Raw genomic sequence first — 72,089 nt, 5'->3', positions numbered from 1 at the left:
ATTTGTTTTATTGGATATTATTCTCTATTATTATTATTGTTATTATTGTTGATTGTTACTGATGAGACAATTTGTCATGGTGCATTATGTGATTAAAATATTTAGTTTATGTATCACAATTGGCGATTTTGTATTAGTTATTCTCGTCGTCGTCGTCATCATCATCATCATCATCATCATCATCATCATCATCATCATCGTCGTCGTCACCATCTGGGTGGGACATTCTGACACGGGTGGCAGTAGGTCACTAGCTGTGCCTTCTATCCCCCTATATGTTTTTAAGGTTGCTCTCTGTCTTTCTGGGTGGGGTTCCTGACCTCCCATAGTGGGCAGGGAGGTACATACTGTGTCTTCTATCCCCCTATATCTGTTTTCCAACATGCTTTCTGTCTTTGTCTTGGAATGAGATTACTTAGTTTTGTCCTGGCCCTGGCTGGGAGGGTAACAGTCGAATGTATAGTTATAGTTATGGAAGATATTTTTTCACCTTGTAAATCATCTCTGTTATGTTCTGTTTTTTAAATTTTAAATATATGATTTGTAAACATTTGAGTGTATTCCTGTTAATGGGGCCTCGTGCTGGTGTCTGTGTGAGACTTTTTGGTGATCTCAAACTAAGAAGACTGATAGTGTGCTCTTGGAATCTGCATCTGTTCCCTATTTGAACCAATTTCCCTTTGTCATACTTTTTCTTGGGTGCCTTATTTATTGTCTTCCTTTTACTGGCGCTGATTTGACCTTAATGTGTTGCAAGCACTGTAAAACCCTTAAAAACAAACCGGCTGTCTTTGTCTCAGTTGAATGGGGTCAACGTGGAGCAGCGGTACGGTCTTTGCTTCCTACCCGAAAGGTACGGAGTTCGATCACCCGCCGCTGCGCTGTGTGGCCTTGAGCAAGTCACCTCGCCCCAGCTCAATTTGTGGCGCTGCACTGCGGCTCACGCCTGGGTTATTCTATCTAGTCTTCCCTTGGAATAGGCCCAAGAGAATAATTTCCCCTTTGGGATGAATAAAGGGAATTTTACTTATTTTATTGGTTTTCTCCCTTGGTGGGGTTTTGTTGTGTCTATTCCCCTATATATCTGTCTTGACTCACTCATTCCTAGATTGGACAAAAATGTATCAAAAATGAGCATGTGGATAGATAGTTTTATTATTCAACTATCATTAACATGTAAACATGAAAAAAATTAACTTTGATACTACGCCGACAGACCTGTCAACTACTACGAAAAAATGGTAAAAATACGAATTTTTGGCTTCAACAATAGAAATAAATAGACATTTTTGATTCATTACAATGTGATAAAAAGAAAACTTTGGTGCCACAAAGCATCTATTCGGGGTTTTGAAGACATATTTAAAACTGATAAGGGTGAAATGTTGATTTGTAACGTTAATTTTAGTAACTTCTATTTCTTCCCTCTGAAAACGACGAATTTTTAACATTTCATGTTGTAGACCTGTAAATTCTCAGTCAATTAACTGAAATCAGTCAATTCGTCAAATTCAAATATTTTTAAAAAGGGAAGAAAGAAAGAATTCATGAATCGTAGTCGATTGACTGTAAAGTTAACTAGGAATGTTCCACAGCCCCACGCATAGCTCATGGGCCGTTTATATTAATGATGGATATATATTGCCAAGGCTAAGCGACGCTTTTTAGAATTGCCGTGTCTGAACACACCCCAGTGTATTTTCACACAGCCTTCGTGAAATTATTTTTTCACTTTCGAAACCTGTCGTAGCCAATTTTAACTGAGCCGCCGAGCGATAAATTTCACTGTTTCGTCTAAGCCAAAATTGACCACATTTACTTGAAGGACAGGAAAAGTATGAGAAAGAAAAATTCGAAACACCGGAAGTTCGTTATGTAGACACCTTCAAATCGAAAGTTAAATGATTGCTACAAGCACATCTCGATTACCTCATGTTGTAAACAAACTGGTTGACCGTTTCTAAGTTTCTTCACTGATTGGGTACCTAATTACAAGGAACAATGGTAAGTAGCCTAATTAATTCCCTCGAAATTTAGTTTTCTGCCATTGCTTTGCTCAAGTGAGCTTGCTGTTTACCTTTCATTTTGATTCTTTGGATTTTACCGCTACGACGAATTACGAAGAGTTTCAGTTTCAGTCAATTTTTATAGAGCTCATTTACAGGTCTGATGTTGGCAGGTCTGCGCCGATAATTTGTCTCAGAAAAATGTAAAAATTGGACATGGGGTAAAAGTAACCCGGGTCAACTACGGATATAGTTGGGGTGAGGGTTGAGTGAGTTGAGAGTTGCTTTCTGTCTTTGTCTTGGAATGGGATGTACTTGGTTTGGAAGGGAAACTGTCACATGCATAGTATTCGTTTTGGGTGGTGATATTACATATTTATTATAAATCATCTCTCCTACATACAATGATGTGATAATATGTGACCCACCGTATCGAATCGGTATTATAGTATTATGTCGGGATACACTCGGTAAAGGAAATTGAATTCATAGCCACAAATATCCAACTTGGGTTTAATTTCTACGTTCTGGTGGAGTATAAAGACTATTTCTTGCATTGCAAAAACTTCTAAGCTCCAATTTCTCATCATTCTATCTCTAGATTCACTTTTTGGGGTCTGAATCATCCCCGACATAATACCGTTTTGAGACGGAGGGTCACATGATAGTGTCCCCTTTCGGCAAAGTTACCCAACGTGACAGTATATATAGAACGTTTTTATGGATTCACCACGATCAATGCGATTCTCTTTTATCGATTTCCCAACAGGCCACACTATAGAGCTAAGTTTCCTTTATACACAGCTTCCTAAAAATGTTTTTTTTTTTTTAATTGAGCTTTTATATAGCGCAATATCCACTAAACGTGCTCAAAGCGCTTTACATGGTCAACAGCAACGTTTAACATGCAGGACGGGACATGACGCCTGTTAGGCGATATTACAATTTTTCGGACAAAGACAACGCTGTAATCGGCCAGGTACTCGTTTTACACCTGAGTACGGTGAGAGAATGTGAGTAAAGAGCCTTTTCCAAGGACTCAACTACGCGCCGAGCGCGAGTTTGAACCCATGACATTCCTATCCGAAAGCGAGTGTTGTACCACTAGACCACATCGCCTTTTAGTTACCCTCTTGGTTCCTTGGTAGAACATAGAGGCCAACAAAGTTCTTTTAGGCATCTCTGTCCTGGGCCAGCCAGCTCATCTCATTCCATGTCTTTCCAGCCTCTTCTATCTTCTCTTCAACGGCCCTCCTCCAAATATCTACGGTCCTGAACATGAACAGAGTCGGCACGTATTGAGGTCGAACACCGGTCTTTGACGACTATGGTCGACAGTCAACAGGGAATGAGATTAGCGGAAGAGTAGCGTCCCTTGATTGGACGTCACCGGCTGAAAAGTTATTAGAGAGAGAACGTCATGTTGGTTGTGTGCATGCGTCTCTGGTCCTCGTCCGCGCACAACCAACATGACGTTCTCTCTCTAATAACTTTTCCGCCGGTGACGTCACAGACTATGGGTGACGTCCAATCAAGGGACGCTCATCTCATTCCCTACAGGTGTAAAATGTATGCAAAGCAACTCTTCTGCTTGACCTTCATGATGTAGAAACCTCAATTGTAAGGACCGAACAAAATTTGATTTTTAAATTAATTAGATAAAAAAATGATGATGAATTATTAAACGTGTCTTATAGATAGTATGCGCTTTGCTAATAAGCTCACAACATATTGCCATCCGGAAGTATAACGGACCACCACACAAAACTATGTGTAACCTTGAACGTTTATAGTCTGGATAATACAGTTTAGGGAGCATTACTCCTAAACGTGGATGGCAAAAAAACAACAAAGACCCGGGTGACGTCAACTTCATTCTATCTCTAGGTAATTAGGTGTGGAATGAAATGAATGCTTGTGGATGTGACTGAGTTTACAGTGGGGAAACCAAATGATCAACAAGGTCAGGGATTTCAGATCCCGCTGCATCAGATTATCGATGGCCCATAATCAACGTGTACATATAAGCAGGTCTGACATCCGTAACCCACTTATAGACCCAGTTTAACATTCGTTGTCATGGACAATATCTAGCGTCTTTTTTGTTTTTTTTTTGAGATTTCCATTACAACAATGAGCCCTTAAGGAATTGGGTTATCTGACCTGCAAATAAGTGCACGTTTTCCATAGTCAATAGGGAATGAGATAAGCGGAAGAGTAGCGTCCCTTGATTGGACGTCACCTTACAGAGAGAACGTCAATTTGGTTTTGCGCACGCAGAAGCGAGGACGTGAGACGCATGCGCACAACCAACGTGACGTTCCCTCTCTAATAACTTTTCCGCCGGTGACGTCACAGACTATGGGTGACGTCCAATCAAGGGACGCTACTCTTCCGCTTATCAAATTCCCTATAGGTAGAACGAGGGTTTGATCTTGATGGGGGGAATCGTCATCCTATAGATAGTTCGAAGATGACGTCATTCAGGTCTCTGTTATTGTTTTTGGCCATCCGCCTTTATGAGTAATGCTCACTGACCTGTATTAACCTGACTATAAACTTTCAAGGTTGCACATAGTTTTGTGTGTTGGTCCGTTATACTTCCGGATGGCAATGTTATGAGCTTCTTAGCCAAGCGCATACTATCTATATGCAAGTTCTCTACCCAGTCTGTAGGTGCTCACTATAGCGTAAGAGCTTTGTGATCGTTGTCACCCATCCCACTAATAACTAAGGTCAACATCGCTTGATTTTTGTTGCAAGACCCAACATAAAACTGCTACAGCTACAAAGGTCCTGAATATCTTCATGCATTCTCAAATGAATTTTGGTTGAGTCAGGATGTGATATAAGGGGAATAACTCATTTATTATATAAAAGTGTAGTAATCATACATGGATGACACCCCCTGATTTCTTCATGATTTTGAGAACGAACTTTTTAAGTGGATGGAAAGTGCCAGTTAGTTATGAAAACATGGAATAAAAATATTACAATGTCAGAAAACAGAATCTAGTGTCCAATTGAGAGAGAGAGAGAGAGAGAGAGAGAGAGAGAGAGAGAGAGAGAGAGAGAGAGAGAGAGAGAGAGAGAGAGAGAGAGAGAGAGAGACTATGTGCTCTAGTGGTATGATACTCACCTTCGGATTGGATGATCCTAGGTTCGAGTCCGGCTTTGGGCGGCGCATAGTTCAGTTAAGTCCTTGGAAAAGGCACTTTACTCACACTGACACCAATTCATCGCACTTCGTTATGTAGAAAACTCAACTTTGAGGATTGAACTACATTTGATTTCAAAATGAACTAGAATATTATAATTTTTTTTTTTGAGTATTATTGAACGTGTCACAAAATAAAAGTTGGTGTTTGGGGATGTGACTGAAATACACAATGATACTAAACGACTAAACTAGTAAAAAGTTGTGCTTTTATATAGCGCAATATCCACTAAACGTGCTCAAAGCGCTTTCAAAAGGGTCTGAAGTGAATAGAAAAGTGCCAGAAGACAATAGAGAATAAAAATTTTTCGCGGCGGTGGTGGGGTTTGAACCTGCGACCTTATTGGTACGACAACTCCGCCTGGCAGGTGAGAGCGTGGCTCTACCGTGTGAGCTATCCACGAACACAAAATATTCGTTTCAAACTCAAAGTCATTACTAGATCCCTCTCTCACCCACTTCTTGAGACCGCAGATTCGTTCGTACACCACCATCGCGAATAATTTTGACCAGCAGTTAAGCTTAATAGCCAATATTCTCAACACAAACATATAACATAGAAACGATTGAGACATTGAGTATGCTCCGGTGTATGGGGTGAATTTTTTAATTCAGAAAAGTGAGTGGAGCAGGCACTTATGTTGGTAACAACAAGATATGAAGTGAATAGAAAAGTGCCAGAAGACAATAGAGAATAAAAATTTTTCGCGGCGGTGGTGGGGTTTGAACCTGCGACCTTATTGGTACGACAACTCCGCCTGGCAGGTGAGAGCGTGGCTCTACCGTGTGAGCTATCCACGAACACAAAATATTCGTTTCAAACTCAAAGTCATTACTAGATCCCTCTCTCACCCACTTCTTGAGACCGCAGATTCGTTCGTACACCACCATCGCGAATAATTTTGACCAGCAGTTAAGCTTAATAGCCAATATTCTCAACACAAACATATAACATAGAAACGATTGAGACATTGAGTATGCTCCGGTGTATGGGGTGAATTTTTTAATTCAGAAAAGTGAGTGGAGCAGGCACTTATGTTGGTAACAACAAGATATGAAGTGAATAGAAAAGTGCCAGAAGACAATAGAGAATAAAAATTTTTCGCGGCGGTGGTGGGGTTTGAACCTGCGACCTTATTGGTACGACAACTCCGCCTGGCAGGTGAGAGCGTGGCTCTACCGTGTGAGCTATCCACGAACACAAAATATTCGTTTCAAACTCAAAGTCATTACTAGATCCCTCTCTCACCCACTTCTTGAGACCGCAGATTCGTTCGTACACCACCATCGCGAATAATTTTGACCAGCAGTTAAGCTTAATAGCCAATATTCTCAACACAAACATATAACATAGAAACGATTGAGACATTGAGTATGCTCCGGTGTATGGGGTGAATTTTTTAATTCAGAAAAGTGAGTGGAGCAGGCACTTATGTTGGTAACAACAAGATATGAAGTGAATAGAAAAGTGCCAGAAGACAATAGAGAATAAAAATTTTTCGCGGCGGTGGTGGGGTTTGAACCTGCGACCTTATTGGTACGACAACTCCGCCTGGCAGGTGAGAGCGTGGCTCTACCGTGTGAGCTATCCACGAACACAAAATATTCGTTTCAAACTCAAAGTCATTACTAGATCCCTCTCTCACCCACTTCTTGAGACCGCAGATTCGTTCGTACACCACCATCGCGAATAATTTTGACCAGCAGTTAAGCTTAATAGCCAATATTCTCAACACAAACATATAACATAGAAACGATTGAGACATTGAGTATGCTCCGGTGTATGGGGTGAATTTTTTAATTCAGAAAAGTGAGTGGAGCAGGCACTTATGTTGGTAACAACAAGATATGAAGTGAATAGAAAAGTGCCAGAAGACAATAGAGAATAAAAATTTTTCGCGGCGGTGGTGGGTTTGAACCTGCGACCTTATTGGTACGACAACTCCGCCTGGCAGGTGAGAGCGTGGCTCTACCGTGTGAGCTATCCACGAACACAAAATATTCGTTTCAAACTCAAAGTCATTACTAGATCCCTCTCTCACCCACTTCTTGAGACCGCAGATTCGTTCGTACACCACCATCGCGAATAATTTTGACCAGCAGTTAAGCTTAATAGCCAATATTCTCAACACAAACATATAACAATATTTTGTGTTCGTGGATAGCTCACACGGTAGAGCCACGCTCTCACCTGCCAGGCGGAGTTGTCGTACCAATAAGGTCGCAGGTTCAAACCCCACCACCGCCGCGAAAAATTTTTATTCTCTATTGTCTTCTGGCACTTTTCTATTCACTTCATATCTTGTTGTTACCAACATAAGTGCCTGCTCCACTCACTTTTCTGAATTAAAAAATTCACCCCATACACCGGAGCATACTCAATGTCTCAATCGTTTCTATGTTATATGTTTGTGTTGAGAATATTGGCTATTAAGCTTAACTGCTGGTCAAAATTATTCGCGATGGTGGTGTACGAACGAATCTGCGGTCTCAAGAAGTGGGTGAGAGAGGGATCTAGTAATGACTTTGAGTTTGAAACGAATATTTTGTGTTCGTGGATAGCTCACACGGTAGAGCCACGCTCTCACCTGCCAGGCGGAGTTGTCGTACCAATAAGGTCGCAGGTTCAAACCCCACCACCGCCGCGAAAAATTTTTATTCTCTATTGTCTTCTGGCACTTTTCTATTCACTTCATATCTTGTTGTTACCAACATAAGTGCCTGCTCCACTCACTTTTCTGACTTTCAAAAGGGTCCCTGTTCAACAGCAACGCTTAACATGTAGGACGAGACATGACGTCTGTCAGGCGATATTACACTTTTTTTTCAGACAGAGACAACGCTTTTAACGACCATGTACTTATTTTACACATGAGTACGGTGAGAGAAAGTGTGTAAAGAGCCTCTTCCAAGGACTCATCTATGCGCCGATCGAGGCTCGAACCCATGACCGTCCGATCTGAAAGCGAGTGTCATTAGACCACGTGGCTGACTAAAGACTATGGCTGTCAGATCCACTGCATCCGTTGTCAGACGAACCCAGGACCGTCCAATCCGAAAGCGAGTGTCATACCACTAGACCACATAGCTAATTTTGGTCGAGTCCGTTTGTGATATAAGGGGAATAACTCATTTATTGTATAAAAGTGTAGTAATCATACATGGGTGACACCCCTTGATTTCTTCATGATTTTAAGAACGGACTTTCTAAGTGTATAAAAAAGTGCCAGTTATGAAAACACGGCATACAAATATTACGAGACGTGTACACAAAGTGTATTCAATCTTAGGCCTTCGCCAATTTATCCGACACCCTGGTGAGCTACAAAGGATATTCAAACATAGGTACCGTACGTCTTGATGCATTATCATTGTGGTCGATTCAGGTCAGTGTGTGATGTAAGGGGAATAACTCATTTATTATAGAAGACTATTACCCCTATCACATATTATGTAGCAAGCAAATGACCAATAAATAAATAAATAAATAAATAGATAAATAAATAGATAAATAAATAAATAGATAAATAAATAAATAAATAGATAAATAAATAAATAAATGAATAAATAAATAAATAAATAAATAAATAAATAAATAAATAAATAAATAAATAAATAAATAAATAAATAAATAAATAAATAGATAAATAAATAAATAAATAAATAGATAAATAAATAGATAAATAAATAAATAAATAGATAAATAAATAAATAAATAAATGAATAAATAAATAAATAAATAAATAAATAAATAAATAAATAAATAAATAAATAAATAAATAAATAAATATAAAAAGACATAAAATAGAAAAATGTTGCCCGTCCGCAACGACAGCAAAAGACATCGTCGCCTGGGCATTCCACAAAGGAATATTGATAATCCATCAAACAAGATGTCTGATGTCAACAGGAATCACCCATGTTGTCACTGTGAGCAAATTGGGGTTAATAATCTTGCCCATGGAAACAAAAACGAAGGTGCCTGAAGCGAGGCTCGAACCCTGGACCTTCCGGGTCACAGTGCAATGAATGCCTTATATGCAAATGACAGACCAAGAAGAAATAGAGTTTAGAAATTAAGAGTTGGACACTGAAGTGACTTGGCCATACCCTGAGTAGACCTGCAACAAATATTACCAGGTAGGTAGGCGCTTACACGGAACCCGCAGGGAATGAGGAAGAGTGGGCGGCCTAGAAATAGCTGGGGAAGGACATTGATGGAGGAACTAAAACTAAAGGCTTAACACGGAGAGAAGCTGAGAGGAAGGCAGAAAGCCGGATAAAGTGGAGGGGATTTGTCGATGGCCTACGCTCCAGATGCTGGGTGGGGTTCCTGACCTCCCATAGTGGGCAGGGGGGTCACTTGCTGTGTCTTCTATCCCCCTGTATCTGGGAATGGTTCCTGACCTCCCATAGTGGGCAGGGAGGCACTTACTGTGTCTTCTATCCCCCTGGGTGGGATTCCTGACCTCCCATAGTGGGCAGGGGGGTCACTTGCTGTGTCTTCTATCCCCCTGGGTGGGGTTTCTGACCTCCCATAGTGGGCAGGGAGGCACTTACTGTGTCTTCTATCCCCCTGGGTGGGGTTCCTGACCTCCCATAGTGGGCAGGGAGGCACTTACTGTGTCTTCTATCCCCCTGGGTGGGGTTCCTGACCTCCCATAGTGGGCAGGGAGGCACTTACTGTGTCTTCTATCCCGCTGGGTGGGGTTCCTGACCTCCCACACTGGGCAAGGAGGCACTTACTGTGTCTTCTATCCCCCTAGGTGGGGTTTCTGACCTCCCATAGTGGCAGGGGGCACTTACTGTGTCTTCTATCCCCCTGGGTGGGATTCCTGACCTCCCATAGTGGGCAGGGAGGCACACTGTGTCTTCTATCCCCCTGGGTGGGGTTCCTGACCTCCCATAGTGGGCAAGGAGGCACTTACTGTGTCTTCTATCCCCCTGGGTGGGTTCCTGACCTCCCATAGTGGGCAGGGAGGCACTTACTGTGTTTTCTATCCCCCTGGGTGGGGTTCCTGACCTCCCACACTGGGCAAGGAGGCACTTACTGTGTCTTCTATCCCCCTAGGTGGGGTTTCTGACCTCCCATAGTGGCAGGGGGCACTTACTGTGTCTTCTATCCCCCTGTATCTGTTTTTCAATTTGCTTTTTGTCTTTGTCTTGGAATGAGATTACTTGGTTTTATCCAGGCTCTGGCCAGATACCCTAGCTGGGAGGGAAACAGTCAAATGTATAGTTCGAATTTTGGGAGATGATTTTTTTCTTTACTTGTAAATCATTTAATTCTCTGTTATGCACTGCATTGTTTTGTCTACATATTATATAGGTCTATTATGATTTGTAAACATTTGAGTGTATCCCTCATAGTTGGTACATTGTGTCTCGATGAGACTTTAGTGATCTCAAACTAAATACTTTGATAGTGTGATCCCGCCGGAGTGAAGGGCCTGAGTAGTAAGTACAATACTTACGGAGTGGAATGGGCTGGATGAACTGGTCATCATGGCACCACACCTAAACGATTTCAAGGCCCGACTGACATGGGCCCGCGCCCAATGAGGACGCCGCTGAAATAAAACCAGACCATTGATTTCTTCAGCGCCAACCATACAGATACAGATACAGAATAGGTAGACGGCTGTCAATGACCCCTTGACTTCTTCATGATTTGGAGATAGTTTGTTGCAATTCTCTCCTCTCTCCTATCAAAATAAAGACAATGTAAAATCCATTCTGGTAGCCCAGAACGATGTTGCCAGGCGTATTCATGTGGTCTAGTGGTATAACACTCGCTTTCGGATCGGAAGGTCCTGGGTTCGAGTTCGAGCCTCACTCAGCGCATAGTTGAGTCCTTGGAAAAGGCTCTTTACTCACATTCTTTCACCGTACTCAGGTTAACAGCGTTGTCTCTGTCCGAAAAAAAACAATTGTAATATCGCTTAACAGGCGTCGTGTCTCGTCCTACATGTTTAGTATTGCTATTGGTCAGGGCTACATTGTAAAGCGCTTTGAGCACTTTTAGTGGATATTGCACTCGATAAAAGCTCAACGGAGTGTCTATTCGTCCTTCAGGTCGTATTCTTAAAAAGTGTCTAGCCGACCTTCTGTGCTTATGCAAATGAGGTAGGCGTGAAATACGTAAAGGGCAATTGACGGAAACGCTGTTTATATTTGTCACCGTATTTTTATATGTATTAAATTCAAGGTTATTGCCCTCTCATTAATCGCATTGTTATTACAGTGACCTATATATGTCACTGCTTCCGTGGCTTTTTGTGTGCGCCCATGCTATCTATGTAATTAAGTGGAATTACACAGCTCAATTTAAAGAGGAGAAATCAATCTGCATCGGGTTTGTTAAGAGAACTCAACTGGCTTCCCGTTCGGAAACGTGTAGAAAATAAGATATCTAGATACTATTGATTTTAAATCACTGCAATCTCATTGTCCTGCATACATTAATGACGTGCTTCTTCTTCTTCTTCTTCTTCTTCTTCTTCTTCTTCTTCTTCTTCTTCTTCTTCTTCTTCTTCTTCTTCTTCTTCTTCTTCTTCTTCTTCTTCTTCTTCTTCTTCTTCTTCTTCTTCTTCCTCTTATTATTATTATTATTATTATTATTATTATTATTATTATTATTATTATTATTATTATTATTATTATTATTATTATTATTATTATTATTGAGGGTGATGCTCTCTACTTTGTTTCATTATTAACATCATGATTGTGCCTTTTTCAATGTTATAATAAATCTAAGTATATTATTATATAATTTATTGTTATTTTACATCGTGTTTTTATTTGACAGGCCGGGATTTTTAATATAATTTATTGGTGTTCCTTTGATTTCGATCACGGGCACCCAAAGACAAAATAATCAGGTCTTATTCCACATTAGGTATTATTTTCATGGTTTATGCCAATCTTAATGTTATTCCCCCAAGTTGAACTTTTTAATTTAATTTTTTGGGGTACTTTTCCCATCGCATATGATGGACAGGTCAGTTTATCAGTTTCTTTATTTCATATACTCGTCTTTTGCTTTGTAGCATTTTTGCAAAAGTTTAACGAATTGTTTGATTTCATAACGAAACACGAACCTTCTATCGCTCACCCCTTTCACTTTCTAATCTGGAAGTAACAGACACAGTCACAGAGGTAAATTTGAATTTTCAACAGATCTATGACTACGGCACAGATAATTTGTTAGTTTTAAAGTCACAATCCAGGCTTCTATTTTAGTACCAATGTTTCATTTTGATTTTGATCCGTTGAGTCACTGACTCAACTCGCTGATTTCTCAATCTCAATTCTCTGACTCTGACTGCTGAGTCTCGAGTCTCACTTCACTCAGTCTCTGCTGTCACTGACGACTTGACTCTGCTGTGACTGAGTCGTAACAGTCAATCAATCAGAAAAAACGCAATCGTCATTATCATCGGGATTAAGAAATCAGGGAGGCCTTCCGAAAGCTCCTACATCCCCAGTATTCTTTAAAAAAAAAAAAAATTAATGTTCTAGAGTAGGGGCAGGGGGTTTGGGAGGGGGGAAGCTTTAAAATAAAAAAAAAGCCCCCCCCCCCCCTCTTCCCAACCCCCCTACTAGAACATTATAAAAAAAGAAAGAATACTGGGGATAGTGAAAAGAAATTTCAAGAATCTGAAAACAAAACACATGACTACCATCTACAAGACTATGGTCAGATCAAAGCTGGAATATGCTAACTGCATATGGTATCCGAAGTTTGAGGGAGACAAAGACTGTTTGGAAAGAGTGCAAAGGAGAGCAACAAAACTTATCACACACCTGAAAGACACAACCTACTGTGAGAGATTGAAAGAATTAAATCTCCCGACCTTAGATTGCAGGAGAAGAAGGGGAGATATGATCCAAACATATAAAATAGTAAAGGGAATAGACAGGGTAGAGGCAGGATTCCTTAAACCAAACAAGAACATTCAGACACAAGGAAACAGCAAAAAACTGAAAATAGAACGTTTTAAAACAAATGAAAGAAGGAACTTTTTTTCATCTAGAATTGTAAATAACTGGAATAAACTGCAAGAAACCACAGTATCAGCAAAAAATTTGAATAAATTCAAAGCAGAGTTGGAGATAAGCAACACCCTAGGAAACAAGTTCAATTATAAAAATGGTCCAACCATTAATAGATGAGGAGGAGCGAAGGAGACTACACCGTCTAAAAGCTCTATACAGAGGTATCCAGGTATCTAGGTATCCAGGTATGTAGGAGCTTTTGGAAGGTCTCCCAGAAATCAACATACTTGATGAATTCAATATAGGAAGAGTGGAATGTGTGCTGAATTTTAAGGTTTCCCAGAATTCTTCTTCTTATCTAAAAATAATGCAACTACAACTACTAGGTACTTTGGTAAAACGAATGCAAATTGAGTTGAGCTCAATGAAACCTATATCATAATAAAGTACTTTTCAACACGATTCCAATTCTACCAAAACTTTGAAAACAAGATGAGCAGAAGGAAAGTTATTTTATTTTTAAAGTTTTAAATTAAAAAGCTGAAAAATGTCCTTCTATTTGAATTTGCTGTTATATGGATTTTGCGACCTGAAACCGTTGTTCAATTTTATTAAAAAGTTAAGATATTAAATCACGTGTTATCACTGGAATTTCGATTTACAAATTTCTAATTTTTTAATTATCCAGAGCTAAATTATTTATACCCAATTTTATCCACGCATCAAAATATATTATATTATATATATATATATATATATATATATATATATATATATATATATATATATATATATATATATATATATATATATATATATATATATATATATATATGCGGTTATTCTGACTGGAGTCTGAATAGTCTCATGTGGCAGTATAGTTTTTGTTTGTTTTTCTTTGAAATATTTTAATTATTGATAATTGCATAAAATTAATGCAAATCAAAAGTACGATTGTTGTGACTAACAACAGGTCAACAAGCCGTCTAAACCCGATTTATTTGACGAGAAAGACAAAATCATGGATCAATTGGAAGTCCAGATAGAAATTAAAAAGAAAAGAGTTAAAACTCTCCAAAAGTCAGTCAAAGTAACTGTGATATAAATGAACAACGTAACACGATGTCCAAATAAAATCAGGACCAAAATAGTAGAAAGGTTGTGAGCCTGTTTTCAACACTGTGAAATACTAGATCAATGCTATCTATTATAATTAATATTAGACTATTTCAAACAACACAAAACTATTTGCTAAGTTACTCCACTGAATGCAACTTTGTTATGATTATTTTCCCCACGGGAAAGGGAATCAACTAACCATTACTGTAAACATTTTAAAGTTTGAGTCATGTTTTATTGCCAACAATGAAAAGATCAAAAGAATTTGGCCTTGTGAGAAAACTGTTTGGTCTATCACTATCGGTATTCAAAATTTGTAATGTCACTTAAAATATAAGCCCTCATGCACAAAATCATGGCACCACATTCTGTAACTGTGGAAGAATTTGCGGTATTCCGTGCGCATGGGTCTTGGATCAGATTATAGTACTAGTTGTAGTAGCAATAGCAAGAACAGCAGCAGTATTTAATGGTACAAAAATTGTTATTATGGAAAATACCATGATTAAAAAAATTCTTTTTATATTGATGAACTTTAGTGTTTTTTGTCTAAAGGAGAGGAAGTAGCAACAGGCAGCAACAATCCAAGATGACAGGTAGAGGTAGAGCAAGGGGGCGTGGTCTGATTAGCTCTGACGTCACCACCACTCCAGGGGGTTTAGCTGGGAGAGAACAAACCACAGACGACTTGAAGGTAACCTACACTGACTTTCTGCAGTTTCAGCATATTTAACTATTCACAACACCAGCTCTCCCAATATTTATTCCCATTTCAGATTTCACTCATTACTATCTATTTATTTTCCCGATTTTGATTGTAGTTTATTATTCCAGATTAATCATCATCATCACCTTCATCAACATCATCCTTACCATCACCATCATCTTCATCATCGTATATACATTTGCAACCATGACGATATGCGTTTTCCAAAAAAAGCTTCTATTGTTCAATCTACAAATAACTGTTATGTCTGTATGGACCAAATGAAGACGATTTGAGTTTTAAGTCAAAATGACCCCAATTAAAGCATTTCACTTTGATCATATTAATGATAATAATAATAGTAATAATAGTCATAATAATAATAATAATAATAATAATAAATAATAATAATAATAATAATAATAATAATAATAATAGTAATAATAATAATAATAATAATAATAATAATAATAATAATAATAATAATAATAATAATAATAATAATAATGATAATAATAGTAATAATAATAATAATAATAATAATAATAATAATAATAATAGTAATAATAGTAATAATAATAATAATAATAGTAATAATAGTAATAATAATAATAATAATAATAATAATATAATAATAATAATAATATAATAATAATAATAATAATAATAATAATAATAATAATAATAATAATAATAATAATAAATAGAAATAATAATAATAATAATAATAATAATAATAGAAATAATAATAATAGTAATAATAATAATAATAATAATAATATAATAATAATAATAATAATAATATAATAATAATAATATATAATAATAATAATAATAATATAATAATAATAATAATAATAATAATAATAATAAATAATATATAATAAATAATATATATAATAATATAATATAATAATAATAATAATAATAATAATAATAATAATAATAATAATAATAATAATAATAATAACAACGCTTTAAAACGATTGGCCACTCATAATGAAAAACAATTTTGTTTCAATGAAAAGAAATCAGAAGACTCAGACACAAGCAGCACAAAAAGAACGCCGTCAGCAGCCCCATCATCCCCCAGCAAAGACTCGGCAACCCTTTCTGTCGATGACATCCAGACCATACTCCAAGACTCTCGGACGTACAGTGACCAGTACGATGTCAAGAAAGTGCTCGTCCTTGCCGAAAACTTTGTGAGGTCAGAGAAAGATGTGAAGACAATAGCATGTGCCATCTACCAGAAGTAAGAGGCGTCTTTTTATTTTCTTTTTAAATAAAAGGTTAAAGGTTGAGGGTTAATATCAGATGGAGATTCAGAAATTAAGAAGCCGGCACCGGTGCAAGATAAAGATCTGACCAAATGTGTACGAAAGGTGTCAGACAAAGCAATAATGAAAAATACAAGAAAAAAACCATCCCAAAAAGTCAGTCGACCTTGACTGGGGATCGAACTTCAGACCTTCTGATTACTCTTCTTCTTCTAGGTTCCATGCCTGGTCCAGGCTTCGGATACTGCATGAATTATCTCTCTCCATTCCTCCCTGTCTCTTGCTTTTTCAAACAGCTCTTGGATTGTTAGGTTGGTGAAGCCCTTCAGTTGGTCTATGAGTGTTTTTCTTTGTCTCCCCCGGGCGCGTTTACCAGGTATTTTTCCACAACTTGCCAGGTATTCATTTTTATCTTTCCTTACTATGTGTCCGAAAAAGGATAGTTGTCGATCCGCTATTAAGGGCATTAGTTTCCTTTGTTGTTATGTTTGTTTTAGCACTTCTTCGTTCGTTTTGTGTGCAGTATACGATATTCTCTGCATCCTTCTCAAGCACCACATTTCAAAAGCTTCAATGTTCTTTTGTGTTTCTGCATTTGTAGTCCAGCTTTCGCATCCGTATAACAAGATTGGCCACACGTAGCACTTCAAGACTCGGAATCTAATCCCGAACGACATCTGTTTGTTTTTCAAAATGTTTCCCAGGTCCATGAAGGCCTGTTTGGCTTGAGTTATTCTTGCTCGTATGTCTCGGTTACATCTTCCATCTGTTGTCACTATTGAACCTAGGTATTTAAAACTTTCTACGTTGGTAAGTTGCTCGCCGTGAATCGTTATATTGCAGGTGTTGTTGTTTTCGGGGTTTTTCTGTATTACCATGCATTCCGTTTTGGTGATATTCACTTCCATTCCCTTGGCTTCACTATCTACTACCACTTTGTCAACAATCTTTTGAAGTTGGATTTCTGATGTTGCAATGAGTACCGTATCGTCTGCGTATCTTATATTATTTATGTTGTGACCTCCTACTTTTATTCCCTCCATATTAGTTATGCCCCTCATGATTGTTTCTTGGTATAGATTAAACAGATCTGGTGAGGCAACACACCCTTGACGGACTCCTTTCTTAATAGGAATGGAATTTCCTGTAGAGTTTCCGATTTTGATAGATGCCTGCTGGGTGTAGTATAATGTTTGCATGAGTCTGAGGTCTTTCTCATCAGCGCCAATGGAGTGCAGTTGTTTTAGTATTTCTTCGTGGCGTACTCTATCAAAAGCTTTTTTGTAGTCGACAAAACAGAGGTATAGTGGGGTCTGAACCTGTATAGCTCTTTCACTTAAAACACGGAGGAGGTATATTGCGTTCCTTGTCCCTCTGTCAGGTTGGAATCCATATTGTTCTTCTGCGATTTCGGGGTTAATCTTATTCCTTAGCCTGTTGATAATTATACGCAACAGTATTTTGTTGATGTGGCTTATTAACTTATAGTTCTAAAATTTTCGCATCTGACTGCACCTGCTTTCTTTGGTATTGCTATTTTTTGGACTTATTCATGCAGTTAACTCGGCAAAGTTACAAGAATGGTTTGCCATTGCCTATTCTTGTCGCCCTCTGCAGTTGGCCAGCTTGACCTGTTACCGTTCGACACCACGAGGAGGTTGCAGTGGGGCTTGATGATGATCTATCTTTGCAGACTTGGCATCATCTATTTGTCGAACTCTGATTACTAGTCAGGTATTAAAATTTTCTCAACTATCAGGGAGCCTCTGTGGTGTAATGGTAGAATGTCTGACCGGTAATCAGAAGGTCTGAGGTTCGATCACCAGTTGAGGTCAACTGATTTTTTGGGATGTTTTTTTCTTCTTGTATTTTCCTTTCTTGCTTTGTCTGGCACCTTTCATACACACTTGTTTAGTTCTTTATGTTGGTTGGGGGTTAACATTGTTCTGTACAGCCCGTGTTAAATTTTTGCCAACGAGCACGGAATTACCTGGCAAATCTAAATTTACAAATTGATGTACTAGTTACTTGCAAACGTTGTTTTAATCAAGGGTAAATTCTGTCACCCGTTGATTCGAATGATTATTTAGATAATCTCCTGGGGCAAATAATTGGTCCTTCATTTGACCATGACCTCGGGAGTCGCTATCTGACCACTCACATTCATTTGCGTTCACCTACAGACTTTATTATGGGGTGATTTTGATCTTTGGTGGTTCAAACGAATCGTCTCGATCTTTCTTAATTGACACAATGCAGTAAAGTAATAGTTAAATACAAGGCTGAAAATTTTCCTTATAGGGAATGACAGGCCTCGAAGTGGGCCGGGAAAACCGGGAAAAGCCGGGAACTTTATTTTGAAATTTCCCGACCGGGAAAAGCCGGGAAAATCGGTGAAAATTGTCTGGGGCCGGGAAAAAGCCGTGAGAAAAATTTAGGTGAACAACAACCCAACATATATTCTTCCGCGTAATCATTACCCAACCTGCGAACGATCGGCTTAGAGCATGGCAGCAGCCTCTTATGGTTTCCTCACACTACGAGGCCCTATGTTATGACGATCGACCCAATCAGCAAAGTCCGGTCCGCATTCGTAGAGTACACAGACTATTACCATGTTTCCTGTGCATGACGTAATTATAGTGAGAGTCATCGCTGAAACACTGGAAGACGGCAATGGGATAGTTGCGTCAGTTGTTGAATAAATTATCCAGGCACGGTTGATAAGTAAAAAAAAACAAATTATGTTGTAGTTACATTTGAAACAAACAAAGTATATCACTGATCTCGTCTCTTTGAGATATAAAGAATGATATAAAAATCAAGAAAATCGACCGATAAATAAAAAAGTTGCTTTAAAAAGCTAAAATAAACAAAAGCAATTTTTAAAATCGAATTTATTCGTAAAACAGTTGGTTTTCAACCGATTTTTATGAATCAAAGACCAATGTTCTTCTTTTTTCAAGCTGATTTCAGCAATGTGACTTTCAAATTCCTCAGAATTATATTTTTTACTTTTATTTTTTAGCTTTTAGGCCTTCTCAAAAAGGTGCCACTTGCACAACAATAGCGTAATACATCGACGGCGAGAAGCGTCTTTGTTTCGACCAGCCGGTTCGGTTAGATAGCCTGTGATTGGTCGAAGACTTAAAGACGCTTGATTCACTCAGTCGACTCATCATTGTCGACAAGACAAGAGTGCTAGAAACACACATCCCTCCCCTCATCTTCGTAGTGTGTGAGTGTGTGTTTTTTTTTGTTTTTTTTTGTGTGTTTTTGACTTGGTCATGAATGCGATTGTTAGCTAAGCTAATAAAGACGGTCAACATCCTTAGGCTACTTTAATTAATTTTCGTGACTTGTTATTCAATTATTTGGAGATGGCAGATTAAGGTCGTTTACTCATTGTAATTTGTACTAAGTTTGTTTTGTCTGTCTCTAGATTAACTAGCTTTATTTCATTCATGTGCAATTCAATAAGTAGGCCACACGTCTTTGGACGCTACTTTCTCTCTCATAGTATGTAATATTCAAATGTCTTTTTCTCTCTATTGATTTCTCTTCTCTTTGTCTCTTTTCTCCTCATCTCTCTCTCTCTCTCTCTCTCTCTCTCTATCTGTCTCTCTCTTTTTTTTAAATATTTTTTTTGCATGTTGTAGGAGGCCTAGACTTTACAGGAAAACGTCCAAGTATTAATAGCCAGAGTCAATATATTTCTTTCTCTCAGTCTCAGCCACTCTCTTTTTCACTCACATCTCTCTCTCTCTCTCTCTCTCTCTCTCTCTCTCTCTCTCTCTCTCTCTCTCTCTCTCTCTCTCTCTCTCTTTTTTTTTTTTTTTTTTCCTTTTTTTCCCCACGGATGGTGTAGGCTTAGTAGATACTGGATGGCTTGTTATAGTAATATGTACTACGAGTCAATAATTTCTCCCTCTTTTCTGATTCTTTCTCTCTCTCTCTAAATATATATATATATATATATATATATATATATATATATATATATATATATATATATATATATATATATATATATATATATATATATATATATATATAGGTAGTGGTAACTGGTCTAGAATTGATGAATATGCTTGAAAATTACTACCTTAAAATTTTCCCTAGAGCCTGGAAAAAACCGGGAAAAAGCAGGGAAAAATATTTTCCTGAATCACTTCTAGGCCTGGAATGAGATTAGCGGAAGAGTAGCGTCCCTTGATTGGACGTCACCCATAGTCTGTGACGTCACCGGTGGAAAAGTTATTAGAGAGAGAACGTCATGTTGGTTGTGCGCATGCGTCTCTCGTCCTCGCTTTTGCGTGTGTTAAAAGGATTTCAGTATGTTATAAACCCTCATGTGATTATTTATTCATATTGGACAAGACTTTTATTATGAGTATAACCGACACATCGTCACCATAATATATCCGCTTGTTTTTCCACTGTACTTTTTAAGATTTTTTATTTTCTTTGTCAAGTTTTATTTAATTTATTAACATTTGATACTTCTTTTATATATTACAGAATTGTGTTGCGATACAGAATTATAATTTTCACACAAGGATCAATAAAGTATATCTTATCTTATCTTATATTTTCCAGTCACCTGCTACTGCTAAAAGGTAAAAAATAAGTACATAAAGTCCTTTTACTGGAGTTCCGTGTTCATAAATGGGTCTGTCTCAGTGTTTGCGGAAACGTTCAGTAAATTGTGCGGCTATGTGGTCTTGTGATATGACACTCGCTTTCGGATTGGAAGGTCCTGGGTTCGAGCCTCGCTCCGCGCAGATTTGAATCCTTGGAGAAGGCTCTTTACTCACATTCTCTCACATACTCAGGTGTAAAATGAGTACCTGGCCGTTAACAGCGTTGTCTCTGTCCGAAAAAAAATTGTAACATCGCCTAACAGGTGTCATGTCCCGTCCTAAATGTTAAATGTTGTTGTTAGCCCACGGACACCTTGTAAAGCGCTTTGAGCACGTTTAGTGGATATTGCGCTATATAAAAGCTCAATTATTATTTTAAAAAAGTAAATGTTTACGTCCTGAATCGGCACCTCTGACAACAGATGTGTCGTCTCTTCATAACACATTTTTTTTTATTCTTCTCAAATATTGAGTTTGAGTTTGAGCTTTTATATAGGTCATTATCCATTAAATGTGCTCAAAGGGATTTACAAGGGGTCCCTGATCAACACGTAACATGTCGAACGAGACCTGACGCCTGTTGGGCGATATGACAATTTTTTTCCGACATAGACATCGCTGTTAACTGCCAGGTACTCATTTTATACCTGATTATGGTGAGAGAATGTGAGTAAAGAGACTTTTCCAAGGATTCAAACTATGTGTTGAGTGAGGCTTGAACCCAGGACCTTCCGATCAGAAAGCGGGTGTCATAGCACTAGACCACATAGCCGATGAAATGGGTGGAGGTTTGTCTCCCCTCTTATTAAATGCGTCCAATGTAAGGCGTGATCAGTTTCCAGACGGCTGACAAGCTGTTTAAAGTGCAAAGCCATTCACATAGCTGCACAGACCACATAGCCACATCGGTTCTCAACTAGTAAATGGAATTCAGAAACTGCATCACATTGAAGTCAAATCGTTTTCAGATGGTAAGTCATCATCATCATCATCATTGCCTTTTTCACCCTGGGTCAGGGTATAGGCCACAGACAAACAGTTTCCATCCTTCTCTATCCTGGTAAGTCGTGTTTTAGATTATATTGATTTCTCTTTTTTGATATATACATGATATTTTCTAATGTTTTAGATGCATGGAGGATACGAGTCTGGCCAAAAGAGGGGCCGAGATGTGTGACCGCTTGACCGACATTGAAGTGGGCAACGTAAAATTTCGAAACTGTCTTTTGTCCTTGGTGCAGGCAGATTACAAAAGTAAGACTGGGAGTAATGACATTATTGATCTTGTGATGATGGTGATGGTGATGATGATAGTAATGGTTGATGATGATGATTATAATAATGATTGATGATGATAATAATGATAATGATAATATTGATGATGGAATAATGAATATCTATGACGATGATGGTGATGATGATGATAATGATAATAATACTATTGATGAAATAATGAAATCTATGACAACGGCGATGATGATGATGATTGTAAGGGTTGATTAAGGAGAGCATTAAATTTGATTAAATCTTAGATTAATGTTCTTCCAACAATTCGAGGTTTTACACAGCTAGTCAGTATCCACGATCGTGGCATTCATCAAGTGAAATTAATTAAGGTAATAATTTCTGCTTCCATACTGATGATGTGCCGGTTACATCAAAACCAATTTTATAGCCCAAATTTTCTGGCCCATACTCCTAGCCTATGGTGTCAAGGACGGTAAAGGTCAATCAAGGTGAATGTGAAAACAAACATCAGAGACAAAAAGTCCTCAACAGTCATCTCATTCATTGGACCAAGGCAAACAGTAACAGTGTCATTCTCATAGTTTAAACTTAATTCACAAACTCACACGCATCAAGACTATAAATGTGTGTTTGTGTGTGTGTGTATGTGCTTGTGTGTGTGTGTGTATATGCTTGTGTTTGTGTATGTGTGTGTATGTGTGTGTGTATAAGACTATAACCCTCTTTTCCTATATCTTAAATCTTTCACATACCATAACACATGACAATAAATGATTTTAACAGTGGTGCCAACCTTAAGTAAAAAATGCGTATTCTTCTTACCCAGTTTTTCTCATTGTAGACATTTTGCTTTGGCGTCTACTTATTATCAATTTTATAAAATTATTGAAGCATTTTAACAGCCAAACACACTTTACGTGTACTTAAACACTTGAATCAGTTTGTTGACCTGGACGTTCATATAGGGAGTTCAATACAGTATTATCTGGGTGGGTCATGTCAGATTTATAAGTGGATTCTGGAAGTGGATGCTATTTATATTGTCTATAAATAGTAAGTTATTCATTAATTTAAATAATCAATTAATACATCACAAATATGATCTAATTGCCCATCATCAAATTTAGTGCTAATTATAGTTTTTCCTGGATTATACACATTTTTTCAAAATCTGACGGCGCCTATAATTTGTCTCATAAAAATGTAATAAATAGTCATGGGGTAAAAGTAACCCCGGGTAAACTACGGATATAGTCGGTGTTAGGGTTGAGTGAGTTAATACATCACTAGTATGGTCTAATTGCCCGTCATCAAATTTAGTGCTAATTATAGTTTTTGCAAGATTGTATGCATTTTTTCAAAATCTGACTCATTTTTGGATCATTTTTGTACACATTTACACGGGCTAGGGTTGGCAGCTCTGATTTTAACTCACTCAATCCTAGAGATTTTTGCGACTTTTCAAAACAGGAAAAAAATGTATTAAAAATGAGCATGTTATAGATATTTTTCTTCAACTACCATTAACATGCAATTAACATGTATAGCATGGGTGCAAGAGTGCCGACTATAGCCGGACTGCCTGCCCATTGGATTACCGAAAAAAACGTCGCCGGCTTTTTGCGATTTGGATTTGATTGGTTTTTTTGTTGTTGTTTTTTAAAAAATATTTTAAAATTGTGCAACTTGTGACAAGAAACTTAACAAATTTCTCCATTACAACCTTTGGATTAAACATACAACAATTGTGGACTACTATTATGAAGACTAGATGCTGAGCCATGAGAACAAGACTTCAAATGACGAGGTAAGTCCGTGAATCTTGCAGGCTTTTTCATATTATATGTCTGGTCATAAGTAGACTTGCAGGCTTTTTGAGGTCCAGTTGCTTGCACCCATGTGTATAGTCATGGGGTACCAGTCGGTGTTAGGGTTGAGTGAGTCAAAGGTCCGTGTTGTGTTACGTGATCGTTGATTTCATCGGCAGTTCGGAAAGACATCATGGAGTCCAGTCCCCAGCACTACAACGGATTCTTGGCCTTCCTTTGTGAGATCTTCAACATCATGAGGACGACATCGGGGGAAGTCTTCAAGCCACTCATTGGTCCGATCTTCGACTGTCTGGGTTTGGTGATTGGAGTCACTGGAGGAGACGCAGACGGAGATGACGACGGACTCGACTCCAGAGATGTGGACGGATTGGACGACGACTCGTGTGATATCTTTGCATATCATGTACGTAGTAGGCCTATTATTTATTTATTTATACACCGTGGTAAAAAAAAATAAAAATAGCTGGCTCAAACTGGCATCCACCGTAGAGTTTTTAGCAAGTTTTCACGCTTTTTTTTCTTATATATATATATACAACCAATGTCCAGATCCATTCTTGCAAGTCTGTTCTACACCTTTTCGAGCCTTACAAAAAAATAATTAAAAAATCAATTGAGCTTTATATAGCACAATATCCAATATCCACTAAACGTGCTCAAAGCGTTTTACAGGGGGCCCTGGCCAACAGCAACACTTCACATGTAGGACGGGACATGGAGCCTGTTAGGCGATATTACAATTTTTTCGGACAGAAACAACGCTGTTGATGGCTAGGTATTCATTTTACATGGTGAGAGAATGTGAGTAAAGAGTCTTTTCCAGGGACTCAACTATGTGCCGAGCGAGGCTCGAACCCAGGATCTTCCGATCCGAAAGTGAGTGTCATACCACAAGACCACATAGCCGCACATGTTACAGATTTTCTTGTTCTAAGTTGGGGCTAGGTGGACTAGTGGTATTAAGCAGGAGGTCCAGGGTTCGAGTCCCGCTTTGAGTGGCACAAAGTGGAATCTTTACTCACTTTCTCTCCTCGTACTCAGGTGTAAAATAAGTGCCTGGTCAAAATCAGTTGCTATATGGTCTCGCTTCGGATCAAAGGTTATTCCGGTTTCTAAGCATGAAATGGACGATAGTAATTGCTTGATACCCTTTGGATAGGATGCTAATGTGTCGGTGAAATATTTTCCACCAGACTTAACAGATCCAGTTACCCAATCACTGCTGGATGGAGGGACGGGGGTTGGGGGGTTAGAAAAAAATATCTCAACTTTACTTAGATTTCATCATAGTCCCTTTGCTTGTGAAGCAAGTGCTCTACCAACTGAACTATCGGGATCCCCTTATTCCATTTGGCCTGTTAGATTTGTAGAAAATACTTTGCTGTAGATGATGTCCTGTCCAATGGGTAGTAAGCTATAGATAGAACGAAGTTGACGTCACTCAGGCCTTTGTTATTGTTTTTGTGTTGCCATCCATTTATATGAGTAATTATCACTAATTAACCAGACTATAAACGCTCAAGGTTACACACAGTTTTGTGTGTTGGTCCGTTATACTTCCGGATGACAATGTTGTGAGCTTTTTACCCAAGTGTTTACAATCTATAGATAGAACGAAGTTGACGTCACTCAGGTCTTTGTTATTGTTTTTGTTTGCCATCCAATTATATGAGTAATTATCACTAAGCTATTCACCAGACTAGAAACGCTCAAGGTTACACATAGTTTTGTGTGTTGGTCCGTTATACTTCCGAATGGCAATGTTGTGAGTGTCTTAGCCAAGCGCATACTATCTATATCCTATTGTCCATTCAACGCTATATATAGAAGCCTAGATCAAATGGAGCGCCATGCATCTACATTTTTCTCTTTTGTTCATCCCGCGGATCCGAGGAAAACCATCAGCAGTGAAACCAGTTACAATGTTATTTTGACATCATTTCCATTCCAGTTACAATGTTATTTTGACATCATTTCCATTCCAGTTACAATGTTATTTTGACATCATTTCCATTCCAGTTACAATGTTATTTTGACATCATTTCCATTCCAGTTACAATGTTATTTTGACATCATTTCCATTCCAGTTACAATGTTATTTTGACATCATTTCCATTCCAGTTACAATGTTATTTTGACATCATTTCCATTCCAGTTACAATGTTATTTTGACATCATTTCCATTCCAGTTACAATGTTATTTTGACATCATTTCCATTCCAGTTACAATGTTATTTTGACATCATTTCCATTCCAGTTACAATGTTATTTTGACATCATTTCCATTCCAGTTACAATGTTATTTGACATCATTTCCATTCCAGTTACAATCTTTGTTTATACATCATTTACATTTTTTGTAACAATATATATTTTCTTTCATCATTTCCATTCCAGTTACAATACGTAGGACGACTGCTGGAGCAGCACGAGGAAGCCAAAATGAAAAGTTTGATGAATCGAGTGAGAACTTGCATTATTCACAGCAAGTAAGTTTGTCTTGTGTCGATTGGGCGACTTTATTCATTATCAAATGAAACACATTTATATGAACAACAAATAAGTTGAGATCAATGAGAAGTGTTGACTTCATGCAGAAGTTGACTTTTAAGAGTGTTGACTTCATGCAGAAGTTGTCTTTAAGAATGTTGGTTTTATGCAGAAGTTGACTTTAAGAGTGTTGGTTTTATGCAGAATCCGCTGTATTTTTTATTTTTAAATTAAAAAAATTATTGTATTATATGTTTTAAAATTATTTTTTTTCATTAATTAATTTCAGGAGTTCTCCAAGAGCCAGATGTTCTCTTCTTGAAGTCTTGGAGGCTTATTCCAGATCCTGGAGGCAGCGCCGAATGAGACGACTAAATACTATTGTGATATGGCTGTAGGCATTATATCAGGCCTCGTCTTATGAGATTGGTTGTGTTGGTGGAGAAAGATGGAAGGGGGAGGGGGGAGGGAGCAAGGAGGAGAGAGAGAGAGAGAGAGAGAGAGAGAGAGAGAGAGAGAGAGAGAGAGAGAGAGAGAGAGAGAGAGAGAGAGAGAGAGAGAGAGAGGAGAAAGGTAAAGAGAGAGAGAGAGAGGGGAGAAAGGTAGAGAGAGAGAGAGAGAGGGAGAAAGGTAGAGAGAAAGAGAGAGAGAGTAGAGGGGAGAAAGGTAGAGAGAAAGAGAGTAGAGGGGAGAAAGGTAGAGAGAAAGGGAGAGAGAAGGGCCATTTGTTGTTCATTATATTACTATTACTATCAGGCAGTGCGATTTTGTTGTTTTTTAAATATTTTGTGGAACACAAAACCTAGTTCTCTGTTATGAGATTGGGCATTCGTGCTCATCATTTTCCCCTTTTTGATGGAATTCCGTATTTTCCAGCATCTCAGATATTGTCGTTGTCAAATCCGATGTTCATGCTGACATGTCGGTTTTTTGACAAAAAAAAACAAATTTTGCAATCAAATTCCCAAACTTTGCAGGCTATAAACAGCAAAATTTGCAAAAACTTTGCGGTTAATTTTCCTAAAAATACATACTTATTTCATGAACGAGAAAGGCCTTTGTTTGATTTTAAGGGTTTCACATTCATGGTTACAGTTACACAGAGTTTGGTGTGTTGGTCCGTTATACTTCCGGATGGCAATGTTGTGAGCTTCATGCTTAGCCTAACGCATTCTATCTGTAGAATATTCCTTAATATTTAAATATGTTATTCTTGGATTGGATGTGTGTATGAGAGTATGATCAAATTCTCACATGTGGGCTTGGAATGGATGTGTATATGAGAGTGTTATCAAATTCTCACACGTGGGCGTTTTTCAAATTTTTGTCCAATGAGGAGGGGGAAATTTTATTTTCGGAGTTTCAATCAAATTGGGTCAAATCTTGTGACCACTTATGTTGATTACTCCTCAATCATTTCCTATAATGTTGGAGCTTAATTTTCTCCTGGCTTCATATGCTGGCGGGTTAGGATTCGAATCCCATTACATTGTCTCACTCCTGTAACGCTAATTCAAAGCTTCATAGTTCGCATTTTAAAATTATGATGCAGACAGTTTTCTCCTATGGCGTTCTTCAGCATATAATCATTCTCTACAAATGGTTTAATGACGGATATATGCCTATTATTTTTAGTTTTGAGAGAGATTTGTTGCAAAATCCTGAAAATTTTGGCAAATTAAGTATTTTAATTTCTCATAATTTTTTAAAGAGATAATTCTTAATATCCTACATTAGATGCTATTTGAGAGAGATTAGTAAAGACAAAAATTGAGGAAATTGTAAAAACAAGATTGGACTTGAGTGAGTTGACCGTTACAGAAGTGAGTTACTAAATAAAGACGGTCTATAACACTTGGCACAAATTTTATTTGAGTTGTATTCTCTGCTCATAAGAATCGCAAAAGTGAACTGTAAAGGTTCCCCAATGTATCTAAATAGATAATAAAGAAGACATAATTTTTAAAAAGTTTCCAGTTGATCGTCAAATTGTAATTAGATTGGACCTCGTAGCCTTTGCTTTGAGTACAGAAAAGTTTTCTCTCACAAACGAGAGTCACCACAAACTGTGTTGTTGCAGTAATTGTTGTAAATACCAAAAGTCACCAATTTGTTGATTATGAATTAAAGTCTACTGTATTTTTTAGAGTTAAAAGAGGTGATTATTACGCCACGGAAGGACTTTTGGTAGGCACTTAAATTGTGTATCATTATGGAACGCTATGAATAAGACAGGCTGACAAAGTTCTTATTTATTTGTCTAATGATGTCATAAGGTATTTTTATTGTCAGAACTCAACCAGAATAAAAACAAATATGCGTTAGATAAATCTATAACCATGAATACATGGAGTAACACTGACCCCAAACGAATCAGGATATCCAACCAGATTTTATGAATCTCTCTCTACCCCTCTCTCACACACACTTTCTCTTTCTTTCTTTATCGCCCTTCCTTTTTGACCAGTGACCAGTATCACCACCTGTCGCCATCTTGGACTGTTTGGGTACCTAGTGGTTTAAAAAATCAGAATTTTTGTTTGTTTGTTTGTTTGTTTTTAAGGGATTTAGGGCACTTGCAACACATTAAGGTCATATCAGCGCCAGTAAACGGGTAGAAAATGGAATAGTAAAAAGTTCTAGTTCTAGAATTGCAATTAAAGCACCAAAGAAATTGTTTGTTGTTTTTAAGGGTTTTACGGCGCTTGCAACACATTTAGGTTATATCAGCGCCAGTAAAAAGGAAGAAAATGGGATAGTAAAAAGTTCTAGAATTACAATTAAAGCACCCAAGAAAAAGTAAGACAAAGGGGAACTGAGAACAAATAGGGATCAGATGTAGATTCCAAGAGCATACCACCAATGTACTTAGTTTGAAATCACCTACAAGTCTCATCCAGACACAAGCACAAAATCCAACAAAGAGGAACACACTCAAATGCTTACATTATACATTCAAAATAAAAATATTAATACATAACAGAGAGATGATTTACAAGGAAAAAAATATCATCTCCCAAAACAATAACTATGCATTTGACTGTTTCCCTCCCAGCTAGGACTCCGGCCAGGGCCAGGACACAACCAAGTAATCTCATTCCGAGACAAAGACAGAAAGCAAGTTGGAAAACAGATATAAGGGGATAGAAGACACAGTAAGTACCTCCCTGCCCGCTATGGGAGGTCAGGATCCCCACCCAGGCACCCAAGAAAAAGGTAAGACAAAGGGGAATTGGTTCAAATAAGAAACAGGCGCAGATTCCAAGAGCACACTATTTAAGTAGGACAGGTCCCCACTAGGAGGAATAAACTCAAATGTTTTACAAATCATATATAATATAAAGAAAACATAATACAGTGCATAACAGAAGGGATGATTTACAAGGAAATAAATAAATAAATATCATCTCCCAACTAAACATTTGACTGTTTTCCTCTCAGCCAGGACAACATCAAGTAATCTCATTCAGACAAAGACAGAAAGCAAGTTGGAAAACAGATATAGGGGGATAGAAGACACAGTACGTACCTTCCTGCCCACTATGGAGACTTCCAACCTGAAATGTAATAATAATAATAATAATAATAATAATAATGATAATAATAATAATAATAATAATAATAATAATAATAATAATAATAATAATAATAATATGATAATAATAATAATAATAATAATAATAATAATAATAAGATATACTTTATTCATCCAAAAAACTGGAAATTCGTTTACAGTACAGACGTGGCATGCATAAAAATGTATAAACACAAAGTTGAGAAACTATGGCGACAATGTATACATTTATATATGCAAATGTACAAACATGTAAAAATATATTATATATTAATTTGATCAAAGTCCGAACTTGTGAGTGTATATTTAAAAAATAGTATTTAATTTAAATCACAGTTGCGCGTTAAAAATTCGATCGCCATGTGGCAAAAATGAATTAAGGTGACGTGTTGTCTTTGTTTTTATAGATATAAGGCGACGGCTCCTCATGGAGAACTTAATATATTTGTGAAGGGGTTGATCGCCATCCTTCATAACTTTCTCCATTTTACTTAGACAAAATCTCTTGAACAGTTGGGTGGGTATAACTCCTGGCTTTATCAATTATCAGATCAATTCTTAAATGTCGCAAATACTGGCATTTCCACACCATGCTGTTATACAAAAAGTCTCCAAAACGGATCCATAAAAAAGGGCGCATAACGTTTTGTCTATGTCAAATTCTGTTTTGTTTTTTTTGTTTTTAAGGGTTTTACGGCACTTGCAACACATTTAGGTTATATCAGCACCAGTAGAAAGGAAGAAAATGGGACAGTAAAAAGTTCTAGAATTACAATTAAAGCACCAAAGAAAAAGACATAGGGGAACTGGGAACAAATAGGGATCAGATGTAGATTCCAAGAGCATACCAATGTACTTAGTTTGAGATCACCTATCTCTCATCCGGACACAAGAACAAAATCCAACAAAGAGGAATACACTCAAATGCTTACATTATATATTCAAAATAACAAATATAATAATACATAACAGAGAGATGATTTACAAGGAAAGAAATATCATCTCCCAAAACAATAAATATGCATTTGACTGCTTCCCTCCCAGCTAGGCCTCTGGCCAGGGCCAGGACAAAACCAAGTAATCTCATTCCAAGACAAAGACAGAAAGCAAGTTGGAAAAACAGATATAAGGAGATAGAAGACACAGTATGTACCCCCCTGCCCACTATGGGAGTTCAGGAACCCCAGGTCAAATTCTGAGTTTCCGAATAAAATACATTCTTTTGTTCAATTTAGAGATAACAGTATCGGTTTGTAAATGCCACTGCAATTTATTGTCATTTAAAATACCCAAATATTTGTAAACCGAAACTTGCTCAACAGCTTGATTGTTAATTTTGAGTGGACTCGTGGAATTTGTGTTCTTTCTAAAATCAAAAATCATTTCTTTCGTTTTTTCCTACATTTTAAATATGTTGTAACTGGAACTGTACAGGAAAATGCCATTTTCCTCACAAATTATGCCCCAAAAATGTCCAAAAAGTGAAATTATGCCAGAAACAACAAATTAATGCAGAGATTTGTTTTTCTGCTGATAAAACTTGTACAACTAGATAGAACGAAGATGACGTCATTCAGGTCTTTGTTATTGTTTTTTGCCATCCGTGTTTATGAGAGATTCTCACTAAACTATTAACCAGACTATAAACTGTTTTTATTTTGTTTTTAAGGTTTTTACGGCGCTTGCAACACATTAAGGTCACATCAGCGCCAGTAAAAAGGAAGAAAATGGGATAGTAAACAGTTCTAAAATTACAATTAAAGCATCCACCAAGAATAAGGCAGACAAAGGGGAACTGGTTCAAATAGGGAACAGATGTAGATTCCAAGAGCACACCATCGGTGTACTTAGTTTGAGATCACCTAAAAGTCTCATCCAGACAAAAGCACAAGTCCCAAACTAAGAGGAACACACTCAAATGTTTACAAATCATATATAGTACATAAACAAACCATAATACAGTGCACAACAGAGAGATGATTTACAAGGAAAAAAATACCATCTCCCAAAACTAACTATACATTTGACTGTTTCCCTCCCAGTCAGGGCATCCGGCCAGGGCCAGGACAAAACCAAGTAATCTCATTCCAAGACAAAGACAGAACGCATGTTGGAAACCAGATGTAGGGGAATAGAAGACAGTAAGTACCTCCCTGCCCACTATGGGAGGTCAGGGAGGAAGAGTTCATCTGAGAAAAGACATTGAGGGTGTTGTGTCAAAAAAAACAAAACAATGAAATAAGCACCATGCTTGTCTGATGATTGCCACAAATTAGTTATGAAAATAAACCCTCAACTTGAAAAGATTTGTTTGTTTGTTTGTTGCTTTAGGTCTCTTCCAACACAATTGAGGTTATATGAGAGACCGCTGAAACAAAAAAACAAGCAATCTAGCAAAAATAGTACAAATGTAAATTTAAATCATAACCTAAAGATATCATAAGCTAAATTATAAATAACCAAGAACAGGCAGAAGATTTACAGAAAAAAAAAAAATCCCCTGTCAATAATACAATCACAAACCAAAGAAGCAGGATAGGCTAGTAAAGAGAAGAAGAAACGACATCACTATCGGATCGTACACCCATGCGAACATCATAGGTGTATGATTCAAGGGTGATGCTCCCATCCAACCACCCGCAACTTGAAAAGATGCCAAGCGAAGACTCATAAGTCATCACATTCCAGATGTTAGGACAGGAAAGAGAATTCCTGAGAGAAGGATACAGTGGAATGTTCTTTATGAAGGTAATTACAAACACAATAGGACACATCCTTTGACAAAACACAATACACATCCATTGACAAAACACAATACACATCTTTTGACAAAACACAATACACATCCATTGACAAAACACAATACACATCCATTGACAAACATCCTTTGACAAAACACAATACACATCCGTTGACAAAACACAATACACATCCATTGACAAAACACAATACACATCCGTTGACAAAACACAATACACATCCGTCGACAAAACACAATATTAATACACATCCATTGACAAAACACAATAGGACACATCCATTGACAAAACACAATAGGACACATCCATTGACAAAACACAATAGGACACATCCATTGACAAAACACAATAGGACACATCCATTGACAAAACACAATAGGACACATCCATTGACAAAACACAATACACATCCTTTGACAAAACACAATACACATCCGTTGACAAAACACAATACACATCCGTTGACAAAACACAATATTAATACACATCCATTGACAAAACACAATAGGACACATCCATTGACAAAACACAATAGGACACATCCATTGACAAAACACAATACACATCCATTAACAAAACACAATACACATCCATTGACAAAACACAATAGGACACATCCATTGACAAAACACAATACACATCCTTTGACAAAACACAATACACATCCTTTGACAAAACACAATAGGACACATCCATTGACAAAACACAATAGGACACATCCATTGACAAAACACAATAGGACACATCCATTGACAAAACACAATAGGACACATCCATTGACAAAACACCGTGTCATTGACAAAACACAATAGGACACATCCATTGACAAAACACAATACACATCCATTGACAAAACACAATACACATCCATTGACAAAACACAATAGGACACATCCATTGACAAAACACAATACACATCCATTGACAAAACACAATAGGACACATCCATTGACAAAACACAATACACATCCATTGACAAAACACAATACACATCCATTGACAAAACATAATACACATCCATTGACAAAACACAATACACATCCATTGACAAAACACAATAGGACACATCCTTTCACAAAACACAATAGGACACATCCATTGACAAACCACAATAGGACACATCCTTTGACAAAACACAATATGACACATCCTTTGACAAAACACAATACACATCCTTTGACAAAACACAATACACATCCATTGACAAAACACAATACACATCCTTTGACAAAACACAATACACGTCCTTTGACAAAACACAATACACATCCTTTGACAAAACACAATATGACACATCCTTTGACAAAACACAATACACATCCTTTGACAAAACACAATAGGACACATCCTTTGACAAAACACAATACACATCCTTTGACAAACAGGGCCGGATTTACCTATAAGCTATACAAGCTGTAGCTTGGGGCCCCGAAAAAGCAATACATATATGCTCTCTGTGGCAAAATAAATGGATCAAAAGTGTTTGGGGCCCTCCCACGAAATTATGGGGCCCCCAAAAAATTATGGGGCCCACCCGAAATTATAGCCCCCCCCCCCCCCCCCACGAAATTATGGGGCCCCCACAAAATAAAGGGGTCCTGATGAGTCAATCCATTTCCATTTCTTGTACCTCGAATACTATTCGGGTTATAAAGAAGGCGAGTTTATTATTTAAAACATAAATAGTTGATGCGATGATATTAAAAAATTAATGATTTCAGTGTAGAATGCACAAAATAATGTAAATTTGCTGGATAAAGAAATTCTCAATAAAAAAATATAAGGATTTTTGAAGCAAGGACAAACAAATAATCCATGGGTATTCGAAGTGTACAAGATTGTAAGGAATCACTTCAATCTTACTTTCAATATCCGTTTGTAGTATTTCCTGTTCTTGTTTGTTGGATTTTTGTTTTCGCTTTGCCATTGCAAATTCACAGATCGTAAACGTTTAAAAAATTTTGGACTTGGATTGCAACGTTTTTGGGAATTTTAAGGTAAGTTTTAGCGATTTAGATCTAAGTTTGGTCACTACTTAAGATCTGGGGTCACTATTTTTGTTTCATGTATTGCGTCATCAGTCCCCGGAATGAAAGTTATGGGAAACGAAAGTAGGGACCACAGCAGATCTTTCGTAGAGCTTAGACTTAGGACTGCTGATGTTATTTGTTTCTTCTAATTATATGTTTCTAGCTAGCTACCAGTCCCCAGCACTACAACGGATTCTTGGCCTTCCTTTGTGAGATCTTCAACATCATGAGGACGACATCGGGGGAAGTCTTCAAGCCACTCATTGGTCCGATCTTCGACTGTCTGGGTTTGGTGATTGGAGTCACTGGAGGAGACGCAGACGGAGATGACGACGGACTCGACTCCAGAGATGTGGACGGATTGGACGACGACTCGTGTGATATCTTTGCATATCATGTACGTAGTAGGCCTATTATTTATTTATTTATACACCGTGGTAAAAAAAAAAAAAAATAGCTGGCTCAAACTGGCATCCACCGTAGAGTTTTTAGCAAGTTTTCACGCTTTTTTTTCTTATATATATATATACAACCAATGTCCAGATCCATTCTTGCAAGTCTGTTCTACACCTTTTCGAGCCTTACAAAAAAATAATTAAAAAATCAATTGAGCTTTATATAGCACAATATCCAATATCCACTAAACATGCTCAAAGCGTTTTACAGGGGGCCCTGGCCAACAGCAACACTTCACATGTAGGACGGGACATGGAGACTGTTAGGCGATATTACAATTTTTTCGGACAGAAACAACGCTGTTGATGGCTAGGTATTCATTTTACATGGGAGAGAATGTGAGTAAAGAGTCTTTTCCAAGGACTCAACTATGTGCTGAGTGAGGCTCGAACCCAGGATCTTCCGATCCGAAAGTGAGTGTCATACCACATAGCCGCACATGTTACAGATTTTCTTGTTCTAAGTTGGGGCTAGGTGGACTAGTGGTATTAAGCAGGAGGTCCAGGGTTCGAGTCCCGCTTTGAGTGGCACAAAGTGGAATCTTTACTCACTTTCTCTCCTCGTACTCAGGTGTAAAATAAGTGCCTGGTCAAAATCAGTTGCTATATGGTCTCGCTTCGGATCAAAGGTTATTCCGGTTTCTAAGCATGAAATGGACGATAGTAATTGCTTGATACCCTTTGGATAGGATGCTAATGTGTCGTGAAATATTTTCCACCAGACTTAACAGATCCAGTTACCCAATCACTGCTGGATGGAGGGACGGGGGTTGGGGGGTTAGAAAAAAATATCTCAACTTTACTTAGATTTCATCATAGTCCCTTTGCTTGTGAAGCAAGTGCTCTACCAACTGAACTATCGGGATCCCCTTATTCCATTTGGCCTGTTAGATTTGTAGAAAATACTTTGCTGTAGATGATGTCCTGTCCAATGGGTAGTAAGCTATAGATAGAACGAAGTTGACGTCACTCAGGCCTTTGTTATTGTTTTTGTGTTGCCATCCATTTATATGAGTAATTATCACTAATTAACCAGACTATAAACGCTCAAGGTTACACACAGTTTTGTGTGTTGGTCCGTTATACTTCCGGATGGCAATGTTGTGAGCTTTTTACCCAAGTGTTTACAATCTATAGATAGAACGAAGTTGACGTCACTCAGGTCTTTGTTATTGTTTTTGTTTGCCATCCAATTATATGAGTAATTATCACTAAGCTATTCACCAGACTAGAAACGCTCAAGGTTACACATAGTTTTGTGTGTTGGTCCGTTATACTTCCGAATGGCAATGTTGTGAGTGTCTTAGCCAAGCGCATACTATCTATATCCTATTGTCCATTCAACGCTATATATAGAAGCCTAGATCAAATGGAGCGCCATGCATCTACATTTTTCTCTTTTGTTCATCCCGCGGATCCGAGGAAAACCATCAGCAGTGAAACCAGTTACAATGTTATTTTGACATCATTTCCATTCCAGTTACAATGTTATTTTGACATCATTTCCATTCCAGTTACAATGTTATTTTGACATCATTTCCATTCCAGTTACAATGTTATTTTGACATCATTTCCATTCCAGTTACAATGTTATTTTGACATCATTTCCATTCCAGTTACAATGTTATTTTGACATCATTTCCATTCCAGTTACAATGTTATTTTGACATCATTTCCATTCCAGTTACAATCTTTGTTTATACATCATTTACATTTTTTGTAACAATATATATTTTCTTTCATCATTTCCATTCCAGTTACAATACGTAGGACGACTGCTGGAGCAGCACGAGGAAGCCAAAATGAAAAGTTTGATGAATCGAGTGAGAACTTGCATTATTCACAGCAAGTAAGTTTGTCTTGTGTCGATTGGGCGACTTTATTCATTATCAAATGAAACACATTTATATGAACAACAAATAAGTTGAGATCAATGAGAAGTGTTGACTTCATGCAGAAGTTGTCTTTAAGAATGTTGGTTTTATGCAGAAGTTGACCTTATGCATAAGTTGACTTTAAGAGTGTTGGTTTTATGCAGAAGTTGACTAAGAGTGTTGGTTTTATGCAGAATCCGCTGTATTTTTTATTTTTAAATTAAAAAAATTATTGTATTATATGTTTTAAAATTATTTTTTTTCATTAATTAATTTCAGGAGTTCTCCAAGAGCCAGATGTTCTCTTCTTGAAGTCTTGGAGGCTTATTCCAGATCCTGGGAGGCAGCGCCGAATGAGACGACTAAATACTATTGTGATATGGCTGTAGGCATTATATCAGGCCTCGTCTTATGAGATTGGTTGTGTTGGTGGAGAAAGATGGAAGGGGGAGGGGGGAGGGAGCAAAGGGAGAGAGTGAGTGTGTTTGAGAGAGAGAGAGAGAGAGAGAGAGAGAGAGAGAGAGGGGAGAAAGGTAGAGAGAAAGAGAGAGAGAGAGAGGGGAGAAAGGTAGAGAGAAAGAGAGAGAGAGTAGAGGGGAGAAAGGTAGAGAGAAAGAGAGTAGAGGGGAGAAAGGTAGAGAGAAAGAGAGAGAGAAGGGCCATTTGTTGTTCATTATATTACTATTACTATCAGGCAGTGCGATTTTGTTGTTTTTTAAATATTTTGTGGAACACAAAACCTAGTTCTCTGTTATGAGATTGGGCATTCGTGCTCATCATTTTCCCCTTTTTGATGGAATTCCGTATTTTCCAGCATCTCAGATATTGTCGTTGTCAAATCCGATGTTCATGCTGACATGTCGGTTTTTTGCCAAAAAAAAAACAAATTTTGCAATCAAATTCCCAAACTTTGCAGGCTATAAACAGCAAAATTTGCAAAAACTTTGCGGTTAATTTTCCTAAAAATACATACTTATTTCATGAACGAGAAAGGCCTTTGTTTGATTTGAAGGGTTTCACATTCATGGTTACAGTTACACACAGTTTTGTGTGTTGGTCCGTTATACTTCCGGATGGCAATGTTGTGAGCTTCATGCTTAGCCTAACGCATTCTATCTGTAGAATATTCCTTAATATTTAAATATGTTATTCTTGGATTGGATGTGTGTATGAGAGTATGATCAAATTCTCACATGTGGGCTTGGAATGGATGTGTATATGAGAGTGTTATCAAATTCTCACACGTGGGCGTTTTTCAAATTTTTGTCCAATGAGGAGGGGGAAATTTTATTTTCGGAGTTTCAATCAAATTGGGTCAAATCTTGTGACCACTTATGTTGATTACTCCTCAATCATTTCCTATAATGTTGGAGCTTAATTTTCTCCTGGCTTCATATGCTGGCGGGTTAGGATTCGAATCCCATTACATTGTCTCACTCCTGTAACGCTAATTCAAAGCTTCATAGTTCGCATTTTAAAATTATGATGCAGACAGTTTTCTCCTATGGCGTTCTTCAGCATATAATCATTCTCTACAAATGGTTTAATGACGGATATATGCCTATTATTTTTAGTTTTGAGAGAGATTTGTTGCAAAATCCTGAAAATTTTGGCAAATTAAGTATTTTAATTTCTCATAATTTTTTAAAGAGATAATTCTTAATATCCTACATTAGATGCTATTTGAGAGAGATTAGTAAAGACAAAAATTGAGGAAATTGTAAAAACAAGATTGGACTTGAGTGAGTTGACCGTTACAGAAGTGAGTTACTAAATAAAGACGGTCTATAACACTTGGCACAAATTTTATTTGAGTTGTATTCTCTGCTCATAAGAATCGCAAAAGTGAACTGTAAAGGTTCCCCAATGTATCTAAATAGATAATAAAGAAGACATAATTTTTAAAAAGTTTCCAGTTGATCGTCAAATTGTAATTAGATTGGACCTCGTAGCCTTTGCTTTGAGTACAGAAAAGTTTTCTCTCACAAACGAGAGTCACCACAAACTGTGTTGTTGCAGTAATTGTTGTAAATACCAAAAGTCACCAATTTGTTGATTATGAATTAAAGTCTACTGTATTTTTTAGAGTTAAAAGAGGTGATTATTACGCCACGGAAGGACTTTTGGTAGGCACTTAAATTGTGTATCATTATGGAACGCTATGAATAAGACAGGCTGACAAAGTTCTTATTTATTTGTCTAATGATGTCATAAGGTATTTTTATTGTCAGAACTCAACCAGAATAAAAACAAATATGCGTTAGATAAATCTATAACCATGAATACATGGAGTAACACTGACCCCAAACGAATCAGGATATCCAACCAGATTTTATGAATCTCTCTCTACCCCTCTCTCACACACACTTTCTCTTTCTTTCTTTATCGCTCTCACTCCCCCCCCCCCCCCCCCCCCCCCCTCAACAGACAGCCAATTTGAGTAGGTGTGGAGTTATGAATAACTGTAGTTTACCAAAGAATCCGAAAGCGAAATATATAATATAACGGGACAAGCATTTGGCAAAAAATTGAAAAACGCCCATATATATCGTCTAAATATGGTCATGTCTTGTCCTACATGTTACATCTTGCTGTTGGTCAGGGATCCTTTGTAAAGTGCTTTGAGCACGTTTAATGGATATTGCGCTGATCCTTTGTAAAGTGCTTTGAACACGTTTAATGGATATTGCGCTGATCCTTTGTAAAGTGCTTTGAGCACGTTTAATGGATACTGCGCTATAGAAATGCTCTAGTTTTTAAATGTCATTTTGGATTTGGTTCGAGTTGGACCATTGGACGAATAAATTCCCTTCCTTTTTGACCAGTGACCAGTATCACCACCTGTCGCCATCTTGGACTGTTTGGGTACCTAGTGGTTTAAAAAATCAGAATTTTTGTTTGTTTGTTTGTTTGTTTTTAAGGGATTTAGGGCACTTGCAACACATTAAGGTCATATCAGCGCCAGTAAACGGGTAGAAAATGGAATAGTAAAAAGTTCTAGTTCTAGAATTGCAATTAAAGCACCAAAGAAATTGTTTGTTGTTTTTAAGGGTTTTACGGCGCTTGCAACACATTTAGGTTATATCAGCGCTAGTAAAAAGGAAGAAAATGGGATAGTAAAAAGTTCTAGAATTACAATTAAAGCACCCAAGAAAAAGTAAGACAAAGGGGAACTGAGAACAAACAGGGATCAGATGTAGATTCCAAGAGCATACCACCAATGTACTTAGTTTGAAATCACCTACAAGTCTCATCCAGACACAAGCACAAAATCCAACAAAGAGGAACACACTCAAATGCTTACATTATACATTCAAAATAAAAATATTAATACATAACAGAGAGATGATTTACAAGGAAAAAAATATCATCTCCCAAAACAATAACTATGCATTTGACTGTTTCCCTCCCAGCTAGGACTCCGGCCAGGGCCAGGACACAACCAAGTAATCTCATTCCGAGACAAAGACAGAAAGCAAGTTGGAAAACAGATATAAGGGGATAGAAGACACAGTAAGTACCTCCCTGCCCGCTATGGGAGGTCAGGATCCCCACCCAGGCACCCAAGAAAAGGTAAGACAAAGGGGAATTGGTTCAAATAAGAAACAGGCGCAGATTCCAAGAGCACACTATTTAAGTAGGACAGGTCCCCACTAGGAGGAATAAACTCAAATGTTTTACAAATCATATATAATATAAAGAAAACATAATACAGTGCATAACAGAAGGGATGATTTACAAGGAAATAAATAAATAAATATCATCTCCCAACTAAACATTTGACTGTTTTCCTCTCAGCCAGGACAACATCAAGTAATCTCATTCAGACAAAGACAGAAAGCAAGTTGGAAAACAGATATAGGGGGATAGAAGACACAGTACGTACCTTCCTGCCCACTATGGAGACTTCCAACCTGAAATGTAATAATAATAATAATAATAATAATGATAATAATAATAATAATAATAATAATAATAATAATAATAATAATAATAATAATAATAATAATATGATAATAATAATAATAATAATAATAATAATAAGATATACTTTATTCATCCAAAAAAATGGAAATTCGTTTACAGTACAGACGTGGCATGCATAAAAATGTATAAACACAAAGTTGAGAAACTATGGCGACAATGTATACATTTATATATGCAAATGTACAAACATGTAAAAATATATTATATATTAATTTGATCAAAGTCCGAACTTGTGAGTGTATATTTAAAAAATAGTATTTAATTTAAATCACAGTTGCGCGTTAAAAATTCGATCGCCATGTGGCAAAAATGAATTAAGGTGACGTGTTGTCTTTGTTTTTATAGATATAAGGCGACGGCTCCTCATGGAGAACTTAATATATTTGTGAAGGGGTTGATCGCCATCCTTCATAACTTTCTCCATTTTACTTAGACAAAATCTCTTGAACAGTTGGGTGGGTATAACTCCTGGCTTTATCAATTATCAGATCAATTCTTAAATGTCGCAAATACTGGCATTTCCACACCATGCTGTTATACAAAAAGTCTCCAAAACGGATCTATAAAAAAGGGCGCATAACGTTTTGTCTATGTCAAATTCTGTTTTGTTTTTTTTTGTTTTTAAGGGTTTTACGGCACTTGCAACACATTTAGGTTATATCAGCACCAGTAGAAAGGAAGAAAATGGGACAGTAAAAAGTTCTAGAATTACAATTAAAGCACCAAGAAAAGACATAGGGGAACTGGGAACAAATAGGGATCAGATGTAGATTCCAAGAGCATACCAATGTACTTAGTTTGAGATCACCTATCTCTCATCCGGACACAAGAACAAAATCCAACAAAGAGGAATACACTCAAATGCTTACATTATATATTCAAAATAACAAATATAATAATACATAACAGAGAGATGATTTACAAGGAAAGAAATATCATCTCCCAAAACAATAAATATGCATTTGACTGCTTCCCTCCCAGCTAGGCCTCTGGCCAGGGCCAGGACAAAACCAAGTAATCTCATTCCAAGACAAAGACAGAAAGCAAGTTGGAAAAACAGATATAAGGAGATAGAAGACACAGTATGTACCCCCCTGCCCACTATGGGAGTTCAGGAACCCCAGGTCAAATTCTGAGTTTCCGAATAAAATACATTCTTTTGTTCAATTTAGAGATAACAGTATCGGTTTGTAAATGCCACTGCAATTTATTGTCATTTAAAATACCCAAATATTTGTAAACCGAAACTTGCTCAACAGCTTGATTGTTAATTTTGAGTGGACTCGTGGAATTTGTGTTCTTTCTAAAATCAAAAATCATTTCTTTCGTTTTTTCCTACATTTTAAATATGTTGTAACTGGAACTGTACAGGAAAATGCCATTTTCCTCACAAATTATGCCCCAAAAATGTCCAAAAAGTGAAATTATGCCAGAAACAACAAATTAATGCAGAGATTTGTTTTTCTGCTGATAAAACTTGTACAACTAGATAGAACGAAGATGACGTCATTCAGGTCTTTGTTATTGTTTTTTGCCATCCGTGTTTATGAGAGATTCTCACTAAACTATTAACCAGACTATAAACTGTTTTTATTTTGTTTTTAAGGTTTTTACGGCGCTTGCAACACATTAAGGTCACATCAGCGCCAGTAAAAAGGAAGAAAATGGGATAGTAAACAGTTCTAAAATTACAATTAAAGCATCCACCAAGAATAAGGCAGACAAAGGGGAACTGGTTCAAATAGGGAACAGATGTAGATTCCAAGAGCACACCATCGGTGTACTTAGTTTGAGATCACCTAAAAGTCTCATCCAGACAAAAGCACAAGTCCCAAACTAAGAGGAACACACTCAAATGTTTACAAATCATATATAGTACATAAACAAACCATAATACAGTGCACAACAGAGAGATGATTTACAAGGAAAAAAATACCATCTCCCAAAACTAACTATACATTTGACCGTTTCCCTCCCAGTCAGGGCATCCGGCCAGGGCCAGGACAAAACCAAGTAATCTCATTCCAAGACAAAGACAGAACGCATGTTGGAAACCAGATGTAGGGGAATAGAAGACAGTAAGTACCTCCCTGCCCACTATGGGAGGTCAGGGAGGAAGAGTTCATCTGAGAAAAGACATTGAGGGTGTTGTGTCAAAAAAAACAAAACAATGAAATAAGCACCATGCTTGTCTGATGATTGCCACAAATTAGTTATGAAAATAAACCCTCAACTTGAAAAGATTTGTTTGTTTGTTTGTTGCTTTAGGTCTCTTCCAACACAATTGAGGTTATATGAGAGACCGCTGAAACAAAAAAACAAGCAATCTAGCAAAAATAGTACAAATGTAAATCAAATCATAACCTAAAGATATCATAAGCTAAATTATAAATAACCAAGAACAGGCAGAAGATTTACAGAAAAAAAAAAATCCCCTGTCAATAATACAATCACAAACCAAAGAAGCAGGATAGGCTAGTAAAGAGAAGAAGAAACGACATCACTATCGGATCGTACACCCATGCGAACATCATAGGTGTATGATTCAAGGGTGATGCTCCCATCCAACCACCCGCAACTTGAAAAGATGCCAAGCGAAGACTCATAAGTCATCACATTCCAGATGTTAGGACAGGAAAGAGAATTACTGAGAGAAGGATACAGTGGAATGTTCTTTATGAAGGTAATTACCAACACAATAGGACACATCCATTGACAAACATCCATTGACAAAACACAATACACATCCATTGACAAACATCCTTTGACAAAACACAATACACATCCATTGACAAACATCCTTTGACAAAACACAATACACATCCGTTGACAAAACACAATACACATCCATTGACAAAACACAATACACATCCATTGACAAAACACAATACACATCCATTGACAAAACACAATACACATCCATTGACAAAACACAATACACATCCATTGACAAAACACAATACACATCCATTGACAAAACACAATACACATCCATTGACAAAACACAATACACATCCATTGACAAAACACAATACACATCCATTGACAAAACACAATACACATCCTTTGACAAAACACAATACACATCCATTGACAAAACACAATACACATCCATTGACAAAACACAATAGACACATCCATTGACAAAACAATCATAAAGACACATCCATTGACAAAACACATAGACACATCCATTGACAAAACACAATACACATCCATTGACAAAACACAATACACATCCATTGACAAAACACAATAGGACACATCCATTGACAAAACATACAACTGACAAACATACACATCCATTGACAAAACACAATACACATCCATTGACAAAACACAATAGGACACATCCATTGACAAAACACAATACACATCCATTGACAAAACACAATACACATCCATTGACAAAACACAATACACATCCATTGACAAAACACAATAACACTCCATTGACAAAACACAATACACATCCTTGACAAAACACAATAACACATCCATTGACAAAACACAATACACATCCATTGACAAAACACAATAGACACATCCATTGACAAAACAATACAATCATTGACAAAACACAATACACATCCATTGACAAAACACAATACACATCCATTGACAAAACACAATACACATCCATTGACAAAACACAATACACATCCATTGACAAAACACAATACACATCCATTGACAAAACACAATACACATCCTTTGACAAAACACATACACATCATTGACAAAACACAATACACATCCTTTGACAAAACACAATACACATCCATTGACAAAACACAATACACATCCTTGACAAAACACAATACACATCCATTGACAAAACACAATACAATCATCCTTGACAAAACACAATACACATCCATTGACAAAACACAATACACATCCATTGACAAAACACAATACACATCATTGACAAACACAATCACATCTGACAAAACACAATACACACCATGACAATCACATTGACAAAACAAACATATTCAAACACATCACTCCATTGACAAAACAAACATCTGACAAAACATACACATCCATTGACAAACACATACACTCTTGACAAAACACAATACACATCCATTGACAAAACACAATACACATCCTTGACAAACACAAACAATCATTGACAAACATCCTTTGACAAAACACAACAATTACACACATACACATCTTTGACAAAACACAATACACATCATTGACAAACACTACTCTTGACAAACATCTTGACAAACATAACATCCTTGACAAACAATCCTTGACAAAACACAATACACATCCATTGACAAAACACAATCAACATCCTTTGACAAAACACAATACACATCCTTGACAAAACACAATACACATCCTTGACAACAAACACTACAAAACACCATCATTGACAAAACACAATACACATCCTTGACAAAAACACAACACATCCTTGACCCATACATCCATTGACAAAACAATACATCCTGACAAACAATCCATTGACAAAACACAATCACACATCCTTGACAAAACACAATACACATCCTTGACAAAACAAATCATTGAACATTACAACAATACACATCCATTGACAAAACAACATAACACATCCATTGACAAACAACAATGACACATCCATTGACAAAACACAATACACATCCTTGACAAAACACAATACAACATCCTTGACAAAACACAATACACATCCATTGACAAAACACAATACACATCCATTGACAAAACACAATAATTGACAAATACACATCCATTGACAAAACAATACACATCCATTGAAAAAACAATGACACATCCATTGACAAAAACACAATACACACATCCTTGACAAAACACAATACACATCCATTGACAAAACCAATACACAATGTGAAACACATCCATTGACACACTACAAACAAATGACACACTCATTGACAAAACAATACACATCCTTGAAAACACATACACATCCATTGACAAAACACAATAGACACATCCATTGACAAAAACAATACACATCCATTGACAAAACACAATACACATCCATTGACAAAACACAATACACATCTTTGACAAAAACACATACACATCCATTGACAAAACACAATAACACATCCATTGACAAAACACAATAACAATCCATTGACAAAACAATAAACATCTGACACACACTCCATTTGACAAAACACACACAAACACACATCCATTGACAAAACACAATACACATCCATTGACAAAACCAAAACTACACATCCATTGACAAAACAATTCACACATCCCATTGACAAAACACAATACACATCCATTGACAAAACACAATAGGACACATCCTTTACAAAACACAATACACATCCATTGACAAAACACAATAGGACACATCCTTTGACAAAACACAATAATAGCACATCCTTTGACAAAACACAATACACATCTTTGACAAAACACAATACACATCCATTGACAAAACACAATACACATCCGTTGACAAACACAATACACTCCATTTTAACAAAACACAATCACATCCTTTGACAAAACACAATAGACACATCCTTTGACAAAACACAATACACATCCTTGACAAAACACAATAACACATCCATTGCAAACACAATACAATTTGACAAACACAATAACATCAATTAGAAAAAATATACAATCATTCAAAATCATAACAACAGATACATAGTTACAAAAAACAAACAACAGCAGATACAAAAAAAATATCCTTGACAAAACAATCACAAACAAAACAATACATAGACAAAAAAAACATCCTATGACAACCATAACATCATGATAAAAGTTGACATCCATCACAACACCCATGGACAATCCTTTGACAAAACACAATACACATCCTTGACAAACAGCATTTACTAAACAATACAATCGTGACTAACCCATCTCTTGACAAAAACAATACATATATGCAACATCTGTGCAAATAAAACAATAACATCGTTGACAAACACAATAGGCACACCTTGACAAAACCCAATACATCATCCGTGACCACCACAATACACATCCGATGACAAACATCATTTTACTAAACATCGTTGACTAAAAATAGGCGACAATCCATTTAAAAACACAATAGGAGCAATCATTACAAAAACAATAAATCTCATTGACAAAACACATTACACATCCTTGACAAACCAAATACACATCCTTGACAAAACACAATTAAACAATCCTTGACAAAACCAATAGACACATCCATTGACAAAACACAATGACACATCCTTGACAAAACACAATACACGTCCTTTGACAAAACACAATACACATCCTTTGACAAAACACAATATGACACATCCTTTGACAAAACACAATACACATCCTTTGACAAAACACAATAGGACACATCCTTTTGTTTGTTTGTTGCTTTAGGTCTCTTCCAACACAATTGAGGTTATATGAGAGACCGCTGAAACAAAAAAACAAGCAATCTAAGAAAAATAGTACAAATGTCAATCAAAATCATAACCTAAAGATATCATAAGCTAAATTATAAATAACCAAGAACAAACAGGCAGAGGATTTACAGGAAAAAAAATATCCCCTGTCAAAAATACAATCACAAACCAAAGAAGCAGGATAGGCTAGTAAAGAGAAGAAGAAACGACATCACTATCGGATCGTACACCCATGCGAACATCATAGGTATATGATTCAAGGGTGATGCTCCCATCCAACCACCCGCTGGACACATCCTTTGACAAAACACAATACACATCCTTTGACAAACAGGGCCGGATTTACCTATAAGCTATACAAGCTGTAGCTTAGGGCCCCATCTCTTGGGGGGCCCCGAAAAAGCAATACATATATGCTCTCTGTGGCAAAATAAATGGATCAAAAAGTGTTTGGGGCCCTCCCACGAAATTATGGGGCCCACCCGAAATTATAGCCCCCCCCCCCCCCCCACGAAATTATGGGGCCCCCACAAAATAAAGGGGTCCTGATGAGTCAATCCATTTCCATTTCTTGTACCTCGAATACTATTCGGGTTATAAAGAAGGCGAGTTTATTATTTAAAACATAAATAGTTGATGCGATGATATTAAAAAATTAATGATTTCAGTGTAGAATGCACAAAATAATGTAAACTTGCTGGATAAAGAAATTCTCAATAAAAAAATATAAGGATTTTTGAAGCAAGGACAAACAAATAATCCATGGGTATTCGAAGTGTACAAGATTGTAAGGAATCACTTCAATCTTACTTTCAATATCCGTTTGTAGTATTTCCTGTTCTTGTTTGTTGGATTTTTGTTTTCGCTTTGCCATTGCAAATTCACAGATCGTAAACGTTTAAAAAATTTTGGACTTGGATTGCAACGTTTTTGGGAATTTTAAGGTAAGTTTTAGCGATTTAGATCTAAGTTTGGTCACTACTTAAGATCTGGGGTCACTATTTTTGTTTCATGTATTGCGTCATCAGTCCCCGGAATGAAAGTTATGGGAAACGAAAGTAGGGACCACAGCAGATCTTTCGTAGAGCTTAGACTTAGGACTGCTGATGTTATTTGTTTTTCTAATTATATGTTTCTAGCTAGCTACCAATTTAATACAGGATTTAAGAGTATAGGCGCTTAGGCTTAAGGGCACTACTGAAAGAGAACGGTCCCGAGCTCATCAATCCTAAAAATAATATTTTCTAACCCTAAGATTTATTACTAGTTTTCGATTGTTATTTTTAGGGTTGAAGAGCTCGTTCTTTGCAAAAACTGAAATATGTCTTTATATTCACATGCGTGTTTATAAATATAGGAGAGCAAGGTATACAGGCGTTACACGAGTTTTGATACTTAAAACACTGATATTTAGGCAATCTTGCCTGGATACAGTTATCTTCGGAGCTTGAAACGTGTCGGCTTCGGTTACTGTAGATTTGGTGTTTGACTCAAACCCTATGCACCATATCATCAGCTGCCAGCCAAATGCTCGGCGCGATTGGTTGGCCAGATGTCAATATACTGTGACTAATTGGGATTTGATAGTTGTGCCGTGCCAGTATGATATGCGGGATGCAAATGATTGTTGAAGTACACTCTCTGTGATATGAAAATAATGGCTAGGTATATGAGACTATAGAAAAGTAGATAAACTGCAGACTCTTTTGTTTTATTGAAATTAGAAACATAGTTTTTTTAAAATTTGATTTCTGCCAGTATGACGAATCAATAAAAAGTCCATAGACTACCTCACAATGAAGGAAAAATAAATTAACAAAACGTAAACAATAAATACATATTTCATTATTAGAGTCCAATTGTTATATAGCTAATTATTCATATTTTTTATCGTTAGTAGAATATGTTTTTCATTTGCACTAAGATTACAACGTTTGTCATTGCCACCATCAGAATTGCCTATTTTTAGACAATGGTAATGGGACAAATAACACTTCTGGTTTTTTTTAATGTGTACCCAGATATGTTTTTTTTAATTCTACCCACAGTTTGCACAATGTCTACAAGGTATAAAAGTGGGGCACAAAAGAGGAAAAATAAGATCAGAACTGAAGAAGAGACACGCAAGTTGACAGAATTAGAAAGTTTCTTAACAAAGAAAGATAAAGACGTTGATGAACCAACAGGTTTGAACACAACGAGTCAGTCACAGAAAATTCATTCTTTATCCGAAACAGAACCTAGTACATCTAGTTGTGTAGAAATTATATCAAACCCATCAAGTGATATAGAAAGTTCGGCAACGAGTAAAGCAACAAGTACCATTTCAAACCCAGAGAGCAGTAAAACCACAGAAGATGTTGCATTTAAAAACAGGGAGAATGATGTTGGATTGTGGGGTGATTTAAGTAAAGATGATATTTCATATTGGGTAGAAAAAGGCTCGTCAGGGTGCCAACACTCGAATGACTCATTTGAAAAATCAAAAATGCATTTTGCAAACCAAGACAGATATTGTTCAGAAGGTTTGTTCTACCCAAAACGGGCTAATGGTGAAAAATATTGCAGAGAATGGTTTGTATATTCTCCAGCAACTGGTCGTGTATACTGTTTTGTTTGTAAACTTTTTTCAACAAATACTTCTACACCATTATCATCTGTTGGATTTTGTGATTGGCGCAACACGTATTTAGTACAAAATCACGAAAACTCTGGCCCCATGGAATAGCTTCGGTAGTGTATCTTACAAGAAAACGTGGTTCAACGATTGACTGCAAGTTGGCAGAAGAGATAAATACTAAACGACAGTATTGGAAAAATGTTCTTGAGCGAGTTGTGGCAGTTATAATTACTATATCAGAACGTGGGTTACCTTTCAGGGGAGATGAGGAAAGGTTTGGTTCTCCACACAACGGGAATTTCCTTGGATTACTCGAACTTGTGGCAAAATTTGATCCATTTCTAGCGAACTAAAAAAAAAATTCGTTTCACTGGACTTAAGAAAATCTTGGGCAATAATGTCCACTTGGAGAAAGCTAGAGGAACAGATAAAGATAACCAGAAATACTGCTCAAAAGAAGGGCAAGTTATATGTGAGGTGGGGTCCCCTCTCACAACTGGTGCAGAAAATGGTGGGGGAAGCAGACTATTGGCTGCTGCAGCTCAAATATATAGAAAAAGAGCTGCCGGAATAGCGCTACATGAGCTCATTAATGAGGAAGAAAACCTCAAGAGCGCACTTCTGTATAAAAGAAGAATCGAACAATTGGCTCAAGATACACGACAGTATCAAAACCGTGAGCGAATTGGTAATGAGATGCAGACGAATGGATGGAACCCTTTCCAACACATCGTTTTTGGATTGGCTGGATATAAACCAGATACCAGGAAGGTACACTGGTTTGTGGACTATTTAGGTAATTCAGGAAAAACATATGTCTCCCATTTTCTAGTACTGAAAGGTGCAATTCTGTTCGAAAACGGAAAAAGCGGAGATATAAAACATGCTTACAATGGCGAAAAAGTAGTGATTTTTGACTACAGTAGGTTGCAGGAGCAGCATATCAATTACGAAGTAATTGAATCCATTAAAAATGGAGTATTTTTTTCGCCAAAATATGATAGTGGTATGAAAATATTCCCGGTGCCATGTGTAATATGCTTCTCGAACTTTGACCCAGATAAAAGTAAATTAAACGCTGACAGGTGGGACATTCAATACATTTCAGAAAATGACAGAAATGGACAAAGACTACCATTGGAGGACACTCTCATTCTGGATCAGTACCTCCGTAAAACGGGGTTACTTTGCACAAGTACGAGGATCAATGCGAATGTTTTCATGGAAGAAGGAAAAGTTATCTAGTAATTGTTTAAAGAACTCTTATGTGTTGGGGGATAATTAAGTCCCTACTTTCAGTTCTTTGCACTGACATAAAGCTATCTACAACTTCAAGAAGCCACTTTTTAAATCATCAACTTAAAAAGGACAAATTGGGTAAGTGCAAACTTTATGTTTTACCTGTAAAACTTAAAAACTCTTTTCCATTGTAACCTGTGTTTAATTATCAGAAATATGATAAAGTAGATGAGTTATTATGAAATTCATCGTTTTCTTCTCAGGTTAGCTGACAACTGGTGTGTGCAAAGTTACCCCAGGGTTTGGTAACCGTGAATGGGACAGAGCTACAATCTATTCATTGTCTTTCACACCCAACCACAAATAATATTAAGTAACAGTTATTCTCAGGGGTTACTATTGTTATAAAAAGGTGAAACATTATTTATTATTGGCATAAAAATAAATATTCTTTGTATTCTCTCAATTTCGTTGCAAAATACTAGACAACATTTTCAAGTTTTAATTCTTGAAATTGCGTTTTATTACTCGTTATTCAAGAAGGTGTTTTAGATTGTGATTTAATAAACATTCCTCTTTCTCCTCAGAGAAACTTGCTTTACTCCGTGGAACTCCAAATGGGTCGAACACACAAAAGAAAACCAGCAAGCCGCAGATATAAAGACTACAGCGAGGAAACTCTTCTTCAAGCTGTGAATGAACAGATATAAAGACTACAGCGAGGAAACTCTTCTTCAAGCTGTGAATGAACAGATATAAAGACTACAGCGAGGAAACTCTTCTTCAAGCTGTGAATGAACAGATATAAAGACTACAGCGAGGAAACTCTTCTTCAAGATGTGAATGAACAGATATAAAGACTACAGCGAGGAAACTCTTCTTCAAGCTGTGAATGAACAGATATAAAGACTACAGCGAGGAAACTCTTCTTCAAGATGTGAATGAACAGATATAAAGACTACAGCGAGGAAACTCTTCTTCAAGCTGTGAATGAACAGATATAAAGACTACAGCGAGGAAACTCTTCTTCAAGCTGTGAATGAACAGATATAAAGACTACAGCGAGGAAACTCTTCTTCAAGCTGTGAATGAACAGATATAAAGACTACAGCGAGGAAACTCTTCTTCAAGCTGTGAATGAACAGATATAAAGACTACAGCGAGGAAACTCTTCTTCAAGCTGTGAATGAACAGATATAAAGACTACAGCGAGGAAACTCTTCTTCAAGCTGTGAATGAACAGATATAAAGACTACAGCGAGGAAACTCTTCTTCAAGCTGTGAATGAACAGATATAAAGACTACAGCGAGGAAACTCTTCTTCAAGCTGTGAATGAACAGATATAAAGACTACAGCGAGGAAACTCTTCTTCAAGCTGTGAATGAACAGATATAAAGACTACAGCGAGGAAACTCTTCTTCAAGCTGTGAATGAACAGATATAAAGACTACAGCGAGGAAACTCTTCTTCAAGCTGTGAATGAACAGATATAAAGACTACAGCGAGGAAACTCTTCTTCAAGCTGTGAATGAACAGATATAAAGACTACAGCGAGGAAACTCTTCTTCAAGCTGTGAATGAACAGATATAAAGACTACAGCGAGGAAACTCTTCTTCAAGCTGTGAATGAACAGATATAAAGACTACAGCGAGGAAACTCTTCTTCAAGCTGTGAATGAACAGATATAAAGACTACAGCGAGGAAACTCTTCTCCAAGCTGTGAATGAACAGATATAAAGACTACAGCGAGGAAACTCTTCTTCAAGCTGTGAATGAACAGATATAAAGACTACAGCGAGGAAACTCTTCTTCAAGCTGTGAATGAACAGATATAAAGACTACAGCGAGGAAACTCTTCTTCAAGCTGTGAATGAACAGATATAAAGACTACAGCGAGGAAACTCTTCTTCAAGCTGTGAATGAACAGATATAAAGACTACAGCGAGGAAACTCTTCTTCAAGCTGTGAATGAACAGATATAAAGACTACAGCGAGGAAACTCTTCTTCAAGCTGTGAATGAACAGATATAAAGACTACAGCGAGGAAACTCTTCTCCAAGCTGTGAATGAACAGATATAAAGACTACAGCGAGGAAACTCTTCTTCAAGCTGTGAATGAACAGATATAAAGACTACAGCGAGGAAACTCTTCTTCAAGCTGTGAATGAACAGATATAAAGACTACAGCGAGGAAACTCTTCTTCAAGCTGTGAATGAACAGATATAAAGACTACAGCGAGGAAACTCTTCTTCAAGCTGTGAATGAATGCGAGCATGACAGCGTCAGAGCAGTCGCCAAAAGACACAACATTCCTTTTCGGACCCTGTACAACAAAATTAACGGTCGTCATAAAAAAGATTGTGGTAGACCAACTGTGTTCACTCATGAGGAGGAAGAAGACATGGCACAAAATATCGTCACGTGTGCAGACTACGGAATGCCACTTGATAAGAATGAAATTAGAATGATGGTATCTCTGCACTTGAAACACATCAATCGGACCGTACCAGCGTTTAAAAATAACATCCCTGGTTCTGATTGGCTCCATTTATTCATCAAGCGCCATGAAATCCTTTCTGACAGACTTTGTCAGAACATTAAGAGGAGCCGTGCGGAAGTTCGTGCTGAGGACAGAAAAAAGTATTTTTCGAGACTGAGGATATCTCTTCAGGATGTTGACCCATCTAACATTCTGAATTTTGACGAAACAAACTTGGCAGACGAACCTGGTCTAAAAAAATGTGTTTTTAGGAGAGGAGTCAAATACCCAGAGAAAAAAAAATTTGGGAATAAAGGATCGGGCGTCACTTCTTATCTATCAAAAACTACATGTGATGAATTCATTCAAATAATGGCTCACAAGGTAAGAACCTCAATTCTGGATGATTTAAGAACTGGTGGGTACTTCAGCTTATCAGTAGATTCCACTCCCGACCGATCCCATATTGACCAACTGACTGTCATTTTGAGGTATGTTTCGCCAGACGATGGATTGCCTATTGAACGTTTTCTCACTTTCTTAGAGATGGGTAGTCATACGGGAGAAAATATGGCTAAATTGGTTCTTAACTACCTTACAGACGAATGCAAAATAGACTTCACCAAATGTCGAGGACAGTCGTACGATAATGCCGCCAACATGTCTGGCAAATACAAGGGCATGCAAGAAATTATACTGCAGACAAACAAGTATGCCATGTTTATTCCATGTGCTGGTCATTCCCTAAATCTGATTGGTAGAGCAGCTGTTGACTGCTGTTTGGATGCTGTGAATTTTTTTGGAATCATTCGAGAAATATACAACTTTTTTTCATCATCCACACATAGATGGGCCATATTATTATCCTTTTACAAAGATGGTGCAAAAGTTCCATAATCGTTATCTCAAACTAGATGGGAAGCCCATTCAACAGCAATACAAGCAATACTTGCGAGTTATAACGAGATTATCTCTGCGTTGCAGCAGCTTTATACCGATACTACACAAAAGGGGGACACAAGAAATCAAGCCATGAATATTACAAATAAAATGGAAGAGTTGGAATTTATGGTAAAGCTGTATCTGTGGAGTTACTTGCTAGAGGAATTTCACAAGACAAGTCAATCCCTCCAGGACCCATCAATTAGTTTAGACGTTTATATGCTTCTCTTTCGGACTTTGTCAAAGGTTGTAGGAATATGTTCGATCATTTTGTAGAAAAAGCTAAAGAAAAATTGCCGGATGTTGACTTTAAAAATCCCAGAAATCGAAGAAAACCCAGCAATGGTGATGGTGATGCTTTAGAGAATATCGAGCCCAGAGACAGATTTAGAATCAATTCATTTATACCCGTGATTGATGCATTAGAGTCGAATCTAGCACAAAGAGCCTCTGTGTATAGTGATGCTGCCAACAAGTTCTCATTCTTAACGCAATTAATTGCTACAGAAGAAGAGATTCGTGTAGGGGTCAGTGCCTTATACCAAGCTTATCCTGAAGATGTTGACATGAACCTTGTGGGAGAAGTGAAGCATTTTCACCAATACATTAGACAAAGTCAGGCCTCTGGTTCAACGGAACATTATAGTATGACGCACCAGGATTTGTACAAAGTAATATTTAACGATCACGTCAAATCAGCTTTCCCTAACGTAGAGGCAATTTTGAGAATGTTTTTAAGTATGATGATTGCAAATTGCTCTGGAGAAAGATCTTTTTCACAATTAAAAAGGATTAAAAACGAATTCAGATCAACAATGGCTCAAGATAGACTATGTTCCCTCAGTCTCATGTGCATTGAAAGCGACAAACTACACAGCCTATCATTTGATGACATTATTAATGACTTTGCTCTGACAAAGGCAAGGAAAAAAACATTTTAACATGTAAGTTTTTTACACTAGAATAGCTTATTTTAATAGTTACTATAATTTAATATCGTACTGTATACGCGCTTATTATTTGTATGTCATTCTATTATCAGAAATTTGTTTTTGGCTCAGACACTATCCTGAGTTATAAAGGGGCCCCACTAAGTCTAAATCAGGCCCTGTTGACAAAACACAATACACATCCATTGACAAAACACAATAGGACACATCCATTGACAAAACACAATACACATCATGTGACAAAACACAATACACATCCTTTGACAAAACACAATACACATCCTTTGACAAAACACAATAGGACACATCCTTTGACAAAACACAATACACATCCATTGACAAAACACAATAGGACACATCCATTGACAAAACACAATACACATCCATTGACAAAACATAATACACATCCTGTGACAAAACACAATACACACCCATTGACAAAACACAATACACATCCATTGACAAAACACAATAGGACACATCCATTGACAAAACATAATACACATCCTGTGACAAAACACAATACACATCCATTGACAAAACATAATACACATCCTGTGACAAACACAATAGGACACATCCATTGACAAAACACAATAGGACACATCCTTTGACAAAACACAATAGGACACATCCTTTGACAAAACACAATAGGACACATCCTTTGACAAAACACAATACGCATCCATCCTTTGACAAAATATAATACACATCCGTTGACAACTAGGAGTGGAACTCTCATAAGATAATACCATTCAAAATAATAATGACAACAACGAATACGTTTAATATTGTTATCAATGAGCTATGTCGCTTCATTCAAGGCTAGACACCAGAAAACTACACAAGAAGATTTACAATGAATCTGAATCGTTCTTTACTGTCCACCTTCATTCATGAAGATTTTGCCATGAACAAGAACATAAAGTTAAAATTCAGCAATGATGTAAAAGCATTGTAATCAAATCTAAAGTGGGTGCAGATAATACAAGTTCCAGGTGTAAATTGATCCGATCTGTGATGGCTCTGTAGTAAAATGAGAATTGGCTCTGTAGTCAAATGAGAATTTTCTGAGGTCTTTGGTGGATGTCAGGGGGGTGAAACTGTCCATGTGAGAAGTCCTAGATGTTCGTAGGTGAGGATTTGAAATCACCACCAGGTTGTTCTTTATCTGATACATCGTGGGCAGACGTGCTGCTTTCCTCCTAGTTTGGAGCAATTTCCATTCTAGTTGATCAATCACGCTGCTCACACAATGTTTTCCCATACCGTAATTTCCCAAAACAAAACGAGTGGCTCGTCAATGTACTACCTCCAGTTTATCAACAAGGTGTTTTGTGCCTGGCTCCCAAACAGTGCCTGCGTATTCAAACTAATGGCTTGTAGCTAATGATTTTAGGCTTGTTGATTTAATCTTTAAATTTCTTCAAATGAAACCCTGGGTCCCATTTGCTTTTGTTGTGATGTTGTGGAAGCGCTCGTCCCATTTTATAGTTATTCCTCAATATTTGACTTGATGTTATGTGCTCTAACTCTAAAGTGTGCTTGTGTGTGTAGCTTGTACTCGCGTGGAATTGAATATTCCTTTCTAGACATGGAAATGACATTGCATTTCTCTGGATGAAACTTCATGCGGTGCCTCTGTTTCCAAGCCGCCAGTTTCTCAAGGGCGTGTTGCAGATGTGCTCCATCTTCTTGTCTTGTGATTTTACTATCAAGTATACAATTGTGTCATCTGTAAAAAGGCGGACTTTTGATTTAAGAGCATCTGCCGGGCCATTATTATAATAAGGAGAGTGGGACTAAAAGTCAACAATGTATGGTTTTGTAGTCTTGTGGTATGAGACTTGCTTTCGGATCGGAAGGTCATGGGTTCAATGATCAGTGCATAGTTGAGTCCTTGGAAAAGGCTCTTTACTCACATTCTCTCATCGTACTCAGGTGTAAAATGAGTACCTGGCCATTAACAGCGTTGTCTTTGTCGGAAAAAATTGTAATATCGCTGAACAGATGTCATGTCTCGTTCTACATGATACGTGTTGCTGTTGGTCAGGGACCCTTTATAAATAGATTTGAGCATGTTTTAGTGGATATTGCGCGATATAAAAGCTCAATTTTTGATATTAAAAAAAAAAAAGTACATCAGTTTATAGTCCTTCTCAAGAGACCTTGTTACGATATCAAGTTTGAATACCCCAAAATGTGCTTTTCCCAAAGTAAGACATTGAAACATGGCATTTCTCCCAAATAGCTTCTTGTGCCAGTAATCAAGTTTGAACTGCCAGAAGATATTTCTTCATGAGTAAATCGTTTTAAGGTGGTTTTTCTCCAGAATGTTTTTTTTGTTTTGTTTTTTTTGAATGGGTTTTGGAGTGGATAAGCAAGTGTGCCTTTTGAATAAATGCTTTACTACAGATAAGACATTGATGTGGTTTTTCTCCCGAATGGATTCTTGTGTGAACGTGCAAGTTTGAACTGCTAGAAAAAGATTTTCCACACGTCAGACATTTATATGGCTTTTCTTCACAATGGACTTTTTTGTGACTCCACAAGTTTGACTGTGTGAAAAAAGCTTTTTCACAAATATTACATTTATATGACTTTTCTCCAGAATGGACTCTTGAGTGACCAAGCAATTGTTCCTTTCGAATAAATTTTTCTCCACAAGTAAGACATTGATAAGGTTTTTCTCCCGAATGGATTCTCGAGTGAGCACGCAAGTTTGAACTGCATGCAAAACTTTTTCCACAGTCAAGACATTTAAATGGCTTTACTTCACAATGGATTCTTGTGTGACTAGACAAGTTTGAATGCTGGGAAAAACCTTTTCCACAAATATTACATATAAACGGTTTTTCTCCAGAGTGAATACTTATGTGTCCACGTAAGCTGGAGTTCTGAGAGAAACCTTTTCCACAAATTTGACATTTATATGGCTTATGTCCAGAATGGCTGAATGAGTGTTGACGCAAACACTTATATCGAACAAATGTTTTTCCACAAGTATGACATTGAAATGGCTTCTCTCCAGAATGGCTTCTTGAGTGTTGACGCAAACTTATATTTTGACTAAAAGCTTTTCCACAAGTAAGACATTTATATGGCTTTTCTCCAGTATGCGTATACAAATGAACTTTCAAGGCATATTTATTTCTTAACATCTTTCCACAAATGGGACATTCATTTTCCAAAAAATGAATTTTATCACTTTCTATGCTTGACTTCTCCAAAAGTAATTCTGTAGTCTTTTTCTCTTCTTTATATAAAAGGATGGGGCTTTTCAATTCATCGTTACAAGATGAAATTTCACCCATAGGAATGTCATGGAAATTCCTTCCATTTTGACTTTGAACATTCGACTTCAATCCTGAACCTGAAGGAATACTTTTGTCATGAGAATTATACAATTTCTTTCCTTTTCTCACAGTCTTTTCTTCTACATGTCCATGGAAATCTATATCAGGTGTATTCTGAGATGCTGAAGATTTTCCTGAAGTTGTATCAGCAGTATCTTTGATGTCAGTTGTTGGAACTCGAGGGAATTCGACACAATTGTCAGTTGTTTGATCGATGTCGATTTCAATCTCAAAGCCATCATGGAGTCTCTCGGCCACAAGATTGTTCCTGTTATCCACATCTACGTCGTTGTTATCGACATCTACGTCGTTGTTATCGACATCTACATCGTTGCAATCTGCAAAATAAGAATCATAAACATTTAGAAACATTTATAACAGTAGATTTTCCAATAGAAAAAAAAAAAAAAAAAAAAAAAATACAAACCACAAAAAAGCAGGCTGAAAATAAATAAATAAATAAATGATAATGATAATAATAATAATAACAATAATAATAATAATAATAATAATAATAATAATAATAATAATAATAATAATAATAATAGTGATAAAAGTAATTTATTCATTTTAAGCAATAGGCTAAATTTTTATCATCGAGCAGTGCTAGCAAATCTATATAAAACAATTTTTCACAGCTTGATATACGAGAAACTTTCAAACCTTACTTAAGATTTCACTAATGCCCATGATTCCAATGATAATTTAGAATATTTGGTAGGGCCTAATCATGAGTCCAAAATTTGACCTTGGCCTTCGGATTTGCCATCATTTCACCACTCTTCCACCAGACATTAAAGGCGATGGCACAAAAAATTGTCTCGGACAAAGTGTAGAGATTGGAACACAGAGCACGTCTGTCTCCATCTATTGTTTTTGTTTTTAAGGGTTTTACGGCACTTGCAACACATTAAGGTCATATTAGCGCCAGTAAAAAGGAACAAATTGGGATAGTAAAAAGCTCTAGAATTACAATTAAAGCACCCAAGAAAAGATAAGACAAAGGGGAAGGAAACAGGTGTAGATTCCAAGAGCACACTATCAAAGTACTTAGTTTAAGATCACTATAAGTCTCATCCAGACACAAGCACAGGTCCCCACTAAGAGGAACACACTCAAATGTTCTACAAATCGTATATAATATAAAGAAAACATAACACAATGCATTACAGAGAGATGATTTACAAGGAAAAAAAAATAACATCTCCCAAAACTAACAATACATTTGACTGTTTCCCACTCAGCTAGAGTATCCGGCCAGGGCCGGGACAAAACCAAGTAATCTCATCCAAGACAAAGACAGAGAGTGAGTTGGAAGACAGATATAAGGGGATAGAATTCACAGTAAGTGCCTCTTGCCCACTATGGGAGGCCAGGAACCCCACCCAGTGTCTATGTTATTATCTACAATACAGTTGAATTTAAAAATCAGACGAGTGCCTGTATGTAACTGCATATATTTCTCGGAAAATACTGCAATTTCTCCATCTATTTTTACTGCATCAGTCACCGATGTCGCTAACATATCAAGAGTTTCCTCCTTTCTTTACTCAAAAAATTATTTTCAAAGATTTGAACTATAAAAAGTAGGGTGATTTAACATTTAAAATTATAGTTATAGTAAAAAAAATAAATATATTTATCAAAATTTGCTTTAGTTGTCAATTTCTTTAGAATTCTTTAAATTATTTACTATCCTAAAATCTATAATATGTTTGTTTTTGTTTTTAAGGGTTTTATGGCGCTTGCAACACATTAAAATCATATCAGCGCCAGTAAAAAGGAAGAAAATGGGTTGGTGAAAACTTCTAGAATTACAATTAATAATCCTACCTTTCAATATCTCATTGTTTATTTAAAAAAAAAAAAATACAAATGAAAAATATGAAGAAATCCGATAGATAACGGATGATACAGAAGCTGTCAATGACGTAAAGCCATTCTACTGCTACTGACACGAAACAAGTTGAAATGTTGAATATTTTATATAGTACAGCAAAACCAAGGATTGATTCGCTGACTGATTGACTGATTAATTCATTTAATGTTAGATTAATTGACCAATTGATAATGATGATAATATTTGGTGTCGAATTGCCACAATTGTAACAAATTGAAAACGAAATGAATATGCTTATGTTCTGTATAACGCATGCATGAAAGGAAAAGAGAGAGAGAGAGAGAGAGAGAGAGAGAGAGAGAGAGAGAGAGAGAGAGAGAGAGAGAGAGAGAGAGAGAGAGAGAGAGAGAGAGAGAGAGAGAGAGAGACAGAATAAGTAGGAGTGAAATATCTGTTCAATGTTATAGTTATCTTATAACGTTACAACAAGTGTAACTAAATGACAAATTGTCATATTTATGGACAATAAAGATCTATTATTATTATTATTATTATTATTATTATTATTATTATTATTATTATTATTATTATTATTATTATTATTATTATTAAAATGTTTGATAATAAACCTAATAAAATTGATACTAATTAAGAGGGTCATTAGGTAGGATGGCCTGGGATTAGAAATTTTTTTTTTTAATTCTAGAATTACAATTAAAGCACCCAAGAAAAGGTAAGACATAGGGGAATTGGTTCAAATAGGAAGCAAATGTAGATTCTAAGAACACACTATCAAAGTACTTAGTTTAAGATCACCTAAAAGTGTCATTTATTTTGTTTTGTTTGTTTGTTGCTTTAGGTCTCTTCCAACACAATTGAGGTTATATGAGAGACCGCTGAAACAAAAAAACAAGCAATCTAACAAAAATAGTACAAATGTAAATCAAAATCATAACCTAAAGATATCATAAGCTAAATTATAAATAACCAAGAACAAACAGGCAGAAGATTTACAGAAAAAAAAATATCCTCTGTCAAAATTACAATCACAAATCAAAGAAGCAGGATAGGCTAGTAAAGAGAAGAAGAAACGACATCACTATCGGATCGTTCACCCATGCGAACATCATAGGTATATATGATTCAAGGGTGATGCTCCCATCCAACCACCCGCAAAAGTGTCATTTAGACACAAGCACAGGTCACCACTAAGATGAATAAACTCAACTGTTCACGAAACATATATTATACCATGTAAATAAAATTTAATACAGTGCAGAACAGAGAGATGATTTACAATACAAGGAAAAAAAATATCATCTACCAAAGCTAACTATACATTTGTCTGTTTCCCTTCCAGCCAGTGCCAGGACAAAACCAAGTAATTTCATCCCAAGACAAAGACAGAAATCATGTTGGAAAGAAGATAAAGGGGGAAAGTGCCTCCGTGCCCACTGTGGGAGGTCAGGAACCCCACCCAGAATTTATATTTAAAATCTAAAACCAATAAATTTTCTGATATTGTCTTCGTACATTACAAACCTTGTCAGTCACATCAAGGGTTGCAAACATTTATCTAAGACAGAAAAGTGAGTGGAGCAGGCACTTATGTTGATAATAGCAAGAAATGAAGTGAGTAGGAAAGTGCCAGAAGCTAACAGAGAATAAAAACCTAGTGGCGGCGATGGGGGCTCGAACCCGCGACCTTACTGATACAACCTGGCCTGGGAGATCGTGACTCTACCATATGAGCAATCCACGCCCCCCCCCCCCCCCCCCCCCTAGAAATGTCGTTTCAAATTCTCGTGTATTGTGTTGAGAATATTGGCTATTAAGCTTAAATGCTGGCCAACTAACCGTGACCTCAAGAAGTCGGGAAGAGAGTGGTTCTTGATAGACTAGAATTTGAACCGACCTTGTTTTGGGGTCGTGGATAGCTCATACGGTAGAGTCACGATCTCCCAGGCCAGGCGGAGTAGTTATACCAGTAAGGTCGCAGGTTCGAGCCCCCATCGTCGCCGCAAAGTTTTTATTCTCTGTTGTCTTCTGGCTCACCTATATTTAAGATAATGCCCAATTCATGGGACTGCGTGGCTCAGCAGTACGGTCTTTGCTTCGTATCTGAAAGGTACTGAGTTCGACTACCCGCTGCGTTGTGTGGCCTTGAGCAAGTCACCTAGCCTTAGCTCAATTTGCGGCACTGCACTGCGGCTGACACCTGGGTTATTCCAGTCTTCCCTTGGAATAGACCCTAAAGAAAAATTTCCCCTTGGGAATGAATAAAGGGGAATCTATTAATTCTGTAATATGACTTTTGTCCAATTTAATCTCTTAAACTTCAAATCAAGTGACTCCACCACAGAGGATGTGTGTATAACTCAGGATGTGTGTATAACTCAGGATGTGTGTATAACTCAGGATGTGTGTATAACTCAGGATGTGTGTATAACTCAGGATGTGTGTATAACTCAGGATGTGTGTATAACTCAGGATGTGTGTATAACTCAGGATGTGTGTATAACTCAGGATGTGTGTATAACTCAGGATGTGTGTAAAACTCAGGATGTGTGTATAACTCAGGATGTGTGTATAACTCAGGCGAATTGCAAGTACCGTAAAACACATCCGGGCCTTGAACTTTACAGTGCATAATGGCACTAAAAATGATAATAATAATAATAATAATAATAATAATAATAATAATAATAATAATAATAATAATAATAATAATAATAATAATAATAATAATAAACAATAATAATAATAATTATAAAGTAACAAACCCAGCCCAGCACCTTATGAGACCGCTGGTCACACGCCCGGATAAATGGGGAGTGGTTGCTGAGGAAGGGCATCCAATCCTGGCATTAAAACTCACTCAAGCCAGAATAAATGAATGAATGGATGAAACCAGAAATGAAAGAGAGGCAAAGCTGAAGGGGAAAATATATACAACAGTTGTAAGACCAGCAAAGGTATATGGACTAGAGACAGCAGTTACAACAAAGAAACAAGATAACAGAGTTGAGGTGGTGGAAATGAGGATGTTGAGATGGTCACCTGGCTGAACAAGAAAAGATAAAGTGAGAAATGAACGAATTCGAGGGTTGACTGAAGTGAAGAATGTATCAATAAAGATGAGAGATGACAGAGTGAAATGGTTTGGATACATAAAGAGATGAGAGAGGGAGAGAGGGGGGGGGGGGGGAGTACGTGGGAAGAAAAGCATTGGACTTACAATTGGTGGGAAAGAGGAAAAAGGGGCGCCCAAAGACTAGATGGTTTGATAAGGTAAAGAATGATATGAAAGAATTGGGCCTGGGAGGAAGATGATGGTATGAACCGAGATGCATGGAGATGTGGCATTCATTACGGCAACCCTTCAAAATGCGGGATAAGCCGAAAGAAGAAGAAGAAGAATGATAAAGAAACAAAAAAAAAAACTAATTATAATAATAATAATAATAAAAATAATACAACAACAACAACAACAACAATAATAATAATAATAATAATAATAATAATATAATAATAATAATAATAATAAATAATAATAATAATAATAATAATAATAATAATAATAATAATAATAATAATAATAATAATAATAATAATAATAATAATAATAATAATAATAATAATAATAATAATAATAATAATAATAATACTTTACAAACTTGTGGTATATACCAGCATAATCTAGAAGAGAAAAAAAGAAAGATTAGTAGAAAATCAAATGTATCTGTTATGTTGAATTTTTAAAAAACAAGAAATACTAGTAAATTTAAAAGATGTATTTGTATCTTATATTTTTAACGCCACTAAACAATTTATTCAATTCAAATCAATTTTGCAGTTGGCTTGAGACCTCATGTAATGTTCTTTGAGCACCTATAGCGGATATGTTATATGTTTGTGTTGAAAATATTGGCTATTAAGCTTAACTGCTGGTCAAAAATAACTTCGCGATGGCTGTGCGCGAGCGAGCCTGCGATCTCCAAGAAGTGGGTGAGAGAGGTCTCTAGAAAATATGACTTGGGTTTGAAACGAATATTTTGTGTTCGTGGATAGCTCACACGGTAGAGCCACGCTCTCACCTGCCAGGCGGAGTTGTCGTACCAATAAGGTCGCAGGTTCAAACCCCACCACCGCCGCGAAAATTTTTTTTATTCTCTATTGTCTTCTGGCACTTTTCTACTCACTTCATATCTTGTTGTTACCAACATAAGTGCCTGCTCCACTCACTTTTCTGAATTAAAAATTCACCCCATATACCGGAGCATACTCAATGTCTCAATCGTTTCCATGTTATCTGTTTGTGTTGAGAATATTGGCTATTAAGCTTAACTGCTGGTCAAAAATAACTTCGTGATGGCTGTGCGCGAGCGAGCCTGCGATCTCCAAGAAGTGGGTGAGAGAGGTCTCTAGAAAATATGACTTGGGTTTGAAACGAATATTTTTGTGTTCGTGGATAGCTCACACGGTAGAGCCACGCTCTCACCTGCCAGGCGGAGTTGTCGTACCAATAAGGTCGCAGGTTCAAACCCCACCACCACCGCGAAATTTTTTTTTATTCTCTATTGTCTTCTGGCACTTTTCTACTCACTTCATATCTTGTTATAGCGGATATTGCACTCTATAGTCATTACAAAAGAAACTAGACTGCAGGCCTGTAAATGGTTGGTGAAAAAATTGTCGGAAGTTTTTGAACACGCGAAAATGGACACAACAGGACAAAAATATGGACACAACACAGACATGACACTGACACGTCAATTGACTAGTCAAATCATGTCACTTTCCCCTACTTATTTATAACGAGGTCCTTATTTTATGGTACCAAAAAAAAAATCCCAATTATTCGAGGGCCCAGGTCTGAGTTAGTTGTAAAATGAAAAGGAAGAGAACAATTCCTACCCTTTTGAAGGATGTGTATCTCGTGCTTGACACGGAAAGCTGCGTTTGTGTTAAATGTTTAAGCTGATTCTTTCGTTTATTTGGATTAATTCTTATAGAAGAAGAAGAAGAAGAAGAAGAAGAAGAAGAAGAAGAAGAAGAAGAAGAAGAAGAAGAAGAAGAAGAAGAAGAAGAAGAAGAAGAAAAGAAGAAGAAGAAGAAGAAGAAGAGAAGAGAAGAAGAAGAAGAAGAAGAAGAAGAAGAAGAAGAAGAAAGAAGAAGAAGAAGAAGAAGAAGAAGAAGAAGAAGAAGAAGAAAGAAGAAGAAGAAGAAGAAGAAGAAGAAGAAGAAGAAAGAAGAAGAAGAAGAAGAAGAGAAGAAGAAGAAGAAGAAGAAGAAGAAGAAGAAGAAGAAGAAGAAGAAGAAGAAGAAGAAGAAGAAGAAGAAGAAGAAGAAGAAGAAGAAGAAGAAGAAGAAGAGAAGAAGAAGAAGAAGAAGAAGAAGAAGAAGAAGAGAAGAAGAAGAAGAAGAAGAAGAAGAAGAAGAAGAAGACGGCGAAGAAGAAGAAGAGGAGGTAGTGCAGTCGTGTGAGAGCTTTCGAAGAAGAATATATATTTCGAAGAAAAATAATTATTTCGCATTATTATTTTTCCTGTACAACTTTTAGCATAGATTACAATGATTTGAAGGAAAATTAAAATAATAATCAACTTTTGGAGTTATCTGCCCTTGAATATGGCTCCTCATGCTGTTTGGCAAAAAAAAAAAATTGAATTTTTTTCAATATTTCTTTTTATGACTTTAATGTTTCATTTTTCGTCATTGATGATTTGTATATCAATACATAACATATGGTCCAACATAATATATAAAAAAATGGGTCTGGAACCATAATTTTTCGCAGAATAACGCAAAATCTCAAAAAATTGTAAAAATTCTAATATCCATATTCTGAACTGAAAATTTGGATTACTTCGTGTCTCCTAAGTATTTTCAATTGAGCCAAGTTTGAGGAAAATCAAAGGGGGTGTGGTTCCCAATTTCCTAAAATTTGGTCCACTTGACATGGAATGGCCCCTCTCTTGATTATTCTGATTCTGAATAAACAGGACAACGATTGGTTCAAGAACATTGCTGATGTATCGGTCTGAACTTCATCCCTGCCCATACCATTACAAATCCAAATCCTCAATTTGTTACTTCAAAGTTGGTTTCGTCAATGAAACGTTCACTTCGAAAGCACAAAACTCATTTGTCTTTGGGATAACTTCAAAAAATGATCTGCCTACATCTTTAACCAAAATGCCGTCCCACAAATTCTGATCCCAGTCCTGGTGTTCATGCACCAATCTTAGTTGAGCAACTTGGTGCAGCATGGCTCAGCAGTAAGGGCTTTGCTTCGTACCCGAAAGGTACCGAGTTCGATCATCCCCCGCTGCGCTGTGTGGCCTTGAGCAAGTCACCTCGCCCTAGCTCAATTTGCGGCGCTGCACTGCGGCTGACACCCGAGTTATTCCAGTCTTCCATTCGAATAGACCCTTGAGTCAAAACTCCCCCATGGGATGAATAAAGGGAATTTTATTTTTATTTATTTATTATAAAGGAGGCCAGCTACGGTCGAAGTAAGGGTAAATACATTTCAAATGCTCACTGAGCCTACGACAAATTAAATGTGTAATTTGGTATGCAACAGCTGCCCGGCAATGTTAATGTAAAATAAATATATGAAATATTTTTGTTACACATTTACATGTAACTTTGAGACCGACCCCATCTGCTCCTCACTTGTGTCAATAAAAGCATGCTATACATCAACAGAAAGAAAAGTGTATCTACTTTTTGAAAATATAAACCACATAGCAACAAGTTTTCTTTGATGTGAGATAATAGCAAATACAAACTGTCTAGTTTATTTTGTACATGACTATATAAAAGCTCAAATTGATCCCAATGAATTTTTTGTTAAATTTGGTTTGAAGCGTAACATAAACACCAATAAATGGTTACTTTGGCACAATGTTGTCTCAACATAAAAAATATGGCTCATGGAGTCAGATTTTATTCCGGTTTCTATTGCGTGAAATGGACAATAGCAAATGCTTGCTACCCTTTGGATAGAATGCTAGTCCAGGTCTAGCAGACCCAGCTACCTAGTCACTGCTGGGTGGGCAGAAGGTTGACACAAAAATCTCAACTGCACCCTGGATCAATGTGAAGCGAATGAGCAATTAGGATCCCCATTGTCAAAACATCCTTGCATGTGTAGTAACTACCGTGATTGCCAGAACTCGGTATTCTGGCTGTAGGACTCCATGGCTAGGATGGGTCCAGATGGCCGGTGATCACGGAATTACTAAGTAAAAACTAGATATTAAATAGATAAAGTTAAAGTATAAAAATATAGCTTACCCTGAATCTAGGCGTATTTTATTGGAAGAAGTGTAAAGTGTGTTTTATGTCTGTAGTCTGTCGAATAGGAGTAAGAATAAGAGAAGAGTCGAGAGGTCCACTCAGCTTTTATATGAGCCGGGTCAGTTTGGGACGAGGCACAGTGGAAGTAAGAATGACCATTGCCAAGGTCACTAGCCGTACGATTGTTTACGGCTAGAGATCCCTACACATGCTATTCTTACCAGCAGTCGGTGATTCAGCTTCTTGTTTGATTCCCAGAAGAGCAGCGAGCTGTTTCTCCACGTCTAGTGTGTCCTTCCCCCACATCTCTCATTGTTTGATTCACAGTCGAATCTCTAGCAAGACTGGCATGACCAGCTGGAATCAATACAGACAGAAATCAAAATTGACAGTTTGGCTTATAATAATAATAATAATAATAATAATAATAATAATAATAATAATAATAATAATAATAATAATAATAAGCATATTTATATAGCGCCTTTTGTCGAAACCTCAAAGCGCTTTAAAAAACAAAAAACAAAAAAATTCAACCAAGGTATCAAAACAATTAAGAGCATAAAAGGGCATCAATACATCATCAATATAAATGTCGCATACAATACATTTAAAATTCAATTAAGTAAATATTTCCTGAAAAGATATGTTTTCAGGGCTTTTTTGAAAATTTCTATTGAGCTCGAGAATCTCACAGATTGAGGGAGATCATTCCAAATCGTGGTTCCAAATTTCATAAGAGACCTATCACCAAAATACTTAAGCTTAGTTTGAGGAGATGCTAACAATTTTGAATCGTGGGATCTAAGATTTCTCAGAGGGCTTTAAGGTCTTCATGTTTGACCATAGGCTTCTGACTAATAGATCTGGAGTTTAAAGGAGCGGAGTTTCAAATATATGGCTGGGGATAACGAATTTTCATTAGGCTGTCATTATCCCCAGGGTGTCTGGGGATAACCAAATTTCGTTATTCCCAGACACATATTTGAAACTCCGCTCTTTTAAACAATTATCCACATTCCAGAATATGGAATGTTTCCAAATGCACATAGAAATAAGGAAAGTTAATAAAATATCTATAAAAACATAAAATTAACCAACATTAAACCAGTTATTACTACATACACAATATGCGTCGACTTCGAAGTGGGTGTCATGGCCGAATGGTTTAGTCGTCTGCCCTGGAACTTTTACCAGAATTGATGTTGCGGGTTCAAATCCTGGTTCCGCCCCTTTTTTTTTTTTTTTTTACATTCCATCTTCTTTTTACAGAACGGTGCAAGGGATAAATGTCCCATCCATCCTCCACCCACCTCTTTTTTTAAAACTCTCTCTCTTTCTCTCTCTTAGAGTTCCTTTCTAGTTTCTAGCAAATTGTCATATTCGTCCCCACTCCGATCTCAAAAAGTGTCTAAAAAGGATAAATAATTAATAAGCAAACAAACAGAAATATTCAGAGAGCGACCAAATGGTCAGATAGAGGAGAAAAATACAAACAATTTTAAAAAAGTATAAACAATTTTAAGAAATTCATGCTCAGAAACGGAACAAAAGGTCAAACAAAAAGGAGAAAATAATAGACTCGCGCCAAAAAAAAAAAAAAGGTGGGGGGAGGATGGGTGGGACATTTATCCCTTGCACCGTTCTGTAAAAAGAAGACGGAATTTAAAAAAAAAAAAAAAAAAAAAGTGGCGGAACCAGGATTCGAACCCATAACGTCGATTCTGGTAAAACTTCCAGGGCAGACGACTAAACCATTCGGCCATGCCACCCACTTTGAAGTCTACGCATATTGTGTATATGTAGTAACAACTGATTTAATGTTGGTTAATTTTATGTTTTTATAGATATTTTATCAACTTTCCTTTTTCTATGTGCATTCGGGAACATTCCATATTCTGGAATGTGGATAATTGTTTAAAAAAAGAGCGGAGTTTCAAATATGTGTCTGGGGATAACGAATTTGGTTATCCCCAAACAGGTGTCTGGGGATAACGAATTTTCATTATCCCCAGACAGGTGTCTGGGGATAATCACAGCGTTTTCATTATCCCCAGACAGGTGTCTGGGGATAATCACAGTGATTTTTGTCATTTCCTCCTCTCTCTCTCACTCTCTCATATTTCCTCTTTTTGTCACGGACCTTGGCCAGTTAGTAAATCGTCAACTATTTACTATTAACTGCCACGGATTGATCTTGTTGCACAAATGCTTTACGTTAATTGTTCCTTATTAAGACGATGTGCAGTATATATTTCCTTTCAAGGAGGACTTGGCAGAGATTTGACACTTCGTCATTCTGTTGTTTTGTTTTTTGCTGAATCCGAAATCAACAGTAATTTTTGTTTTGATATTATTTTACGAAGTGGTTATTCAGAGTCGACTCTGGATAACTGTAGGCAGTTATTCAGAGTCGACTCTGGATAACTGTAGATGGTTATTCAGAGTCGACCCTGGATAACCATGTGTACAGATATTTAGAGCCGAGTAGCCTATCGAATTATCGAGTTGAGTTCTTGCGAGATGAGTTTCTTTCAATTTGATACCAGTTTACTACCAGAGTCGACTCTGGATAATTGTAGGCAGTTATTCAGAGTCGACTCTGGATAACTGTAGGCAGTTATTCAGAGTCGACCCTGGATAACCATGCCGAGTAGCCTATCGAATTATCGAGTTGAGTTCTTGCGAGATGAGTTTCTTTCAATTTGATACCAGTTTACTACGGTTATTTTGTGACTTTGGCAATTTTAGTGCCAAATTCTTAAAACTTGGCGATTTTTCAACTTCAGTCGCTTATAAATAAGAATCTTTAATCAATTCCAAAACATATTCCATCAACAAAGCAAATTTAAATTAGCTTATAAACAATCATTTCTTAAATCGATCAGCCTAATTTATTATCTCTCTATTACCACATGATATCTATAAACATAATATGAAGATAGAAGGGTGGCTGAGAGAGAGAGAATTAATGAATTGATTTTTTTTTTAATTGTTTTATAATTAGACACAAGTTGTAATGAATTCTATTAACAAATTCAGAACAATCAAACAAAAACAAACCAAAACTTTAAAAGGAAGAAAAAAAAAGACACGCTTATAAACCTTATAAAATCGCCAAATGAATGTTACAGCTAAAAAGTACACAAATATTTACACCCATTTGCTCCATCCCCTTCCCTTTCGATCATCTTCTCATCCATGGCCACCATGGGTCTTGTGCTGCCTTTGACATTTGGCGCCAGCGTGTCTAGACTAACGTCATAAATAAAGGAGTGTCACCAAAATTCATGCAACTGAGCAGAGGTGTCAAAAATGATAGAAGGCATATTATTGTTTTTTCCCCCCTGAACTACCACTGAGCAGAAAATGTTTGACATGACAAAAACAAATCCCAGAAATCCGCGGCCCCCACTATATTTAAATTTTTTTATTTTTTTTTTCAAAATCTCGACAATTTGCAAAAAATTGCAAATTTTGCGGCCGCAATGCAAATCACCGATGCAAAAAAAAAAAACTGCCATGACAGAAGAGACAAGAAAATACCAAAAAGTAAAACGATTTTTTCCCGTCGGGTTAAACAGAGGTGGGAGAGAAGAAAAAAACCCCAGAAAAACCGTGTGGTTGGTAACTGGAAGTTCATCACTCATAACTGTCTACAGTTATTCAGAGTGGACTCCCCGACTCTGAATAACCGTAGACAGTTATTCAGAGTCAACTG

General features: G+C 36.8%; 3 protein-coding genes across 3 annotated transcripts in view; 2 read left to right on the top strand and 1 right to left on the bottom strand.

Moving 5' to 3' along the window:
• Nucleotides 1-12,312: 12,312 nt before the first annotated feature.
• Nucleotides 12,313-37,709, top strand: LOC144960436 (uncharacterized). Its single transcript, XM_078893518.1, has 11 exons — nucleotides 12,313-12,384; nucleotides 14,899-15,037; nucleotides 16,078-16,304; nucleotides 22,102-22,226; nucleotides 24,208-24,455; nucleotides 26,450-26,541; nucleotides 26,832-26,936; nucleotides 27,419-27,467; nucleotides 35,069-35,302; nucleotides 37,118-37,209; nucleotides 37,514-37,709. Exons 2-11 carry the CDS (start codon nucleotides 14,933-14,935, stop codon nucleotides 37,647-37,649), a joined length of 1,413 nt encoding a protein of 470 aa, XP_078749644.1. The 5' UTR covers nucleotides 12,313-12,384; nucleotides 14,899-14,932; the 3' UTR covers nucleotides 37,650-37,709.
• A 17,462-nt stretch (nucleotides 37,710-55,171) lies between these two features.
• LOC144960435 (uncharacterized) lies at nucleotides 55,172-55,855 on the top strand. Its single transcript, XM_078893517.1, has one exon. The coding sequence runs from the start codon at nucleotides 55,172-55,174 to the stop codon at nucleotides 55,853-55,855; it is 684 nt and encodes a 227-aa protein (XP_078749643.1).
• Nucleotides 55,856-56,724: 869 nt separating this feature from the next.
• The window catches only part of LOC144960777 (uncharacterized), a 16,070-nt gene continuing 705 nt past the window's right edge, over nucleotides 56,725-72,089 (bottom strand). The window contains exons 2-3 of the mRNA XM_078894116.1: nucleotides 68,590-68,725; nucleotides 56,725-59,558 (exon numbers count right to left, since the gene is read on the bottom strand). Of these exons, the coding sequence (XP_078750242.1) occupies nucleotides 58,177-59,558; nucleotides 68,590-68,674 (1,467 nt within the window). The 5' untranslated portion in view covers nucleotides 68,675-68,725 and the 3' untranslated portion in view covers nucleotides 56,725-58,176. The remainder of the gene's footprint in view (nucleotides 59,559-68,589; nucleotides 68,726-72,089) is intronic.

Source organism: Berghia stephanieae, chromosome 15 (assembly GCF_034508935.2).
Source record: "Berghia stephanieae isolate SIO BIC M18660-M18661 chromosome 15, UCSD_Bste_1.3, whole genome shotgun sequence".
Lineage (NCBI taxonomy): Eukaryota > Metazoa > Mollusca > Gastropoda > Nudibranchia > Aeolidiidae > Berghia > Berghia stephanieae.
Note: the sequence above shows the minus strand (reverse complement) of the source record. Positions and strands in the feature narration are given on the sequence as shown.

Excerpts from the sequence above, each read along its gene's own strand:
- LOC144960435 (XM_078893517.1), top strand. The coding sequence starts at position 55,172 with ATGTTCGATCATTTTGTAGAAAAAGCTAAAGAAAAATTGCCGGATGTT.
- LOC144960436 (XM_078893518.1), top strand. The coding sequence starts at position 14,933 with ATGACAGGTAGAGGTAGAGCAAGGGGGCGTGGTCTGATTAGCTCTGAC. Across the intron at positions 22,227-24,207 it reads GGTGCAGGCAGATTACAAAA|TTCGGAAAGACATCATGGAG; the intron begins GTAAGACTGGGA and ends TTTCATCGGCAG. Across the intron at positions 37,210-37,513 it reads ACTTGCATTATTCACAGCAA|GAGTTCTCCAAGAGCCAGAT; the intron begins GTAAGTTTGTCT and ends AATTAATTTCAG.